The sequence below is a fragment of the Cupressus sempervirens genome, chromosome 10, assembly GCF_028749045.1.
Source record: "Cupressus sempervirens isolate cs-2001-9-10 chromosome 10, ASM2874904v1, whole genome shotgun sequence".
In the NCBI taxonomy this organism is placed as follows: domain Eukaryota; kingdom Viridiplantae; phylum Streptophyta; class Pinopsida; order Cupressales; family Cupressaceae; genus Cupressus; species Cupressus sempervirens.
In genome coordinates this window covers 287044882-287116970 of record NC_143127.1, presented here as the reverse complement: position 1 = coordinate 287116970, position 72089 = coordinate 287044882, and the positions used below count along the sequence as shown (strand labels likewise).

Genomic DNA, 72089 nt, shown 5'->3' with positions numbered 1-72089 from the left:
TCTTAATACTTTTTATAGTCAATGGCTTTCTTTCCAATGTCTATCTCTTGACTCAACACATTTTTTCATTTTTCTTTCCTTCTTGCTTCATCATAAATACTTGGTTCACAAGCACTTATGGTGTTCTTCTTGCTAAGATTATGAAGTGGACAATGACTTTCAATCTAGATAATCAAATGTTTGGCTCAAATTTTTTGGGTAAGTGTGATGATATGTAGTGCACTATAAAATTTCTCTTTAATGAAAGGATTAGCACCTCCAATTTTCAAATGGCGATCAACCAGAACTAGCTGACAATCTAACCTTAAAAATACATTTTATGCCAAATTCCAATCACAGTTAAAGACATTTAGCTATTGGAAAATGGCAAGATTATGTCTTATTTAAGATATGAAATAAATGGGCAAGAAATGTGGAAGAATGTTAAGTTTTTATCCACCAAAACATGAGTAAAATTGTATAAACTGAATGTATTTTTAAAAATAATGTCAATTCCCTTCAAAAGAAATATTTTGCATGCAACTTACTTGCTGAAGATATTTCAAGTTTAGCAACTCTTTAATCATAGGATCCACAATAGTTGGAAGCTTTGACCTGTCTATTAGTTGTGGCTTGGCCTGCAGCAACAAAAAATTCTTAGTCTATGCATCTCAACATTTAAAAAATACATCAAGCAATTCAGGTCAGTTCCATTCTGTAAATTAACTGGCATTTGTTTCTCCTTTAACATATTCTAAAATCAAGTACAATTAATAGGAATACAAGAGCAAAACTTGGAATTCTACTAATGTCATCAATGTTAATCTTGGGTACTAGTACAAAGCCAATAAGAAATCTACAGTTGTACCAACCAAGATATTTACAAGACTTGATCACAAAAGGTTCATTTAGCACAAAACAACTTCAAAAATATTGTATATATACACTCTTTGATGCTATCAAAGGGAACAATTATTTTAATGATGTTTTATGTAAGAATTGCTAGAGGAATTGATAAGCATGAAATATATTCAAGTTTTGACACTAAGGAATTGAAACATCCACACTCAAGAATTGCCTCGAGTATTTGAATTCACTCGAATTATGCCTTATAGCTTCTTTGAAAAACAATGATTTAGATATTCAGTGGTATCTTAAGTACTATATACTAGTGCTTGCACCAAGCATAGGTGCAAGAGTATAGTCGATAGTGGCATGCAGTTGATCATTTTAGAAATGTGGTAGCTAGTAGCATTGTTTTATAGAAAAGCCCTATACTATTATTTGGTAAGAAGATAATTAGAACCAAAGTAAACATGGTGTGCACAACTACCATCATTTGATTGTTTTCTATTTTGAGGTGTAGAATATTTGGTGGATCTTAATTTTTGTGGAAACTATTTTGAGCAAGGATATGCTAAAAATGAGTTCTTCTTCTACAACCATAAAAACATTATCAGATTCACCATTCAAACTATTGAGTTTGAACCAAATATCAATATGTAGTTTGTTAGAGTAAATAATTAATTATTTATTCTATTACTTAAGCTTACTTAGGTTCATGCATTTATTTAATACTTAGTATTTAATGCATGTAGTGGTTAGTTGTTGACAACACGGGAGTTTGTTCCCTTCTAGCATGTTCCACCTTTTGTGGATATGTGCTGAGTTGTCAAGCTTATCTTCTACAAGCTTCCTTGAGGTCTTTATAAGTGACCTCTCCCTCATTATATTATCAACACATCATTTGTGCATATTGTAAATACATTTTCTTCTTGTGTTTGCACATATTGTCTCTCATGTTCGTTTAGGGTTTTTTCCTTGCTCCATGCTCTTCCTCTCCTTGGCTTCTCTTTGACAGGTTCTCGCATGCAAGTGATCTTGGGTGTCTTCGAAGTTGGCTTTCCTCAACTCCAACATGGTATCAGAGCCTTCCTGTTGCTGCTTCATTGAAGGATTTTTGAAGCTGTGATTTGAAGTCACAAACCCTAGTTTGTTTGTGCATTTTTTCTTCAAATCAGTGGATCAGCAAATTTTTGAAGCACATTATGACCAAACTGACATCACCATTAGATCTGAAAGGTCGTTTGCAATCAGGGTTCATATAAAACTTTTTGATTTTGGACACAAGGCATTTTTGGAGAATTTTTGAAGCCTCTAGGTCGCTGTCGTACGGACTATACGGACGCAGGGTCAAAAAAAATTTTTAAATAAAATAAAAACATGTCGTTGCCAGCGTGTTGCCAAGCGGCCACCTGCACACTACTCATCGGCCACTGCAGCCAGCTGAGTTACCGCTGGGCAGCCCTGGCCCGGCTGCCACTCTCCAACCACCTCTGTTGGCAGCTCCGTCCATTTTTTCCGCCACTGCAGCCACCTCTGCCATCTGCTCTGCCCGTGCCAACTCAGCGCCAGCTTATGTCCAGTCAACGCGCTTCGCGTGTACAGCTTTGCCCAGTTGGCATTTCTGACACATCTGCGCCCAATCTGTAGTTTGCAGCATCTCTGCGCCTGACACATGGCATGGGCACCGTGTGGCACATTGCCATGTGGCCCCTGCCACGTCAACCACTCACCACGTGGCATCCACGTGGTAGCCATGTGGCTTATTTTTTGCGGCGACGGCCTGTTACCCATCAATTTTAATGTTGCAGACTACTGACATCAACATGATGTCATCTGCATCATGCCCCTTGCACCTCTGTTAGGATCATTTTGTACCTACTTATGGTTTTTTGGCCATAACTTTTCCATACGGAGGTATTTTTTCAATCCAAAAGAAGCACTAAAAAGCTGGTTCCAAGACGGAAACATTGGTGTAGGTATTTTTAGGTTTTGATGCATTTTTATTGTCTATTTTTTAGTCAAAGTCTGAAGTTCTTTTTTTGACTCCGACAAGTATATATTTTGCGTCCCATGCCTATTTTTTTAAAACTTTATATTTTTGGAAAGTTGGTTCTGTCATCTTTTCAAAAATGTGGTCCTTTTTCTGAGTTTTTGGCCCATGCTCTTTCTATCATAGTTTTGGCATTTTAGCTATATGATACATATTTTGAGTGTCTTAGGCCCGAGGATCATTTTCCTGGCATGGTTTCCTTTGTTTTCGGCTGTACTTTCTTTTTTTGCAGCTCTTTTTCAATTTTGATCACTGTAGCTATCATTTTCAAGCACTTTTTTGTATCGCACTGAGATAAAGTGCCACTTTTGCATTCCGGGGGTCATGAACATTGTTTTGAGTCAATTGTACATGCACTATTTTCATAAAGCACCATGGGGGGGATAGTTGTTTGTTGTTTTAGGCATTCTTCCTTTGTCAAGTGAGTGTCCCTTCCACAACATTAGCCCCATGCAGAATTAGTTTGACCGTGTCTTTATAGGTGTATGTACCTCTTTTCCTCTCTCGTCGTTCTTGGTTCATTTGCAGGAGACTTTGGCCCACCTTCTCAGTTGCCTATCATCACGCCCCGTCTGCATTAAGGGGGGGTTATGCTATTTTTCTAATGCATCCGTGGTTTGATGGTTCGACAGTGTGAACCATGTATTCAGTGGTTGATCCTATATACAAGGCGATTGCAGTGGCTGGCTACCTATGCATTTCGGTGAGATGGATCATCTACCATATAGACATGCTCAGTTTGTGCCTTCTTCTTCCATGGAGGTTTTTTAGATTAGTAGTTTGGCAGATTTGCAACTTCTTCATGCTTCAATGATGCTCTTTCATGATTACTCCTTGTTCCTATTTTAGGGGACATTTCCCTAGTGGGAGGCTTCTTCAGTTCTTCATTAGGTTCTTACCTCTTTTTGGGGGAGGGTTTTTCCCATGTATTTTTTTCTCTTTCCCCATTTACAAAGGTTGCATTTTGTTGCATTGTACTTTGGTACCTAACATGGCCTCATTGTCGGGACCCATTCTGCATTCATCTTAGTTTTGTGAGCTTAAGGCATTTCCCTAAGTTACACTTAAGGGGGGGTGTTAGAGTAAATAATTAATTATTTATTAATTATTTATTCTATTACTTAAGCTTACTTAGGTTCATGCATTTATTTAATACTTATTATTTAATGCATGTAGTGGTTAGTTGTTGACAACACAGGAGTTTGTTCCCTTCTAGCATGTTCCACCTTTTGTGGATATGTGTTGAGTTGTCAAGTTTATCTTCTACAAGCTTCCTTGAGGTCTTTATAAGCGACCTCTCCCTCATTGTATTATCAACACATCATTTGTGCATATTGTAAATACATTTTCTTCTTGTGTTTGCACATATTGTCTCTCATGTTCTTTTAGGGTTTTTCCCTTGCTCCATGCTCTTCCTCTCCTTGGCTTTTCTTTGACAGGTTCTCGCATGCAGGTGATCTTGGGCGTCTTCGAAGTTGGCTATTTTGAGGTGTAGAATATTTGGTGGATCTTAATTTTTTGTGGAAACTATTTTGAGCAAGGATATGCTAAAAATGAGTTCTTCTTCTATAACGATAAAAAACATTATCAGATTCACAAGTCAAACTATTGAGTTTGAACCAAATATCAATATGTAGTTTACGAATAGTTGGCCTAAATGGTTGTTGTTATAATTGAGAATAACATTGAGCTTGATTTGATGAGTTTTTTTTATTGACTCGTAAGTTTATGGGGTAGTGCTTGGAATTAGATACAACTACAAACATGAGAAGGGTCATTGAACTTGGAAGCAATAGCTAGAAACTATTTACTATTCCCAAGCTATTGTCTATTTGCAATTCTATATTAAAACAACAAATAAAACTAAGGCCTCACAATGTTACAATGCACTACCTTGCTGTAAATTAACTTTCTAGAATGATGACATGGTGAGTAGACCCAAGTGGGGGTATATATTTTACAGATTAAAATGTCCATAACTATCCAAGCTAGTATTACAAATTCAAGTAATAGTATGAAAGAAACATTTCTACAAATGCAGGAATGAAGTACAAAAAAGGGCTAGACCTAAACCAGTGCATTCTTCAAAATTCATCATGTCAACAGGAAAAAGATCATATAATGTATCTCACTGAACAGATAAGCATGCAAGCCTAAAACCCAAACATCAAAAAGCTTTGGCTTAGCTTAAAAAGTTACAGCACAAGAACACAAAGTAAATAGGAATTTTCCTGGAGGACTAGAAGTGATACAAGAGTTATGTGAAAATTTGAAAAAAAATAGCTGAAGAGTTGGAAATCAAGAAATGACCTAGATTTGTGCTCAAAAGCATTCTTGATCCCACTGATCCAAGTAGTAAAATTATTAAGTTTGTACTTCTTAACAGTCACAAGGTTTCTAATGCAAAAGTAAAGATGTACAATATGTTAGTGCCCAGAAGCAATAAATACGCCAACCCATAATAAGAATCTATTTGTTTCCATGTCTTACATATCAGTAGTGACTCACTAACTTATCAGTAGAACATATCAAGGACTACTTAAGTCGATGGCACTAAGTTTTAAAATTTAAATAGAATACCCATAGCTATGCATATAAAAAACTTACAAAGGTTGTGTGGATATATCCATGGAGTTGCTGGTTTCTCAGGTTAACTATCTTGGATAGTAAAAATGTTTTCTAGAATTTTTTTCACAAGTTTGAATCTATCACAACTAGCAGCCACTAATTTATTATGTCAAATCAACGTACCCAACATCTAGCAGATAAATATGCAATACAATTTGGGTGCTATTCACATTAAATTGTACAAAAATGATCCCTCAATTGAGGACAAAGTATCTTTTAATGAGTACATCATATATGTTGGTCTGATTTTTTGCGAATCAAATTTTCTTAGGATCATAAAAAAAATCATATGAGAAGTTTCTGATAAGTCATAGGGCTTTAGGTTTTGGCATAGTATATTTTGATACCTTTGAAAAATCTGTGAAAAGCCTTAGGTTTTTCATTTTAAGTTTTTTTTGGCGCGAAAATTTTTATTAAAAAAAAAAAAAAAAAATGAGTGAATATTCTTTTCCTGCATGCTTAATCGTTGTTGTTAAGTCTTTTGAAAAAGGTGTTTTAATCTTGTCGTCTGATCTGATTTGAATCTATGGTTGTCCCATGTTCGCTATGGCAAGATGCTCATATGTTATGCATAGCGAGGTAGTGCCATCGAAGAATTATGTGTGATACTAAAAAGTGGAGTCCGGTGCCACGAAATGTGTTGGCAGGAAGATCTATTGACCATGTACTATGTCCTAGACTAGTCAGTTTCAAGAAGAAAGGCACGTGGAAATATTTGCAAGTGGTGTCACCAGAGTTTAATTTTATCTGGCAATTCGCCAAGTCGCTAACTGAAAACACTTGCGAATTGCCGCTGGCGATATAGCGAATGCCTAGATTTTCCAAAGATGGCATCTTTCTGAGATCAGAAGTAATTTTGAAGACCCCGAGGAAGATATGGTGCACATTTCACTTTTGTCCCTCTGCAAGTTATTTTCTTTAGTAGTTTCTTTTTTCGAGCATTTTTTTTAAAGTGCTTACCGAAACTTGCCATATCACTAGCTGGATTTGTGGTTTTTATGCCAGTAGCGATGTAGCAATTGCTCGAAAAATGGCCATGTAACTAAAAAATCCTCAAAGGTGGGCCCCGAATGAGTGACGTGATAAGGCTGAGCTGTGCAGATCAAATTACATGGCGGCGTCCTGTTGAAATATGTTTGAGCCAAAAAACTTTGATTCGTCGAAGCTCGCCATGTCGCTAGCCGAATTGTTGGTTTTTTTGTCAATAGCAACATAGTGACCCACCTGAAAGTCATAAACATGGCGAGGACCAAGAAATGTGAGGATACTTCTTCATACTAAAATTGGATAAACATAGAACGTGGTTAGCCCACAAGACACAATTGACACGATGATCTAATTTAAAGAAGACACGTGAAAAGGAAAAGCATGTCATATTTTAAGTCCAAATGAAGGTTATGGTTTCATTTAACAACTCCTTAAAGAAACCTATAAACAGAAAGGTAAAATAAAATATGTTTGAGGGGCCTTCAACACAACAACCTATAAAACCAACCTAGAGGGCTACCAGAATGAGTAGAAACTCATCAAAATGTTAGAAATCTATTAATGTAACTAGAAACTTATGAAATTCAAACTACAGAAATAAACTCGTAGTTATACATAATAGAAGCAAAGTAAGAAAATTCAAAAACACAACTATAAGAAATCGTATCTATGAGTGAACAGAAGTGCAAACATATGAAATGGAAACATGGAATAAATAAATGTGCAATTGGGATAAATAGAAGTGGATTTCTTGTGAAGAGATGCGCAGAAAGAATGACTACGTAGATGTATGCAACAGATCCGCAAATAGATGGGATAGAAGTGTAAATATTTATGAAAGTGCAACAAAATTGAGTATATGCACAAATATGAAGAATGAAAGTGTCGAAATGACCTATACATCACTTTAAAACTTCAAAAAAAGATCAAATTTTGAGGGCTAGACCCCACGATGGGCGCCAAAGATGTATGAAAATTTATGTGTCAATGCTTGAATATCAAATCTAAGCTAATAAACGCACACACAATGAAGGATTTCAAATCAAAATGAAATCTTTACCTTTCCTTACCATATGCAATGTGCCTCCATTGTCCTCCTAGTCTTGAGTCTTCTTGATTTTTGAGCCCTCAGATTTTAATTAACTCCCTTCTACAAGATTGCTTCAAGATGTTGAAGATTTATGAACTTCAATACAAGATCAAATGGAATGATCCTAAAGTAACTAAATGATGAAGATTGATGATAATGCAAATGGATTATGAAAATGGATAATTAATTGCTTGAGAATGCTTCTAATGCTAATTCGAAATGCTACAGTTGAGCATGAATCTAGATGCTGAAATGAGGAGACAAAGGTTCCTTTCACAGACTTTGAGCAGACCCTAGCCTAGGTGGCAACATCTAACAATGGAGAGATAATTAAGGACACATGGAAGGATGAGACTGACTTGATTGAAGAGATGGAGGAAATCAAGGATTTAGTTGAGTTATGGGAGGAAAGTTAGGAAAATGAAAGACAGTTGGTAATCATCTCATCAAAACCTTTTTAGAGGACTCCAACTCTAGAGAAAACTCCAAGGACAAGTGTCTCATGAGCCCTTGCTGACTGCATAAGGTGGATTGACTGACTCCGAGTTAGTAGAGGAAGAGGAAGAGAACTTAGTCTCCTAGCGACATGTGTCTTAGAGATTGAGTTAATCAAGGCCACATCTCCTATTTTAGTCCCATAAAATAGGACACATGGGTGAGGATAAATAGGATTTTTAATAATTAATTAAAATTAATTCTTGCTGCAACTAGGAGGTGGCACATGACTTGGACTACTTAAGTGGACTAAAAGACTTAGTCATTTGGGTGGGTAGATAATTAAGTAATTTAAATAAATTATTAATAAAATCATTTAAGAGACTTAGGATAGTATAATTGACTTAGGTGAATTAGTTTAATAAATTTTAAAATTTATTAATACTAATAGACAAATAATATTAATTAAATATAGAAATATTTAATTAACTATTAGCAAGTGAATTAACTTTATAAATTGAATAGTTTATTAAAGTAAATAAAGGAAAATTATTACTTAAATATATAATATTTAATTAATTAAGGAACAAGTGAATTAACTTAATAAATTAAATAATTTATTAAAGTTAATAGAAGAGGTTTTATTAATTAAATATTAAAATATTTAATTAATTGACTTGACGATTTTTAACTGTATACATAAAGATAATGTCATATGTGGATAAAGATGAAAGATCAAGAAATGCATCTAGGGAGGAGGGTTTGAGTAATAGTCCTAAAGAAATTTTATAACATCAAAATGATAATTTAAATGAAATAGCAACAAAAAAAAGAGATATTAAAAGGAGGATGAGATCTAAGGAGAAAAAGTACTACACAATTTGGCAAACCCCTATCAATGGGAAAAGAATTTGTGCTAATAAAGAATTAGAATTTCACCCTTAGAAAAAATAGAGCAAGTTGGACATGAAGTAGTTAACATTCTAATATAAATAGAAACAATAGTTAGTGAATGTGGACACTTAAATCATGAGGATGCGAGGTAGATTCAGGCAAATGCATTACAGGACTAGGAAGAATTTATTGTTCAAATTCTAGCACACTGGAGGGAACGTCTAGATAGAGAAAACAAAAAGGAAAACCAAACAGAGACTTTGGAGATACATCATTCTAAAGAAAGAAATATAGACAATCATATTAGTGATCTAATAATGCATGAATTGAGAGATGAAGAAGAGGACAAAGAAGTAAACACAATAGCAAACAACATATATAATGCAAAAAATAATTTGGACAAACTTGGTATAATTGCTAATGTGGATGGTCTAGAAAAAACAAAGTGTGGAAAAATATATAAGAAAAGAGGCAAAAAAGTCTTGTTGAACTAAGAACAACAATAGGTAAAGCTAAAATTCAGAAAAGATCAAAGATATCCTCAATGGAGGGAAGGGGAAGAGCCTTCCCACATAGTCATGAGGATCACTACGTGGAACATTAGGGGTCTCAATTCCCCTAACAAAAAGTGTTTCTTAAAGTGCAATCTACCACTTCTCAAATTAGAGATAATATTATTATAAAAAATAAACATAAACAAAGAAGGAAAAATATTTAAAAATAAACTAGGTTACTAGAAGATTGAAATGGTTGAATCAATAGGTACATCTAGAGGTATAGGAATTTTATGGGATCCAAGGAAGGTAGTAGTTAATCTTGAAATAACAAAAAAATAAGTAGATGGGTGGCAAAATTAAAAGTCTTAAAAGCAATATTGAATTCACCATCATTAATATTTATGGATAAACTTCTACAGCAGATAAAAGAGCAATATGGATAGAAATAAGAAATTTTTTGGATACACAACCAACAAAAAACTTTATCCTAGTGCGATATTTTAATGCACTTATTAATTTGGAAGAAAAACAAGATGGATCACAAATAGTAACGCAAATTATGATCGATTTCAAAAATGGTTTGAAAGAAACTCTCATTTTTATCCCAACTACAAATGGGGTTTTTACATGGAATAATAGAAGGGCAGACTTTAGTCATATAATAGAAAGGTTAGATAGATTTATATATAAAAGCGACCTCAGCAATTTCAATTGATCACTTTCTACATCTATTCTTCCTTGCGTTGGATAGGATCACTTTCCAGTCAAACTAAAAATAAGTGAGCAACAAAAACCAATTAGAAATCCCTTTAGATGAAAAATGATACAATTACTAGATGATAATTTCCTACTACATATCAGAAGATGGTGGTCAAAAGAGAATTTGAAGGATCTAAAATGTTTTTTTTATTGTGTCAAAATTAAAAGCCTTAAAAGGAAAAATTGTTAATTGGAATAAATAAAAATTAGATAAAGAAGAAGAAATAAAGAAACTAAATGAAGAAGTCATAAAAAAATGGTATGGACAATGAAAAATATATAAAAGAAAAAGGGTTATTAGTAAAACAAGAAACCATTTTGACTAAAGAAGAAATATATTGGAAGCAAAAATCAAGAGAAATATGGTTAACAAAAGGAAATAGAAACACAAAGAAATTCCACAATAGTACGGTTAATAGATGAAATATTGATAGAATTACCAAAACAAAAGATAGTATGGGTCGAGAAAAAGAAAACCCTAATCAAATCACAGAATTTTTTGTCAAAAACTATTCGAATATCCTAAACAATTATTAATACTTTGATTATGAACAACAAAATAAAAAAAATTTAAAAAATTCCTAAACTAATATCTATTGTAGAAAATAAAAATTTAAATAAGAAATTTGCATTAGAAGAGATGAAAGAGGCACTATTTTCTCTTAACCCAGACAAATCACTAGGACCGTATGGCTTTCAAGCTTTCTTTTTTCAAAAAATGTTGGGATATCCTACATAAGGATCTATGTGAGGCTATAGAAGCAACTAGGAATTTAGGTACATAACTATCAAAGATTAATAATACATTCATTTCCCTTATTCCTAAGAAACCTAGTCATGAAACGTACACTAGGGGACTTCAGACCAATAGCACTGTGCAACACGATATACAAAAGATTTTCAACAGATTTGGCAAATAGGCTTTAAAATTTTCTAAAGAAAGTACAAATAGGCTTCGCACCTAATAGATCTCTTTATAATGGGATAATTATTCTTCAAGAAGTAATTCATTCAACTCAAGTTAACAAGGAACCGTGTATGTTAATAAAATTATATATCCAAAAAGCTTATGAAAAAGTGGATTAGAGATTTCTATGTAAAATGATGGAAGCATTTGGCTTCTCGAAGCAATGAATTAACATAATCTTCAATTGTATATCAACTCCAAAGATATATCTGCTAATCAATAGCACACTTGAAAGTTTTTTTTAGCATAACAAGAGGTATAAGACAAGGTGATCCAACATCACCTTTCCTCTTCATCATCATGGAAGAAGCCTTTGGTAGAACTATAAATATGGCTTAGGTAGAAGGAAAAATTAAAGGAATCAAAGTAACAGAGGACATGGCTAGGATAATACACCAAAAATTTGTAGATGATACAATTTTACCTGGTGAAAGTACAGTAGAGGAAGCCAACCATTATAAGGATATCATAAATACATATATGAAAGCATTAGGTCAAAAAGTAAATGCAAATAAATTAGAAATCTTTTTCCTTAATACCAATCTAGATCTAGAGGGGAATATATGTAACATAATGGATTTCAATAAAGGAACATTTACTTGAAAGTACCTTGGGATTCAAGTGGAAAAGGGATCCAGGGAGAGTAAGACATGGAAGAAAATATCAAAAAAGTTAGAGAACATTTTGGAAAGTTGGAAAAGTAAATAGCTAACAAAGGCTAGTAGATCAACAATGATCAAAGTGGTTACATCATCCACCCCTACTTATCAAATGTCATGTATGTCGTTACCAAAAGGAATTAAAAGACAACTTGATAGTAAATTAAGGAATTATTTCTAGCAAGATAAAGATGATAAAAATAAACAAGCTTTGATAAAATGGGATCAAATTTGCAAACCTAGAGAATATGGTGGGTGAGGTTTTAAAAACTTAAGCTGGCAAAATGAAGCTCTAGGAGCTAAATTTGTATGGAGAATGTATCACAAACATGAAAGAAAATGGGTGAAAATAATTTATCATAAATACCTGAATAACCCTAAACCTATATCCTTATTTTGAATAAAAAGTTCACCTAAAGGATCAAAAGTGTAGAATTTCATGATGCAATGTCAGCTTCTAATAACCAACAATCTCACATGGGATATAGGCAATGGGTTCTGGGAAGGCTCCTAGGATGGTTTATAGCCTCCAAATAGATCTAATTTACCCATTAACAAAAAAAAAATCTCTAATTAATTAATGGGGCCCAAATGTTAAAAATTATAAAGAAGAAATTAGAGAAGATAAATATGGAAGATGCGAGGGAAATTTGTATCGAAATCAAATTTGTCTAAGGAAGAAAAAGTAATCTTTGAACAATTTTTAAATAGCGGATAAGTAAATCATAAAGAAATAAATGATCAACTAATTTGGGGAAGAATAAAGAATGGAAAGTATAGTGTCAAAAAAGGTTATGAAACAATAGAGAATTCCCAAGGGTGGGAAAGGATGGAAATCCCCCTCAACTTATGTTGGGACACAACATGTCTCCCAAAGGTGGGTATTTTCCTATGGGACACTCTAAAAAGAAGAATCCTAACTGTAGATAGATTTAGGAAATTAGGGTTTGAGGGGTCATCAAGATGTGTGTTATGTGAAAATGAATTTGAAACTCTGGAATAGTTATTGTTCCAATCCCCATTCTCTAACCAATGCTAAAAATGGTTATGTAATAAGCTTAATTGACAAACAACTCTAATAGACAATCTATGGAATTTCTTAAAAAATTGGCCTCAAAAAGATTCATGAAAGGTATACAATTATTTATGGAAAATATCACCATCCATTCTCCTATGGAAAATATGGAAAGAAAGGAATGGAAGAATTCTCACTAAAGCAAAGATAGATATCCAAGCACTTCTCAACAAAGTGGAGGCAAGTATATTGGAGGTAGAAAAAAATTGCCTAAGAAATATTTACAAAGAAGAGGGCTCTTTCTCCAACTGGGATAAGAATATGAGGAAAAATTGGAATAATTTAATCAACTCTCCATTCACTTATACTAAGGCCAATAAACAAGATAGAATCAATTGCAAATGGGAACGTCCCCAAACTAGATGGGCTAAATTAAGTTGTGATGGTTCTTCAAGGGGTAGTCTTGGAGCTGTTGGATTAGGATGTGTTACCCAAAATGAACTTGGATCTTGGATGGTCAAACGAGCTAGACACCTAGGGAAGATTTCCAACGATATGGAAGAATTAGAAGCCCTCGTAGAAGGTTTGAAGCTAAGCTTAGAGGGAGGTATTTCTTAGTGAATAGTTGAAGGGGGTTCTCAAATTATACTTAATACTTCAAAGGAAAAAAGCATCTCGAATTGAATTTTAAATTATAAATTGGAAGCAGTCATTCAATTATTGGATAAATACAAGGAGACTAAAATAAACCACATATATAAAAAAGGAAATATAGAACTTGATGCTTTGGCAAATTTAGGAGTTGATGGGGAAGATCTAATGTCAAAAATAGCAACCAAACATCTAAGAAGTAATCTAAATTAGAATCTTATATCAAATTAGTAATTCCAAATCTATAAGTTTGATTTAAATAATTATTCATTATAAAATCCAATGCTTAACTTTAAATGCATAGAAATATAAACAATGTTAAAAATGTGCTTTAAATAGTTTAAAATAGAGGAAATATTTTCCTATTATATCATCCAAATAATCAATTAGCAACCTAATGCAAAAATAAGCAGTATTTTCTCAATTTACACATAAAGATTTGAATTTTATTTATCTATCAAAAGATATGGATTATATCTAATAACAATCTTGGTCAAGATAAGTCATGTTCTGCAGTTATAAAATAAGGGAGGGGAAGGATTCTTATAGAAGTGCAAAGGATTCACAGAGGGAATAGGAAGCTAAAATTCAAACACAATGAAGAAAAAGTGAGAAGATAAAGAATCAAATTAGAGAGAAGATTTGAGAATGTATAAAAGCAATTGTATATACCACTTAAATTTCAAAATATATTTTTTAATAAATAATCAATCATTGTATGGGAAGAAAATGTAAGGGAGGTTATGCCCTCACAAAAACCTTTGACTTACATCAAAGGCAAATATATCTACATCTATATAGGACACTAAATGTCTTGGGAAACATTGGAGATTTTCTTCCTTGTTCTTTTTCCCCCAATGTCTACACTTTGAATGAAAAATAAACATCTATAAAAGTTTTTATATAATATAGGGCATTAAGCCTTTTACCGATATGTGTGTGCTTGTGTGTATATGCACATATGTGTGTGTGTGTGTATCTATATATGTGTATATATATGTATATATATACATATATGTGTATATATATGTATATATATACATATATATGTGTGTGTGTGTGTGTGTATACATGTGTGTGTGTGTGTGTGTGTATATGTATGTATGTATGTATGTATGTAAATATGTGTGTATCTATATATATACATACATATATATATATATATATATATATATATATATATATATGTACACACACACACACACATATTGAATCCTTATTCAAGAAGGGGACATCCCAGTCTGCCCTTCCCAAAATGGCTTATCCTCAAGCAATTCAAACTAGTAGTTTGGTGTAGTGAGTTTATATTTTTTCCTACAATCTAGTGATCTTGAAATCATAATTTCAACATGAGGTTAGAATTGTAAGATTCTCATAACTATATCTAATCAATTTTAAAATATTTCATCATATAATTTTTAAAATAGTTCAAAAAATAAAACTTATCTTGTTGTAGCATTTTTGATTTCCTTCTCTAAGCTTTTCTTTGCCTAGAATATTATAATCAAGTTTGACAATCACCAAGAATGCCTCTTTGCTAAACCTTTGAGATGTGTGTGTGTGTGTGTATATATATATGTATATATATATGTATATATGTATATATGTATATCTGTATATCTGTATATATATATGTATATATGTATATATATATATATATATATGTATATATATGTATATATATGTATATATATATATATGTATATATATGTATATATATATATATATGTATATATATATATGTATGTATGTATGTATGTATGTATGTATGTATGTATGTATGTATATGTGTGTGTGTATATACATACACACACACACATGTATCTACAGACACACACACACACACACACACACACACACACACACATATAAATACATATATGTATCTACATACGTACATACATACATACATATATGTATAAATACATATATGTATCTACATACGTACATACATACATACATACATATATATTGAATCATTAATTAAGAAGGGGACTTCTCAGTCTGCCCTTCCCAAAATGGCTTGTCCTCAAGCAATTCAAACCAGTAGTTTGGTGCAATGCCTTAATATTTTTTCCTACAATCCAATGATCATGAAATCAGAGTTTTAATATGAGGTTAGAATTGTAAGACATTCATAACTATAGCTAATCAATTTTAAAATATTTCATCATATAATTTTAAAAATAATTCAAAAGATAAAACTTATCTTGTTGTAGCATTTCTCTCTCCTTTGCTAAGCTTTATCTTTGCCTAGAATGTCATAATCAAGTTTGACACTCACCAAGAATTTTTCTTTGCTAAAGCTTTGATGCTTACAAAGAACACCTAAAACATATTTTGACACTCACCAAGAATGTCTCTTGATCAAGATCTAACACTCACCAAGAAGTCCTCGATCACTTCTTGACACTCACCAAGAATGCCTAAACCTTGTTTAGACACTCACCAAGAATGCTCTCTGATCAAGCTCTGACAGTCACCAAGAATGTCCTTGATCAATTTTTTATGCTCACCAAGAATGTTAAAACCATATGTTGATACTCACCAAGAATGTCATAAATCAAGGTTTCTCATTTTATAATTTAACAATACATGAAAGTTACATAATATATTAATTTTCATTTTTTGTTACTATCTAAAACAATTCCTTGGTTTATTCTCATATTTAGGAATGAATCTCCTCAAATTGTCATTGGCTTTGTACATGGGTATTTCAAAGGTCAACATCATTTTTCTTTATTTTCTTGTATGTTGTTTCTTCTTGTTGTGTCACTTCAATTCTATGGACTTGGATCCTTTTCCCACATTCATGTCCTTTCTTCCATGGTTCTTTGCATCTAAAACATATATCTTTCTTTATTTTTTCATCCCTTCATTGACATTGATGTTCTAAATGTCAATGTTCTTTACAAAAATAGAATTTCCTTCCCTTATCATCTTTCCTTGGTTCCTCACATCTATGTTGTATCTTATTCAAAACATTCTTTCCCTTTGGATAATTTGATTCAAGCTTCTTGGCTTTTCGGATTGCTTCCTCCAAATTTTGGGGTTATAGGGGTTTTACATGGATTTTAATGGAACCTTTAAGTCCTTCTATAAATAGATGAGTGAATCATCTTAGAGATAGATGTGGAACCATTACAGATAGGTCTCGAAACTTATTAGCAAATTCTTCCATTATTCCTGACTATTTGAGGCAAGATAGCTCTTCGAAGTACCATTTAGGATCTTTTTTATCAAAACTACTCATCAACTTTTGAGTGAATTTACTATATGTAGTAAATTTTTTGAGCCCTAAGGAATTTTGGCCATAGTGCCACCATTTGTGGGCTAACCCCCTTAAATAAAGTATGAAAAACTTAGTAGTTCCCACTTTTGTCATAGGACTATATGATAGATATGTATCTAACTTTTCCACCCATAATTGAGAAATTTCCTTCCTAACCCATCGTAACATGGTAGTTTTAATTCATTCACGTTTTCTTGCAGGTCTTCATCGACATGATTTTTCTTTCTATTTTCCACTATTTTAGTTTCATAGTATTCTTTGAAGGGAACAAGTTGTCAAATGTTTGCATCCAATATATAGTCCACCAATATAACTGAGAGGGGGGGTGAATTAGTTATCCAACTAATATCACAATTATCAACCTTATTAAACTTTAACCATATGAGCAATATAATCAAAAACCACAACAAGATACTCATACACAATAACACCAGATATGTTAACTAGGGAAACCCTTGATCAGAGGGAAAACTCTGGTGGGGATGGTACCCACAAGATGATGTACTAATATAAATATTCCTTGTTAGAGGATGGACCATGTTAGGATTCTATAACAACATTTAGTACATATCAGTCCCTATTAGGAGACTTTGAATCCTTGTTAGAAGATTCCAACCCTGTTAGGAGTTGTGGAAGACAAATGGACCCACTATCCAAATAGCTTCAGGGTAAGACCAATGAACCCACTATCCAAATGATCTTTGTATTATTCCTTGCAGAATAATAGAAATGAATAGTACTGCTCCTTCATCTTTCTTTGTCATGTCAACCAAACTTCTACTCCTTTTGATCTTGTAACCAGATCACAAATCTTGCATCCAATAATCCCTTGGATCGTTTACTCACATTCACCAAACACTGCTCCTTTTCGCACTTTGCTCTCAATACAATGATCACTACTTCCATTCCTTTCTCATGAACAAGGAAAACATCTTTCCTTTATACCGTATCTTCAAAATAATTCCTTGACTCGTCCTTGAGGCTTTTCCAATTAATTATAATAAGATAATTAATTAATTCATAATTACAATAGCACTGTCGGCTCACTGTCTATGCAACTTCTCACACATGTGATACTATGGCTTGCACATTCATTGATGTCATCATCAAACTTTCTATGTCACTGGTTGACACTGCATCTCCAGATTATATCTTTGTTAGATGATATAATACAAACTTCAGAAATTGCTTCTTAGGTACCCTATCTCTGTATTGCTCTCTATAAATCAAGCATATCTTCTGTACATCTTTGACTCATGTATTGTGCATTGAACCTTCATATTAGGACACTGTATCAAACATGTCCATGAACATGCATCACCAGACAATCAAAACATTATTCATACAACTAAGATCTTTGTCTGCTACTTTACCAGTCTTCATAGACTTACTGCTATGTTGACATCAATGACAAACATAGTCATGAATGCAACATGTCAATACTCTCCAATGCTTAGGATACTCCTCCAATGCTTAGGATACTCCTCCAATGTAGTATCATTAGCATTCATGCTAATAATTTCTTCCACACTATTTGTGACTGCTTCTTCTCCTACAGTAGGTACTCTTGAGACGGACGAAGGAAATGTATCTCAAAGGACTAGACTTTGTGATGAGGACTCATTTTCCTCATGATTCCTCATCACAAAGTTCAATCCCATAAGATACATAAAGTTTCTCAACTCTTGGGCTAGTTCCTTGGCCATTGTTCCTTAGATTTGATAATGACTCAAACATGTGTCACATTTTATTTTAAAAAAATTGACATCAAGCGCAAATTGTTCAACTTTAACGACATAAAAGTGACATTTTTATTAAGAGTTTGAAGATGATGTAAAATGATGAAATGTGTAAAATTTGTAGAAGTTTATGCCGATAATTTATTTTTAAAAATTGAGCACTTTTTTTGCATTTTTTTAATTTTTGAAATCTTTTTTTTTAATTGTGAAAAATATAGGGTGTAGTTCCCATCAAACAAGTATATGTGTCAATGGGCCCTCGGTCTATTGGTGAAGTTGAATGGCTCACAAAGAGCCCACCAGGGATCAAGTCTTGCTGAGTGCAAGGCTCTGACATCACAAGAGATGAGGCTAGGATCATGCCCTGGGTGATTTTGACGACATGGATGCCCAGTCCTTGGCTCTAAGCCAAAGAGGTTTCAAGCACAAGTGGGCCTGTATCAGGTTCCTAAAAAGTCTATGTGGTGGCCTTCGCTAGTTGGTAGCTCATAGGCTTCGTGTCTCGCTAGGTTGTCTCGCAGGTCTGAACCCTCCATCAAAAAACAAAAAAAAACAAGTATATGCAAAAGAAAAATTGCTCAAATTTCAAAATATGTTATATATGACATGTATATCTAGTGCAAAAATAAATACATTTTAGTTTTTGATGTATATTGTCTTTGTTATAAGTACTCGAAGTTGAACTTATCAAAAATCAATAATTATTTTCTCCCATAAGAATCTCCATATGAAATATACACCTTGAGAAAAATCACATATTCTTGAAGATGACTCTCACTTCTCGTGTTAAACATAAATTTTAGATCTTCTTTATATGATTTACTATTTTTTTCTCTTTACTAAAGTAGCATCTTCTTGAATGTTAAAATATCCACTTTCATTATTTTAAAATTATAACATTCTATAAGTAATCAAAACTCTATGAAATTTATATGATAATGATCATGAATCCAAGATTTATAAAAGGGTATTTTTAGTTTTTGAAGGAAGTTTAGTTTTTATGGAGAAATGAGATTTGGTCATAATAGGTTCTTATGTCCTAAAAGGTGACATAAATCTATGCTCTTACCAGATGTGTAAACTAACCAAAATTTCACAGGACAACAAGGATTTGATACCAATATAATGTCCCCTCTTGGGATGCATTCTTATTAAATTATTATTCCTAGCCCAGTTTGGGTAACCCATAAATATTTTTTGATATTTCTCCTATTACAAATACAAGAAAACTATTCTTCAAATATATCAATTATTTCCTAACCGTGCTTAATTTCTTATTTTTGACTTCTCTTAACAAATATCCCTTAAAATGTTTTATTTCATATGCTTCCCAATATTATCTTTATCATTAAAATTAGATTAGTTATTAACTCAAATTCTCATCCAAATCTCCAAAATATAATAATAATTCCCTTAAATATAGAAAGATCTTCTTCTATTTTGACCTTAATAATATTATGTCCCCACTTTTATTTGTAAAATAAAGTGGAAAGCCCATAAAATAAATTTACTCCTCCCTCTTATGGGCTTTCCACTTTATTCTCCTAAAAATTGGGCATATCCCTCTCCCTATTAATTTGAGTGCTTTTTAAGTTGTTCACTTTTTACTTTATTGTTCAAATCTCGTGTGTTGTTCTAAGAGAATTCCTATTGCATTTTTATCCTCCTTTCCTTTCTTATTAATGGACTGTTTTTAAGTTTTTATATTCTACATGATTTCCATTATTCCTACGTGGGATCCCTTAAATATCTCAAGTATCTTACTTGGGGTCCATCAATTAGGGGACTTTTCATGATCGCACCCTTTCACCGCTCGTGCCTATTAAAATTGTCTATTATTTATCTAATTAAACGTCTATTGGTTTAGGAGGTGGGGACCACGTTATGTTTAAATATTTGTTTGTTTAGTTTAGTAGTCCCTCGGTTAGACCAAATTCCTTGACTTATTTAATAAGTATATTATATTATTAGTTTTAGATTTATAATGTTTTAGTTATTAATGTTGTTATTAATATGTTTATTAATAGTAAATGTATTTTTAGTTGTAAATGCTATTAAACTAAATAATGACATATGTGCTTAATCGTTTGATTAGTCTTAATGTTGTTTCATGTTTGTATAATATGTCATTTTATAATAAATAAATAATAGTATTTTCTCCTTGTCAATTTATATTTTCTTAATGGTTCCAAAACTCTAAAAGATGACTTAGTTTTTTAATAGTTTATATTTATCAATATTTAAAGCCTAATTATATCGTTATTAATTTTATAGTTTAGTAATATATATATATATATATATATATATATATATATATATATATATATATATATATATATATATATATAATATCTTTATTCAAGAAGGGACATCACACTATTCCCGATAGTTGAAGTTAAGCTGTTAGAACTCTTTAAACTCTTTTTGATTTTCCTTCCTGGTAAGATCCTCCGAACTCACAGAGTAACCACCAAACTCCTCAAAAGCACAACCACCACTATCATTAGCATAGCACAAAGCATAATTGATTTGAGAAGAAACCCCTATCGCATCCTCATACCCAGACTCCATTTTAAAATTCTTCTTTACTTGCCACTTGTGCTACCTATGGAAAACAATGTAATTTGGGCTAGGCATGTTACATGTGACTAGCTTGGTGAACAAAGTACGTTGTAGCAGCAGAGGGTTCCGGAACTGTCGATGTCATTGGAAGGTGCAAATTGGTGAATTAAGTTGTCCTTGAGGTGTTGGTAAAGCCAATTTGTGTGGGTGATCAATATAACCCTCATATTTTAAAAGCCTTAGGAGAGAGGACCTGGTACTTGAGCACCCTAACTTCACACTTCTCAAAATTCTATGTGGAAATTTCAAGTCACTCCGATTTTTTTACAGCAGCTTACTTGGCAAGTCCCTTGCTTATAACTAAGGTTTCAGAGCCACATCATCAAATAGGATGCCACATCAGCATGCTTTTTGCCAAGTTGTCCAAAATGGCCCAAATAAAAAGTGAGACCATTGATCGTGCAAAAAGGCTACCCATAGTTGTACAGCTGATGTGGCATCACATCATTGGTTACTTTTTAGAACAAAGGGTACATTTTCATTCAATGTTGTGTAATCATCAATGTACTAACAACTTTAAAATCAAGTATTGGTACAATTTTGTCAAAAAAGTTGGACATTAAGTCGGTAAGTGTAGGTATCAAATGAACGATTCCTATCACAACCATTGGAACCCGTTCAAGCACTGGGTCCTCTCCTCTAGTTGAATAAGCCCAAACCCCTCATAATTTGGCCAATTTGGGGCTTTTGGTCTTAGGAAGTAGTTGGAGAGCTGAAACTTTGTAATCCGAATATGTGATTTGCTTGGGAAGTGTTTTGGAGTGATTTCAAGTTATTAGGCAAAAACCAAGTTTGGAGGCCTAATTCTAGTAGATCAATTTAGGCCTGGTTGATAGATAATGATGTGGGTATTTGAGTCAACGGTTGTAACTTGGGGAATGGTTAGAAAACCAATCAGAGAAGATGTCTAAAGCCTCTTCCTTGCCTCTTGGTGGTCTTGAGGTGGTAGTTGTGTAAAGGTCCCAAGGTGGTTTGTAAGAATTGAGGGTAAGCAAGGAGTTACATTGGAGTTGGTGTGAGTTATGGGTGTAGGAGTGGGAACAAGGGGTTTGTTGGATTAAGGTGGGTTGGGAAAGGACATTCACCTGTTGCCTTGGGTCTTGACCTGCATTGAGTTTGTGGCTTGTGGAACTCACCTAGACCAATTTAGACTTTGCATCAACCTTGCATCAATTCTCGTTCTCCTTCGAACAACTCGGGATTCTTGTCCTCCTGACTTCTCTCACCATAATCTACTGGTTGTCCCATGGCATTCCCTTTGCCATCAATCATCTCTACTTCCTAGAATCTTTTAAAGGCAACAATGCCAAATGTTTACCACCTACGGTAAACTGGTTTAATACATGCTAGGTATTGATTAGTATAACATAGAAGCATTCAGTTACAAATGTTTCAAGAAGCCACAAATGTTTCAAGAAACCACAAATGTATATTCCATTAATACTCTCAAGTACATCACATGGCAATACAAGACAAGATCATAACCAAGATGAGATGCCTTTCTCGTTTATGACAAAGCGTACAAAGGGTTGCAACTCAACCGTCTCGTCATAACAGATTGCCCTTCGATTACAAACAACATATTTAACTATTCCCGAGAGAATACAATTTTATGGACAACACAGACAAATTCTAGATATCTGTGGAAATTAATATATTAATAATTCATTTCATGATTTATGTCCTCGAAATTCTGTAAGCCAGACATCGCACATTGCAGCTATTACAACTCTACAATAGTAAAAACCACAAATTTTGAAGACTAATCCAGACGATGATTTGACCACATCATATCATATTCCAATTCCCTTGACTGAAGCCTCTATTGTAAGCTGAATTCATATCACTCAAGTAATACAACCTCCATCAAGAAAGAAACGAATTTTAAAAAATTATGGATGTCTCTGAATTCAAGTACAACTGTGATAATAACTGGCCTTTTTATCAAAACAATTATTACCTCAGGTCAGAGAACAAAAATTAATTGTAGTTGGAAGGAACATTGGAGTTGTTAAATTCACCTTAATCTTGCAAAAACCATACTCATGAAGGTAAGAAAAGAGTGTAGAACGTCATAGGAAGTAAAATAATGTCATGTGCCAACATCACACATAACGATGAATTTCTGGTGTACCCTAGGCTTGGTAGATTAGTAAATTTCCCTAGGCTCCAGAACCTCTCCTCATTATTGTATTCTCAAGCTGATTACGACAATGTAGATGTAATAGGCAAAATCAATATGCTGACACAAAAGTATTAGATCTGAAGCAGCAAATGCCAGAACACACGGAGATATTCTAGAGATCACCAATAGCTCATTCTTACCAAGTCCCTAACCAATCTTTCAAAGTTTAAACAATCAAAATACCCTGTCAACATACACAGTCAACATAATACTGCTACCAGTCATCTCCCTTGCGCACTTTTGGCATCAAAGTTGATGGGAAGACAAAGATTCTTGATAAATTTCCTTTGAATTGCTATAAAATCTAAGAGGTGGTCCTCCAACAGGGTATTCTTAAAGAAATTGAATTGACAGATTCAGACACTTCTCCTTTGCGGTTGCTATATTTTCAAGATTATATCTTAGTTTATAAATTATTGAGGAACTATGCCATGCCTCCTTTTAAGGCCAGATTCTGCAATTCAAGTTTGATTTCCCTAAATAAGATCTGGTTTGTTTGGGTTGAGTTTTCCTTGTTACTGTTTCTAAATCAAAGATGGTTTACTGCTACTGTTTCTAGTGACTACTAGACATGGTTATCTGTTTTGTTGATCCTTGTAGTTATCACTGTTTTCAGCAACTTTCATAAACGGCCAACAAAAAAAAGAGTTAATTCTACGTTATTTGTCTTCTTTTGATTTCAATGTATACCATTTTGCTAATAAAGAATAATCATTATGATTCCCAATTATAAAAATGATGCAGCAACTATTATGTGTGTGCTATCACTTGTTATCCTATGAATATCTAACATCAACATTCACTGTCGTGTAAATTCTATGTAAAAAATGCCTCAACAGCAAAGGAAAGAGTGACAATCAGCATCATGAATAACTGTGAGGGATACTTTGATAAAAGAGAGATTCACTTGCCTCATTATCTCAAATAATCTGCTTGAATCTAAGATGACAAAGTTTGATATTACAATCCCATCTAGGAAAGGGCCAGTTAACTCACAATGGGTTACATACAAAATTTTCTACATTTGTACAAATCATATATATTGATATCAATGAATATACAATCAAGTCTGTCATGTTGGATGCCCAGAGCATCAGCAAAATATATACAAAGACAATAACTGGTGTCTGTTCCACATCGAGACAGCAATGCTCATAGCCTTAACCATCTTTAAAATGAAGGGAAAAAAGACATACATTGAACTGAAGACAATGATAGATTGTCTAATTAAATCAAGGTATTTTTGGGAGGACCATCGGCACTTCCGAAGGTCCATTTTTATTAGGACATATAAATGAGTCAAAAATTTTGGCCATGGGTAGATGTAGTTTTACCACCCAAAGGCCATTCGCCTTCTATTCACATTTGACTTTCTCATGACTGATATATGGATTACAGTAAAAAGTTATTGCTGTACATGACTTCATAAAGAATAAATGGAAATTTAAGAAATCAAATGGATTTGCAAAGAATCAGACAAAACCATGAAAATCTGGTCCTAAATTGCCAGCTGACACACCCCTACAATCACCACAGACAAAAGTGGTATCTGACTTTCTCATGAAGTGATCTGCATGTCTCCCACAACCAGGTCTGTTGCATTCTGAGCACTTTGGGAGTTGGAGCCAACAGGAAGAACACAACAGATCTAAACAGAATGTTTCTTCATATTCATTATCATCAATGCACCTTCCACACTCTTCACAACGAGCAATGCAAAATATACATCCACGACATTGTTGAAGCTTATGATCTTTTCTTTGCTGACACCTTTCTCTGGTGCAATCATAGACAAGCCTTGCATTATCACATTTTGGGCAAACTTCAACATCAATTGAACGATCATCATCATATGTAAATGAATAGTGACCATTATGATAGAACTGAGGCTTAACCGACACTGTTTGCTGCTGTAAACCACCATTCACAGAGGACTTCAAGTTATCAAGGTGATCTTTTGTTAGACCATAAAGACCACGGATCCTTAAATGCCTCAAACCAAGCATTCCATTTCTATTCTTTTTTGTGTGATCCTTAACCATCTGTACAATGCCTTCTGCACTTACTCTAGTACACCCTGGCAAACATAACTGCAAAATTAACATATACAATATTAGATATTTAAAACAAAGGAGAGCCCATCCCAAGCTTTCACTCAGAAAGAGTCCAACTGAATAATTTCATAAGAAAAATAAAGGGCATGAGTAATATGGTGAACCATATGCCAAATCTCCAAGGCACATAACAGTTTTCCAATTCCAGTAATCCGTGCTAAGATAATAAACTTTGCCACCACTATGCTTTTATAAATTTACAATTCCTATCTAGAATGGCATCTATGTGATCAAGTATTGCCTTGGGTAAAAATTAAATGTCCTAAGGTTTCTTCCTCTCCTTGAAGTTAAAATTTTATGATACATATTTTGGCAAGCAAGGCATCGATGAATGAATAAATCCATTAATCTAGATCATTTAACAAAAATAATTTCCATAGTCACCAGGAGATGGGGTTACTTGGAGAGGCCAGAGACTGCTACTTGTACCAGTATGGCTAATTTTCAAAAACAGGAAATGGTGACACTTAGAGATGCCTTTTTAAATATAATTTAACAATTACCAGAAAATATCATGACATGGAACTTTAAGAACAAGAACAGTAGATCAATCAATAAAGGCAATGTCTCCTTAGACCACTACAATGACAGGAAAACAATCATACAACTGTTTATGTCCTCAAAAAGTCTACACTGTCAGTAGATATGATCACCTACAACTTTGCATGGATTTTTGTACCATCCAAAATATCAGAATGAAACACTATGCAGGCTTATTTTATTTATCTGCTTTACTTTTTTGCCTTTAAGATTACCCCTAAGTTTTCTGGCTGGAGACATCATTTCCTGGTCAGGAAGCTTCGGCGACAGTGGGAGATGGTGGTGAAGAGAACCCTGTGTGCCAGGGCATTACGAGGATGTCTCCTGTCCTAAAAATGTGTCTGACTTTGAGACACATTTCAGCATCTCAGAAGGTGGGACACATGTCTCCCAGTTGCCATGTCCTAAAAATGTGTCTGACTTTGAGACACATTTCAGCATCTCAGGAGGTGGCAGACATGTCTCCCAGTTACCATGAAATACACTTATACTCCACATGCACTTAAACTGACAGAAGATATGTTTAAAAGCCATTCAAAATAATGATTTTGCTAACTCAACATTGTTGAATCTCCCAACAAATAAGAAAAGCAAAGACAACTTCAACCAAACTGAATACAAAACCAGCAATTAAAGAGCTCATCAGAAGGCTCTCTTCTATATGGATAATTTCAAACTCTAATACCTAAAGGGTGGCATGCATTCAGATGAATAACAAATTACTGGCCTAAGAGATCAATAAATACATAGCCGTGAAGCAAAATTCTTTTGAAAACTTGAAACATGTTGATAGACCAGGCAGTACTTCCTTACCATTTGCATATTATGACAATAGATAAGCAGCCCGTATCCATTTAATCCTCAAATGATGAGTGGTATTAGCTTATTCCCTCTTCTTTTTTTTCGCATTTTAAACAGCTATTCTAAAAGAAGCTCTAGCATATTTTTAGACAAATCCAATTTTGCAATTTAAGACCTTGTATAGTGGCATAATTCCTCTGCAATTTTTACATATCTTATCACACAGTCACTGTAAATTGGAAGCAAATCAACTTATTTCTGAATGTCACAATTAATTAGCATATTTTAGGAATTTGGAGCGCCAATACTGCTCACCATCTATCACGCCTTCTTTTAGCATTATTAGGCCTCAAGTAGCAGAACAAATCATTAGACAAATAGCATGCAAAATATATTCTCAAGGTTTATTTATTTTTGGATAGAGAGTACTATTTGGAGTTTCTGCTAAAGACTTAGGCTTTGCATCCATTGAACCTTAAAAGCTGTAAATTCAACTTTATCGTTCCCAAAGGCCCGTGTGTTGTAGGTCTTTAAGACCATCAAAGTTAATGCATTTGAGAGCTTGATCTTTGTTAAAATAGGAAGAACTAGCGTTAACTTCAATACCCTTCAGCATCTAATCTGTAGACTCGAGATGACACTGACACAAACCAAAGGAGTAGATTTAGAACTCTACTAGTATATTTCAATGCTTTTATAGGTAAAGAAAATTAATCAGTGAAACCCCTACCATACTGTGGAGAGACATAGACTATTAAGAACAAAAGTCAAAAGTTCCTTAGACCTGAAATATTTGTAAACAGAGGTACGCATTGCCGATCTTTATTTATAAGAAAATATATTTTAATATCTCCTGCTATTAAGGCTTGGCACTTGCAAAATCATCATCCTAAATCTCTAAAGATGAGAGCTATCCAGGAAACTTCTGCATATTGTGGAATGTTCTACAATGAACTGTAACTCTGCCTAAACTTCAGTTAGGCGCCTAACTCGGACCTTAAGAAGCTGGTATGCCAAATAGGAGATCTTCTATGTTGTCAGTAAATTCTATATTGTAGCTGACGAGTAGAATTGTATCCGAAAGGGCGCGTGACGGTTGAGTCACCCCTTCGGGAAAGTATATGTACACAATCTGGAAGGGATTTGAGATCATCATGATCAGAATCATTATAACGAGCATATTGCATATATGAATAAAGTATCTGTTCTGTGTTATATCTTACTATACTACATGCGATAAGTATCCTTTTACCCTGTACGGTAAACATTTGGCGCCATTGCCAATCGAACCTGGAACGAAAGAAATGTTATGAAGAATAATGTCAAATCTGCTTAACAAGGATAGGAATAAGATAAAAGATAAAGATGAAATATGCACAGCACAGAAAGTTTTAATTTTAGCACAATAGGTGGAGCACAGACAAAAGCTTCAGTAGATTGTCGACAAGCACTAAGGGGGTGAAGGAGCACAGATGGAGGAAGTGCATTCACCTAGCAGACCAAGGAGTGTCGAGGAATTGCTAGAAGAGACTCGACAACAATTGAATTTGGTGGAAGAGACACAGAAGGAGTTCCTTAACTTGTATACACAAAGGGTAGAGCGTCCAAACGGAAGGGAAGCAACTCGCACGGCTCAAAGTGCCGAAGGAGCACGAGCGTGGAGTGAACTCTTCATTCTTGATACACCTGATGAATGAATACAAGCAGAGAATCGAACAACTTCGCTTGAGGAAGATCTTTTCTCACCGGGTAACGCAGTTGTTGGAAGTAGGGCAATTGTCCAAAGCAGCAACGTTGTGCAAAACAGCGTAGGTGCTCAGAACAACACGGGTGCTCAGAACAACGCGGGTACTCTGAATAGCGTGGGTGCTCAGAACAACGTGGGTACATAGCAAGTACCACAGAATCAAAAGAAAGTAGCAATGGCAGGACCAAAGGAGAAATTGTCAAAGTTTAATGGTGACGAGACAGCAAATCCGATTGGACACTGCAAGACGTGTGAAACAATATGGACAGCAAATGGTGTAACAGACGAGGATGATTGGGTCCGACAATTTCCAGCAACCCTGCAGGGTGTGGCAATTGATTAGTTTGCGGATGTCGACCCTCAGAAATTGATAACATGGGCAGAAGTCAGAAAGGAGTTCACAGCAGAGTTTCGACTGCTACGGGATGATAACGAAATTGTAGCAGAAATATACAACACAACGTAGGGAAAGCACGAAACGATCCATGCCTATGCAAGACGATTGAAAGAGTTGGTGGGGAAGATGGAGAGCCAATCGACTAATGGATTGAAGAAACGATGGTTTGTTGAGGGGCTACGGCCGGCTTTGAAGAAGAAAATGAAGCATCATACGCAAATGCGTATAATCGGGTGATGGATCTAGAGAGTGAACAAACAAAAAGCAAGAAGCACAAATCATCAGATTCAAACAATTCCTCGTCCAAAAGTAGCAGCAGCGATGAAGAATCAAGCAAGAAAGTTCAAGCATTTTAGAAAGATATGCTACAAATGATGAAAGAATTTAAAACTCTGAAAAAGAATGCTAACTCGGTGAAGGGAGAATTGTGGTGTACGGACTGTAAAGAGGAAGGCCACACAAAGGGCTCATGCCCGAAGAAACAATTCTGTGATATCTACCAGGTTGCGGGACATTCCATAAAGGAGTGACCGTTTAATATGAAGTCAAAAGGACACAAGCAAGTATTACTGACACAGGAAGTGTCCACCAGAACAAACACAAACAACAATGCAACTTCAGGAGAATATCGCAACAATAACCAGCACGGAAGGGGTGGTAATAATAACAATAATAACAATGGAGGCCAAAGTGGCATACAGTACAACGCAAGTGGACGGCCGATAATAGTGTCGTGCGTGCAACCTCTGAGAGCACTTCGCCAAAGATTGTACCACAAAAGAGACACCACAGCTATTATGCAGATGGTGTGGTCCAGGAGACCATGAAGATTCGAAATGCCCGAAGCAGGGGATGAATTTGTTAACCATTGAAACATGTGATGAGGAAGCACTAGCCATTACGCATGAGCAAGCTAAGAAGGCAAAGTACCCTGATGTAGAGGAAGAAAAGAAGAGGTTGCAGCAAGTACGAACGAAGTTGGAAAAACAGATGGAAACAGGGAAGTGGCAAGTAAAAGACACTGTTGATACCTCAAAGAGGAACCTGGCTAAACAAAACATGATAAGGCAAGTAATGCAAATATAAGTACCTATAAAATTAAATGACCTTCTTACAATGCCTCAATTACGGACGATGATTCGAAATATGACACCACTTTCGAAAGCAATAGAGGAAACAGGAAAGGAGGGCAGCTGAGCAATTGCAACAGACACAATGCTACTGGCACTCACGATGGGAAGGCATCCGGCAATAGTTGAGATGGGCATTCTACGAACTGTACTTACAGACACAATTGTCAACGGAGGGTTAGGCGTGAACGTGTTACTAGAAGATATATGGAAAAAGTTGGGACAACCTATGCTGTGGCCACCTACATTCCAGTTACTCACAACAGATCAACACGGAATCAAACTGTTGGGAACCTTGATGGCACAATCGGTAACCATCAGAACGCAACCATTTATGTTAGATTTCGTGGTCATTCCACTAAAAAGAAAAGGGCATGATGCTATTCTTGGACGGAGTTGGTTGGTGCAAGCAAAAGTGAAACATGATTGGAAACGAAATACCCTATCCATGGAACGTGAAGGCCGAAGATTTGTAATTGACTTGCATACACAGATGGTAGGTGAGGAGGCAGCGTCATCAAATTTCAAAGGTGAAAGCGAAGGTGACATGAGGGGAAGAAGAGAATGAAACCAGACAAAGGAGTATTGAGACTAGGAGGGTCGAATGATGACGATCTAGACTCGGTGAACGGCCTACTCCATTGGCAGATGGAGGATTACGAGCTCTTCCCGAGCTGTAATATGTTAAGGGTCGACGAAGAAAAGAAAGGAGAGGAAAATGAATGTCCAGAGGAATACAGAGAAGTGAAAGAAGGCAAGATGGTTACGGCTGAAGTTGAAGGAAAAAACATATTGTATGGCCAATACAAGAGGAAGAGCATATTGTACGAACCTAGAAAAAGGAAAAATTCCACCGTACAGTACACGGTGAATGGACTGCGCGGAAAGAAAAGGTTACACTGTACCACGGATTTAGTAGAAAGGTACCGACGGCAAGGAAAACACATTGTATGGTCTGCACAAGAAACAAAGAGGAAAGGCTTAATAAAAATTGCAACAATACGGAGTGAAGGTTCTAGAATCAAGAATATAGTTATTGATAGCAAGGAGTGGCAGCCGACAGAATTCATGGTACCAAGTTAGAGAATTGCAATTGAAAATAAGCTAGGAGATATGGAAAGCTTGAGAGTTAGTTTGTATAATTTAAATAAACTGCATGAGCAACGACTGCAGGCACAATGGGTCACGAAAGTTACACAGAACAGGCATAAGGCATGGCACGACAAGCACTTGAAGTTGAACAGATTTCAATCGAGACAACTAGTGTTGAAGTATAATGGGCACAACGAGATCAGACCACTAGGCAAATTTAAAATAAAGTGGATCGAGCCATTTAAAATCCGCGAAGTGGACAATAACAAAGCAATAAAATTATGGACGCTCGACGGGAAGGAAGTAGTCGATGCAGTAAATGGGTCGAAGCTGAAAGTCTATCATGAAAGAAATAACGCACCTCCGTGAACGAACAACTAAGAGAGAATAACAATAGTAAATAATGTATATATGTAAATAAGTAAGTATAAATAATGTATAAGTATTGGGATTTTTATAGTATGGCCATAAAGGAGGAAGCAAGTAAATAAATATAAAAAAAGATTATTTGAGCGACAACAAAATAAAGGGGAACTGAATAATATATAAACACCATACAGGAAGAGGGTACCGTACGGTTATTAATTGAAAGGATAAAGGTACCACAAGGTCCTTAACTGGAAGAAGGATGACGTATGGTAACAGGGAGCCGAAAGAGGATAGTACGGCCTAAGAGAGCAAGACAAACCAAAAATCCGAACACCATACGGCATAAAGCAGTAGAGGAGAAGCAGATAAACCATACGACCAGCAGATAGAAAGGTAAGGCCATCAACTGAAATATTTAAGTCATCGTACGGACATATGGACTTAGGAAACAATAAATATCGTACAGCCGTACAACAAGCAACTATAGAGGTAAGCCATCATCTAAACATTGCATCATACGGCCTCCAGGCAAGCAAAGAGCACAAGAAAAACGTTGCACGGCTTTTGGAAGCATTCATATAGCAAAGACATCACCGTATAGCTAAAGAACAGGAGGCTTATGAAAGGACCGTACGGCAGCACCTGAAGAGCAAAGCCGTATGGACTAAGGGAGAAGAAATTCACCATACAGACAGGCAAGGTTGTCATACGGCAAGAGAAGGTTGAAGGGGTACACTGTACAGCACTCAAAAGGGCACAGGAGGAAGTATACTAACATACCGTATGACATAGGAAGAGAGTAATTGTTGTACGGCACACAAGAACTGGCAAGGACACTGTACGGCCCACGTAGATCATCGAACGGCCAGTTAAGGTATTATAAGATATAAAAAAACCTAGACAGCTAAGGAAAAAGGGAATATAAAGCCGTACAAACAACATTAGAGGGAGAAATTAAGTCGTACAACCCTGCAATAAGGGGTTACAGAGTCTAGGATCAGCCGTACCAGACCTGGGAGAACATTAATTCATCTATATGGCCACACTGGACAGAAGAATGCAGCCGTACAGCAGTGGAGCAAAGGCAAAATCAGAGAAAATAGAACATTTGAAACACCATACAGACACAGCGGAAGGGTGATAGAAAGGTTCTTAAATAAAAACGAAGACGACAAATGAAAAATGTTCACAATGAATAACGTATGATACCGAAGGGAAGGGAAGGACATAAATAGGTAGTAAAACACAAGCAGTTGGCAGAAAGAGTATGGGATTAGAAGAAAATCACAAAAATGGTGTGTTCCATGGACTTTTGTGTGGGTTTGAGGGTGCTAATTTGGTCTTAGCGACAGGGACGCTACCCCTCGACCCCATCCTGTATCACGACAGGGAGCGCACCTGAGTTTCTGCCCAAAAACCCTGCAGAGGCACTGCCCCTCGACCCCGCTGACCCCAGTCAGTTCAGTTATCAGTCTTGGGAAGTGTGACCAGTTGATGAGACCTGGAGCTGCTGCAGGCATGGAGTGTTTATATGCCAAAGGTGAAGAGAGCACTAGAGCAAGCCTTTCGAGAGGGGTGCTATGCTTTGAGGCACTTCGAGTAGGTGTTGGACTTGAGGCTGTCAGTTGGAGGTAGTAGAGCGACAATTGGCTCAGCGTACCCAAGAGTCAAAAGCAGATAAGGCGGCACAGATGGCTATCAAGGTCAAATTGGCTAAGGAGACAATATGATGTTAGCAAAGGCTACAGATGCAACGTGTTTTTGAGAACAGTTTGGTGCAGGCACAGGAGGAATGTGAATGTGATCTATTATGTTAGTCACAATTAATGTATTTCATTGTGTTAATCTATCTCAGTAATTTTGTAATTGTTGTTTGGAGACGACTTAACTTTTTTGGGGGGGATGATGTTGTCGGTAAATTCTATATTGTAGCCGATAGATAGAACAGTATCCGAACGGGCACGTGCCTGTTGACTCACCCCTTCAAGAAAGTATATGTACATCATCTGGAAGGGACTTTGGAACGTCATTGTAATCATCATAATCATCATAACCAGATTGTAAGCATTGAGTGCATATTGCATATATGAATAAAGTATCTATACTGTGTTATATCTTACTACACTACATGTGTTAAGTACCCTTTTACCCTGTACAGTAAACAGTCTTGACATGCTTGCTATTTTTGGAAATTATTATTTTTAGTTTCACTACCTCTCAAATTGACCTTTTTTTGACATTGGAGCAACTTACTATTTTTAGAAAGTCTATTTTTGGTAAGTCTATTTTGGCCACAAGTGAGCTATGGCTGATAACAAGACAAAGGGTATCCATTTCACTGTTCTATATATAGAAGCATGAGCAAGCGAGGCAGTCAATTAGAAAATGGTTAAGTCTAGAAACACCCTTAAAATAGCCAAGAATGGAAAGGCATGCAAAACACTTGAAACATGGCTAAGTTTGAAGAACGTCTCAAAAAATATATACAGAGAGAACCACAATATTGAAAGAGATAAGTTTGCCTAAAGCCCAAAACCGCACCCAAACACAAATTCCATGGAATGAAGAAAATCCTTCAAAACAAGAAAAGTTCGCCTAAAGTCAAAAACCGCACCCAAGCACAGATTCCATAGAATGAAGGAAAATCCATTAACATAAGAAAAGTCCACCTAAAGCCAAAAACTGCATATGAGTGCAAAATGAAGTAAGTGTTTGAACATTTCTCCTTCAACAATGAAAAAATGGCTACGTGTTGAACAATTTCTCCTCAAAGATGAAAAAATGGTTTGAATGTAGGAAAAAATTTCCTTTATGGAAGAAAAAATGGTTGTATTGGAAAATCTCTCCTTCAAAGATTAAAAAATTGCCAGTGTTGGAAAATTTCTCCTCCATAGAAGAAATTGCAAGAAATAGATAAAATTTGGCTAAGTCTGAAAATCCTCTCTCCAAATCTCAAATTTCACCCCCTTCAAGTGTGCACCCATGGGTTGAGAAATGTTGATGAAGATAAACAACAAAAGAGGAATTCTTGGAAAATAAGAGAAAATGAGTGACAAAGTGAATTTAAAGAATTAGAGAAAGGTGTGGAGTTTTGAAGAGAGTTTTGGAGAGAGAAAATGTCTTTCTAGAGAGATGAATTTGTGAAGAGTTTGAAGAATCATAGAAAGAGGCACAAGGATGTTAGAGAGAAGATTTTTTTTAAGAGGGACAAAGTTTAAGAGAGAAAATATGAAACCATTTTTACGTAATTCTTATGTTGATTATTTCATTTTGTAGGAGAAAAGAATCCCGGTCTCACATGATCAAGGACAACATTCAACTATGAAAACTCCAATTGCAATTTTTGAAACATCCAAGTTTCAAGTAACCCAATTCAAGGCATTCAAAGTGATGCAGAGCCACACCTTGGAAAGCTTAGGAGGAATAATCACTCGATTGAGTTACTTCAAGGGGGCACGTACATCAATCAGCCAGGATCGTACTCGAATCGACTTCAAGATAATATATAAATATCATGGATGTTCGTAGCTGCTCCTTCCCCGTTGCATGGCAACTTTTCTACAACGCCTTCCTCGTGGTCTTCTTTTCCACGAAGATCTACATGCAACCTCCGCATGGGTAGCGATCGGGCGCCATTGTATTGTAAACTCGATGCTTGAAAAACACCGCAATCTCCAACCTTTGAAGAAGACGAGGAGAGCAAGTCTAACGGCAGCGATTCAGTCTTGAGAAAGTTTGAATGCGGATTCTGCCTGAGGGAGTTTGGGAACTCGCACTTCTCACTGTGTCTTCAACTCCCGCTCGAAATTCCCAATGAAAAGTTCTACCTTTTCATACGAATCTGATCTTCCTTGATGCGAACAATTTTCTTCAGCCCACAGGTTGCGCAATTCGACTCAGCAACTCCATATAACCTGACAAAATCTGTCAAAGCTCTTTCAGAGTTCCGCTACTAACAGTACCAAAAGGAGGGTTGATTTTCGGTCCTCTTAGTGCGGTCTACTTGCTTTGGCTCTTCTCGTAATAACCAGCCTCGTACAGAAGGAATTGAACAGTAAATGGAAATAATTATAATGCCGCTTTCCTTTCAGACATCGTTCCAATACGTAACAGTATAGATCTAATCCAAAAAACCAAAAAAAAAAAATTGCTCTATTGCTGAACAAGACATACACAAAAACTGAACTTTCTCTTCTAATCAAACTCGAATATCCCTTACATAGCCTCCTTACCTATTTAAAACTGACTCTCCTTTTCTAATAAAAGGATGAGTTACATTTTTTCGTCTTCTATCCAAGAAAAGGATAAGAAACCGAAAACCGTCAACCACCTATTATTGGACTCTGACAATCATGCAGTAGGCCACATGTTTCTTTTCCGTCTTCTATCCAAAAAAGGATAAGAATCCGAAACTGCCTACTACCTATTATTGAAATCTGACAATCATTAAAACTATTCAAATTTAAAGAATCTACACCCGGTCCTAGGTGGCTATATCTGGAGAGCTCATCGAACTGCTACTCTAGGTATGCCACCACATGTAGGACGTTTATTGAAAACATTAATTTTAAAACATACAAAACATAAAACTTTCCTATTCTATTTCTCGTTTTGCTACTGCAGCATACTCCCCTGTAGAAAGAATCTCAAGTCCACTTGAGATGAGATCGTGAACTGATGAACCATGTTTGCTAATTTGTTGCTCATCCATCCAAATAGCCTCTGTCACTGGTTTGTTCTTCCATTTGACTAGATACTGAGTGTATTGTCGTCTACGAGTTCTCTTTATTTTTGTATCTAGGATTTTCTCCAACTGAGGTGGCGCTGGTTTAGGTAGTTGTTGCAGATCTTCTGTTACTGAATCTTCCTGTATGGCTTGTGTTTCAGAACCTCTGTATCGTGTGAGATCACAAATATTGAATATGGGTGAAATACCAATGTCTGTAGGTAACTGAACTTTGTAGGCATTATGTCCATATTTTTCCAGAATTTGACAAGGACCAACCTTCTTAGGTAGTAACTTTGTATGCTTCGTTTGAGGTAACCTCTCTTTCTTCAGATATACCCATACTAAATCACCAACTTCGAATTGTACTGCTCTTCTTTTCTGATCAGCAACTGCTTTGTACTTTTGGTTTGAGTTCTGCAGCTGCAACTTGACTTGATCTTGGACCTCTTTAATAGCTTCAGCAAATTCCTCCGCATGTGAACTACTTGGAAAAGTATTTGGAAGTTCCCTCAGCTCGAGAATTCCTCTTGGATGTGTACCATACACAATCTGAAATGGAGATTTCCCTGTGCTTCTATTCACTGTATCATTGTATGAGAATTCAGCCTGAGCAAGTACGGAATCCCACCTTTCTCCATGTTGTTTTGTAAGGCATCTCAATAGATTTCCCAAAGATCTGTTGACAACTTCTGTTTGGCCATCGGTCTGCGGATGATATGCAGATGAAAATGATAAATTTGTGCCAAGTTTCTTCCAAAGAGTCCTCCAAAAATGACCCACAAATCTGCCATCTCTGTCTGAAACAATATTTAGTGGTAGTCCATGAATTCGCACTACTTCCTTGAAAAATAAATCTGCAATGTATGATGCATCTTTGGTGGATTTACACGGTAAGAAATGTGACATTTTACTGAATCTATCCACAACAACAAAAATGCTATCATACCCCTTCTGAGTTCTTGGTAATCCCATAACAAAATCCATACTAATACTTTCCCATGGTCGTGAAGGAATAGGTAAGGGCTGATACAATCCTGCATTGGTACTTTTACCTTTACCTTTCTGACAAATGGTGCATTCTTCTACAAACTTCCGCACATCCTTTTGTAACTTTGGCCAAAAATAGTGTCTACGAACCAGCTCTAATGTCTTATCTAGTCCAAAATGACCAGATAATGCCCCACTATGTTTCTCCTGTATTATGTTATCTCTCATTGAACACTTTGGGATGCAAAGTTGTCCTCCCTTGAACAATAATCCTTCTTGTACCAGAAAATCAGAATATTCTCTAGTGTACCTTTCATCCAAATTAATACATGCCTGATAAATGTCTTTGAAATCAACATCATCAACATACATACCTTTCAGATTTGAAATGCCTGTAGTTTCCAACTGAATTTGTGACGTAGTCAAAGTTCTCCTGCTTAATGCATCAGCAACCTTATTTGTTACTCCCTTCTTGTGCTTGATAGAAAATGTGAATGCTTGCAATGTCTCCACCCATTTCATGTGCCTATGATTCAATTTCTCTTGACTGTTTATGAAACTAAGTGCCTGGTTATTTGTGTATACAATGAATTCCTTGGGTAACAAATAGTGCCTCCATTTCTTCAGGGATTGAACAAGTGCATACATTTCCAAATCGTATGCTGAATATCTCTATTTGGCTTCATTGAGCTTCTCGCTGAAGAAGGCTACAGGTCTGTCCTCTTGACTAAGAACACCTCCTATGGCTATGTTGCTTGCATCACATTCAACCTGAAAGACTTTATTGAAATCGGGAAATGCCAGGACTGGTTGACGGGCCACTTTTTGCTTAAGAAGTTCAAAGGCTTTATTGGCTTCTTCTGTCCAAACAAATTTACACTTTTGCCCTCCTTTTATAGTGTTCAAAATAGGTGCACAAATCAAGCTGAAATTTCTGATAAATTTTCTATAGAAAGTGGCCAAACCATGAAAACTTCTAACTGCTGCAATAGTTCTAGGAGTTGGCCAAGAAAGAATTGCACTTACCTTATCCTGATCCATCTTGAGTGTTCCCTTTGAGATCACAAAGCCAAGGTATGTCAGTTCTTCTTGCATAAAACTACACTTCTCCATATTGATCATTAGCTTTTCCTCTTGTAACCTTCTCAACACGGAATCTATGTGTTTCAGATGCTCCTCTTTTGTTTTGCTGAAAACCAAAATGTCATCTAGATACACTATCACAAACTTCCCTGTAAAATCTTTCAAGACTTCATTCATAAGCCTCATAAACGTACTAGGAGCGTTAAACAATCCAAATGGCATTACCTTCCATTCATACAATCCCTCATTTGTCTTAAATGCTGTTTTCCATTCATCTCCTGGCCTAATTCTTATCTGATGATACCCGCTTTTCAAATCAATCTTTGAAAAATATCTCGCTTTTCCTAAACAATCCAGTAAATCTTCTATTCTAGGCATTGGAAATCTATACCTTATAGTGATCTTGTTCAGTGCTCTTGAATCTGTGCATAATCTCCATGTTCCTTCTTTCTTTGGTGCTAGAACTGCAGGTACTGCGCATGGGCTTAGACTTTTACCAATCAAACCAGCCTCGAGCAACTCTTCAATTTGTCTTGCCATTTCTTCATTTTGTTGCGGTGTTAGCTTATATGCCACCTTGTTGGGTAATGTTGATCCTGGTATGAGATCAATACAATGACTGATTTCTCGCACTGGTGGGAGACTTTTTGGTATTCCATCAGCTATAATTTCTTGGTACTTGTCCAAAATTGGTTCCACTTCGTCAGGTACCTTTTCCTTCTTCTTTTCTATCACTTCCACCTTCAAGTTTGAAGACTCCATCTCTGAATTTTCTTCCTCTGTTTGATTTGTAACATCATTCTGTAATTTGTCTTTGAGTACAGGAACCAGTGCAAAGAGTGGGCTGTTATTTCCTTTCACTTCTTTCAAGAATTCTTTCTTACCCATCATCATAATTTTGGCATCTGCGGCTTTTGATTCTTCTTGATTTGGCTCAACTAAAGGTATTAGTTCAATGACCTTTCCATTCTTTGTAATGGTGTACGTATTCTTCACTCCATCATGATGTGCCTTGAGATCATATTGCCATGGTCTGCCGAAAAGTAAGTGGCATGCATCCATATCAACAATATCAAACAATAATCGATCCTTATAGGCTCCGATCTAAAATTCCACCCAAGCTTGCTCTTCCACTATAGTATGTTGCCCTTTATTTAACCAAGATATTCTGTAAGGGTACGGGTGTTGTATTCTCGGTAGCTTTAACTTTTCCACCATTTCAAGAGACACAAAATTTTTTGTAGAACCAGAGTCTACAAGTACCTTACAAACTTTTCCTCCAGATTTACAGGTAGTTCTGAAAATGGACTTCCTTTGTGGTGGTTCTTCTCTGACAGGCCTTTTTAACAATGTTCTTCTCATCATAAGTACTTCCCCTTTTTCCGGACAACCACGACTGTCTGAGTCTTCTTGTAAATCTGCTTCTTGTGCTAGGTGTATTCTTCTTTCGCCCTGAGTACTAGAGCTTGCTTTTGCTGGACATTTGTATGCCATATGACCTTCCTGATCACAGTTGTAGCATCTTATTGGTCCATTCGTCCTTCCTGGTGATCTTCTTCTGAAATTTGGCCTTCTACCTATGAAACTTTCTCTGAAATTATCAAAATTATTAACTTCATTATGCATCTCCGGTTGGGGCTGAAAATTTGAACTCCTTCCTCTTCCTCTGAATGGTTGTCTTCCTCTGCCTCTGTTACTATTTTCTTGTCTCCTTTTGATTTTCTCTTCTACCTTCAAAGCTAGCTGATAGCATTTAGTGACGGTGTTTGGACTCAGCAACTGCAACTCTTCTTGTATGTTTATCCTCAAACCGTTTAGGTATCTTGCTACCTTGATACTCTCAGGTTCTGCGAATTTTGACCTTAGACTTAACTTCTGAAATTCTTCTATATAAGTACAGACATCCATATCCCTTTGTCTGAGATTCTGCCTTTTCTGATGCAACTGTACCTCATAATCTTCAGGGAGGTACGTTTCTCTTATCATCGACACCATCTTCTTCCACGAACAGATCTTCCTCTTACCTTCCTTTACCCTTTCCTCTTGCACGAAATTCCACCATGTAAGGGCTGCTCCCTTCATTCTGTACTTGGCCAATTTAACTTGCTGTGACTCTAAAACTTTTTCACATTCAAAATGATTCTCCAAGGCTTCAATCCATTCCAACACTAATTCAGCGTCCATCTTTCCTGTAAACATAGGTAAGTCAATGGGTTCTCCTCCCAAAGCCTTTAAAGCTTTAAAAAATGGCCTCTCGTTCTCAGCTATTCTATCTTCTTCACTGTCAGGTACATCTTCTTCTTCTTCCATTCCTTCTTTCATGTCTTTCTTCTCAACTATAGTCTGCATATATTCCAACTTACTGGCTAGTTCTGCCACTATCTCCTTCAACTCTCTATTCTCGTTCTGGAGAATTTCTTCTTGCTCCTCGACCTTCTTCGCTAACTCTGCATTGGTCACCATCTTGCTTGACCCTACTGAAGAATCCTGATCAGGGGCGTTCAACATATAACTTCACAACCTGCAACTCTCAAGCTCTGATACCAAAAATGATGCAGAGCCACACCTTGGAAAGCTCAGGAGGAATAATCACTCGACTGAGTTACTTCAAGGGGGCACGTACATCAATCAGCCAGGATCGTACTCGAATCGACTTCAAGATAATATATAAATATCATGGATGTTCGCAGCTGCTCCTTCCCCGTTGCCTGGCAACTTTTCTACAACGCCTTCCTCGTGGTCTTCTTTTCCACGAAGATCTACATGCAACCTCCGCATGGGTAGCGATCAGGCGCCATTGTATTGTAAACTCGATGCTTGAAAAACACCGCAATCTCCAACCTTTGAAGAAGACGAGGAGAGCAAGTCTAACGGCAGCGATTCAGTCTTGAGAAAGTTTGAATGCGAATTCTGCCTGAGGGAGTTTGGGAACTCGCACTTCTCACTGTGTCTTCAACTCCCGCTCGAAATTCCCAATGAAAAGTTCTACCTTTTCATACGAATTTGATCTTCCTTGATGCGAACAATTTTCTTCAGCCCACAGGTTGCGCAATTCGACTCAGCAACTCCATATAACCTGACAAAATCTGTCAAAGCTCTTTCAAAGTTCCGCTACTAACAGTACCAAAAGGAGGGTTGATTTTCGGTCCTCTTAGTGCGGTCTACTTGCTTTGGCTCTCCTCGTAATAACCAGCCTCGTACAGAAGGAATTGAACAGTAAATGGAAATAATTATAATGCCGCTTTCCTTTCAGACATCATTCCAATACGTAACAGTGTAGATCTAATCCAAAAAACCAAAAAAAAAAAAATTGCTCTATTGCTGAACAAGACATACACAAAAACTGAACTTTCTCTTCTAATCAAGCTCGAATATCCCTTACATGGCCTCCTTACCTATTTAAAACTGACTCTCCTTTTCTAATAAAAGGATGAGTTACATTTTTTCGTCTTCTATCCAAGAAAAGGATAAGAAACCGAAAACCGTCAACCACCTATTATTGGACTCTAACAATCATGCAGTAGGCCACATGTTTCTTTTCTGTCTTCTATCCAAAAAAGGATAAGAATCCGAAACTGCCTACTACCTATTATTGAAATCTGACAATCATTAAAACTATTCAAATTTAAAGAATCTACACCCGGTCCTAGGTGGCTATATCTGGAGAGCTCATCGAACTGCTACTCTAAGTATGCCACCACATGTAGGACGTTTATTGAAAACATTAATTTTAAAACATACAAAACATAAAACTTTCCTATTCTATTTCTCGTTCTGCTACTACAGCACAAAGTTCGGTAGTTAAAAGATCAAAGTTCAATCCAAAAATCCAAGAGCATGGCCAAGGGAAGTTTGCAATTCCAGGATCACAAAATCATCAATGAAGGATTCCAAATTATCTATTGCCAAGCAAGTACATAGAAGGATGGAAATGTTCAAGCAGAGGTAGTTTCAAAAGGAGTATTCAAAGTTGGACGTGCGTTACGAAATGATGCAATTAGAAAAGACCTGAGCTTACGTGACACCAAGCATGCTAACATAGTGCCCAATCATCTCCACTTGCTAGTCAAAGATCCCCAAGTCAAAGTTCTTACATTTAAGCTATGTTTCCCCGAGTTTTCAGTACGAGGACAGCAGGACAGGTTTCCAAGATGGCAAATTTTTTTTGCCAATTTTGGGGACAGGGGGGGGAAATAGGGACGGCTATATATATAGGAAAATTTGCAAATATACATTGAAGTTTGCAAATATGCATGTCATTCATATGAAACTAAGCACAAAGCATGTCATTTAAACATTATAGAACCATAACATACAACATTTGAATGCCATCTAGGAAACAGTATCCGATTTTAGTACTCAATTATCAAAATGCATATCAATATCAATGAACAATATCATAATGATAAACATGATAAATCTGAAAATCTAAATCTAAATATGCCTAAAGCTATACACCCAAAGGCTAGAGGTCTGCCATAAAGTAATAAGTATCAATGTATCATAATCATGTTCACATTCAACATAAAAAACATAACATAGAAAAATGACGCAGATTGTTGCTCCTATTCTGCCTCTACCGCATTTGGAGGGGTGGGGCCCACCTCTGCGACCTAGTAAGGAGCCTTAAAATTATTTTTTAATATTCACTTTTTAATTTTTTGCATAATTTTTTATTTATTTATTTATTTTTAGAACATTTGGGGATGGATGGCCGTACTTGATAAGGTCGGGGGACATCTAGGTGTCCCGTTTCCGTACTTGGGCTGGCCAATCGTTCCCCTTTTTTTTCCTAGTCATGCCTAGGTTTCGGGGACGTCCCCTAGTAATTTGCCTTTTTGGGGGAAGGTTGGGGGATGTCCCGTACTAGTCCCCTCGTCCCCGGGACGTCCCTGTTTCCGAAACTCCTGTTTTTAGGCCGGGTACACATCCCCGAGAAACTTAGCATTTAAGAAAGGGAATCGAGAATAACCTATTCATGGAAGACAAAGCATTTAATTCTTAGTGGGCATTTATGTAGCCTCACTCCCTTGTTGAATGGACATGTGTAGTGGGCATTTATTACCCCACTAAGAAAATGCTTCTCTTTATTGGTCTATGTGGACCCGTGCATTATTTGTAGATTGTTTCTTCTTGACCTAACCTAGTTAGGACTAAGAAGGCAAAATCTGGGCCATCGGTTACTGTTTTGAATCAAGCCATTTGTTGTAACCAAGGACCTATATAAAGGCTTCATTTCTCATTTATAAGTAGTGGAATTTCAAGATTGTTGTTAAAAGCTACCAGAGTTTTCATTGTTGGTTTCATGGTGATTACCTGATATATTTTGGTTCTTGTTTGATTTCATGGTGATTGCTAGATATATTTTGGTGCTAACTTGGTTTCATGGTTCCCTCATTTAGATTAGATTGTTAGATCAAATGTTGTGATTTCAATGGAGAATGCGATGGTGTTTTGATGAATTCCTTGATTTATACTTTTGCCAATTTACTAATTGTAAGTCATCTTGCAAAGTTAGTCTGAACCCATTTCTATGTACATTGTTTGTTTTGATGGTGTCTATTGTAGTATGAAAATCATTTGCATAACCCCCTGAAGATTGAACCGGTTTCTGCATAGTTGTAGTTAAACTTGGCAAGGCAGAACTTGGTTATTTGGGAACTCGTCCATCAAAGCAGTATTAGTTGTTGTTATTACCCTTAGGAGTAGATTAGAATTCCTAATACCTTCTTTGCTTTCTGCATATTTTTTGAAAACCCAAAAATGTTGTTCATTGCAATATCTTTTGATAGCTCCCATCTTGTATGATTCAAAACCAATCTAAGTGAAACAAACGTAAGGCCCCTCATGATTAACAGCAAATCACATTTACAAGTGAGCTTATCCACAGTCAAGACCTAACATGAAAGGAACTTTCAAGTTACCAGTACGATCTTTTTGCAATCTTAGCATACGCAAAACTTTGATCAAGAGAAGATAAGATACCTCACTATTTTGTTTTATTGTTGGCATCATAAAATGCACATCAACAATACACATGCTGTATCAGACTTGTTTTGGCCTTCAAATGGGTGTAAAATAGGTCTAAAAGGTCTGCTATAACGACACATTGAATTTGAGGATACCAAAAGAAGTCACAAATATACTTAGAAAAATCAAACTCCTCGGATGAATCTTCAGACTTTGGCCTGCAGGCTGCAACTTACCAATCTCTGTGTCATGGTGTCTCCAATCAATCTCAGGTATTGTGTTTTACCTTGTGAATGTGCAATAAAAATTTGTGTATGATTCAAAACCAATCTAAGTGAAACAAACGTAAGGCCCCTCATGATTAACAGCAAATCACATTTACAAGTGAGCTTATCCACAGTCAAGACCTAACATGAAAGGAACCTTCGAGTTACCTGTATGATCTTTTTGCAATCTTAGCATATGCAAAACTTTGATCAAGAGAAGATAAGATACCTCACTATTTTGTTTTATTGTTGGCGTCGTAAAATGCACATCAACAATACACATGCTGTATCAGACTTGTTTTGGCCTTCAAATGGACGTAAAATAGGTCTAAAAGGTCTGCCATAACAACACATTGAATTTGAGGATACCAAATAAAGTCACAAATATACTTAGAAAAATCAAACTCCTCGGATGAATCTTCAGACTTTGGCCTGCAGGCTGCAACTTACCAATCTCTGTGTCATGGTGTCTCCAATCAATCTCAGGTATTGTGTTTTACCTTGTGAATGTGCAATAAAAATTTGGAAGGTTTGGAAGCTTAGGGAATTTATCTGATTTTTCAAGAAAAAAGGTCCATATAGAGGAAATCTTCAGATTTTGGTCTGAAACTCTTTACCCATTGGTGCATAGATGCCTCCAATCAGTCTAAAAAAAAATCAGCATCCATCCTCATCATTGGTCTGCAATCATGTTTGGATATATTTGGGGGGCTGAAAATTTCATATGATTTTTCAAAGGAAATTGCCCTACATGAGAAAAATCTCAGACTTAGATAAGTAGGAGATAATTTCCACAGCAATTCACCCCTGTGAGCATCACCTAGATCCAATGAGTGCTCTGTGTTCCATTTATTCTCATGACAGATGGATTCATGTTGAACCAATACTCATGAAAAATGGGTCAATGAGTTTGACTCAAAAATCACAGAGTTAAATCCTGATAGCAATATCACAATCTCAGACTTAGTCTGGAGAAAACATGTTATCATCACAAAAATCCAAATTTGTCCTTACAATGATCTGCAATCATATTGGGCATGAGCTGGTAAGTAGAAAAATTCGAAGTTCTTTTTTACAAAAATTGCCCCTTTGTGGAAATTTTAGAATTAAATCTGAATATACTGTTATTGCAGCCAACTCACCTTATCTTCATCTCTTGGAGGTCTGATTTAACACAGCAATCAGATTGTTTAATGCCCTTCTATGATTGAACTTCCAGCTCCCTGGACTTAGGCAGTTTCTACATCACCTACTTGACTTTTCTCAATACCTCCTTCAGCCACTGAACCACTCCTTTACTCTCTCTTATGGATGTAGCTTCTCCTTTTAAAGAGGTTTTCGGTTGATCCTTCACCTTCCAGAAGCTTGTAGAACTTTATTAATTATTTCCTCTTTATTTAAATAATTTTATATATATAACCACCAAGGGGAAAATTGACCAACGTAGGGAATTGCAAAAAATTCACGAAGTGCCCTTTCACCAATCAAAATAGGGAATTCAAGGAAAATCGATCCATGCAAGTATAAATCCTCACACATCATCCTTAGTTATTTCCAAGGGGAAAAATCAACTTATCTCTGGATAAATCCAGAAATTTGAAGGGAGAATCCTTACTTTGAATCTCAAAATTTGTTGTATAAACCCAGAGGGAAAAATTGCCTTGCATCTAAACTCTTCATTCACACTCCTTATTGACCCATGTCTGGACAAATGGCTCAATATTTTGACTTTCAAGAAAATGCCATTCAAATTGGGAAGAATAATGGTATGTCCAGATTTTCATCATTTTAAGTTGGGAAATCCATGCCATGTCTGAATTTTCTTGATTTTAAGTGGGGAATTTCATGGTATGTCCCGATTTTGTGTACTTTTATAAAGATTGATTTTCTTTAAGATTTTGACAAATTTAAGGAACAACAATTTTTGTAAGGGTTCTAAGGCCCTTATGCATAACATGTGTTTATATTATATTTTGGACTAATTCACTAGCCAAAATATTAATACACTTGGGATTTTAGGCTCAACCTACTACAACATGGCTTGGAAAGTCTTTATTTTTGAAACTCCCACTTTAAATTGCAACTTGACAACTTGATTTCTCATTCACTCCTCAATCATTTAAAGCTTTAAATTGCCAACACAACTGCCAAAACCTAACAACTATGAGCGAAAAGAAAAGGTCCCCATTTGTAATGGCACAATGCTATGAAAACCTCAAAATAGGTAAAATGTTCCCTCTCCATCACTTTGGAGAACAACCCCCGAGAGGGATTCACAATACATTCCTCTTGTGTAAGGAATCTATGGACGTGATGTTTTGTCCCCAACATTCCCCACCCCTATCAAATATAAAACTTCAAAAAAATCACATAAAACGTATAAAACAAAAAACTAACACTCTATGGAGACCCATCACAAATAAAATATATATTTTACTCCCAAAAACTCTATCCAACATTCACTTTTGTGTTTTCACATCAATCATTTGCATTGTTACAGTTCACTTTTCCATCTCCAAAGAAGAAAAATCATGCACCACGGAGCTTCTTGTGGCCTTGACAACCTTAAATCAGGGTAAATGGCAAGTACTTAATTGTAGTTTCACTAATTTTCAACACAATATTCCTTTGGGAGTTCACTCTCATCGAGAATCGAGTTTTTGTATTTTTAATTTTCCTTAAGTTCAATTTTTTGTGGTGTCAACATTTTTCTATTTTTGTGAGGCTTTCCTAATGGAGAGGGGATAGAGTGCCCCCTCTCCATCCCTGATTTAAATTTCTTTTGGAGAACATCCCCAAAGTGGAGGAAAATCCCCAATACGTTGACATTTTGTAAGGAATCGATGGCGGTGACTTTTTATCCTCAACATCCTCGTGATGTTAGGACATCCCCCATCCCTATCAAAATTAAAATCCTTACAAAAGTCACATAAAACATACCAAACAAAAACCTAAAAACCCTCTATGAATCTTAATCAAGTTAGGAATCTTAATCAAATTAGCAGCAAAGAAAGATAAAGCAATGAACACCATGCACATGAGACCATCAAATTTGCATGGAAAGTCCAAGAAGAAAAACACCACAGTGACATCCAACTCACATACTACATGAAAAAACAATTATACAAAGATTGTTTTAGGCTCACTACCTAGGAAGCCCATCAATCCTTGAGTTGTCGGCTAAGGCGCATTGCCTTAGGACAAGATACAAAGGACTTGTAGTCTCACACCACTACCTCAAGACAAGATACAAAACTAGGAAGAAGGATTCACTGTCTTCAAATAGGATACATAAATACTACGAATCAAAATGAATGAGCCTTCAACATACTGCCTCCAACAATTCTCCAATCAAGAAGTCGTCCTTGAATCACTATCTCAAGCGACCAACTTCATGACAATCACCACACAAGTACATTGTTTAAATACTAGTATAATTATTGATATAATTGTGAAGGCATACCATACAAACTGATCTTCGCACTTATATTCAACACATTTTCGCACAACTCACTTCACACATAACACCTTGAAATGATCTCCAATGTATATCAATTTCTTCATCAAAACCCTCAACGAGGACGGCCATAAAAAGCATAGACAAAAGTCCTATCAAGTTGGTCACCAAACACAATTGCGATATTTATGGTCTGCTCCAAGAGATGAAGGGGACCTAAAACATTATAACACATCCTTCTAACTAGCTCCAAACAAATTATTTGCATGCACAAACACATCCTCCAAAGTTGGCGACAAAGGTAACATTTAGATAAACTTTGTAGCACATGACCAATTGGCCCAAAACATAAGCTCTACTAAAAATATTTCAATATGGAGCTTCACATGCCATGATAGGTCCCAAACAAGATCTTAACTTCAAACACATGTCTAAACCAGAAGAAATATGGCCCGAACCAAGAACCAACATAGTAAACCAGTGAGCTACAACAAACCATTCTACGAAGAAACAGAACTGAAAACACTAACTCATAAATGAACTAAGATGCCTCACAAGCATGTCCTTCAAACTGCAATACCAGAAGCATCAATGTGAAGTGATGCGGACCATTTTCCATACCAAACCTTCAAGAAACAGACTGTTAGCAAACTTCAAATACCAATCACATCATCTGCAATGCAACATAACAGTACAGCTTACACATAACATAAAAATTGTATCCAGAACCGCAAGCACTCATCACCAAATGCAGAGGACTGTGGAGCATTCTTCTAAACAAACTTTAAATACTCTCTCGTGCATATTCCATCGTCTAAAACTGTAGCATTCTGGAAACATCAAATTCTCACTCAAGAGCAATACCAGAGAATATAGGAACATCAGAACATATATTTCTGACAATCTCCTCACATCAAATTGACATCAATGAAAACACCAACAAATATTTCCAACAATGTTATCTAGCCTTTAACTCAGAATTAAAACTAAATTATCAAAAGGAGTAAACATTTCCTCAAATAATTGTTCTTCAATGCTTCCATTGTTACTTATTTATACAATTCACCAAGATCCTTGTTGGTGAACATTTCATCTGCATCATGACAATCCAATTTAAGTATGAATGCTGTCAAGTTGATGGATAAAGATCCTCCGCCTCCATATTTTAAATTTAAAAAACACCGTCAAGGTACTCCTAGCTCAACTTGTTTGTCTTCTTGTTGTCAATGCTCTTGAACAAGCTCCAACAGCACTAACACCTAGCAGTATTTCTCCAACAGCACTAACACCTAGCAGTATTTCAGGCCTGGGAGAAAACATGAACAGCCAGTCTCTATAGATTCTAGCATTAAAAATCTTCTAGCAGTAGATAACTTTCTGGTATGAGGCCAAAAATTAGAATTACATATATCAAACAAGTGTACAATTAGAAGCTATTTTCCTCCTATCTAGCCCTTGTTCTTGTCTCCTTTAAATGCATAAAGGTGAAGAAAATAACCTACCCTACAAACCCTTCTAAACCTTCAACACATGTACAATAATGTCTTTACGGCCTTGTCTACTGACATATTCTCTATACATGTGGTCAGGCCCCACTCCTCATCAGGCCTTAAACGTGCCAAATAACAAACTTTGGAGTTTGGGTATTGTGCCATGCCATGTTTTGGTTTATGGAATTCATTCATCCATCTACGATCACCGATAGCCCAATGGTCCATATTTATCCTTATTCCCACGATGGAAATGTGGAATGGCCTTAAAAGAATACTTGTGGATATATTACACAAATCTACCAAAATCGTTGTGAAAACCTCATCAAAAATTGCCTTTGTAGCAATCTCCCTTTCCATTCTTTTGGTTATGGAGAGTAACACATATTGCACACAAAAATAACAAACATATACTTGAGAGAAGGTATCTCCCGTATGATGCTATGTAAAAAGATAAAGCTTATGGCAATTTTTGTCACCCCTAATTGCACAACCTCCTTGTCTTTTGTTTGCTTTCTCATCAAACTATGAACCCCAACTATTAATGCAATAAATTTGGTAAAGTTTCTAGCATATTCCACCACTTTTTTTATCTATTTGATCTTCCCAGTGTCCTCAAGCATTCAATCCAACTGGAAGGCAGGAGCCCCAACAAATGATAGAATGATCTCTTACATAAGTCTCCCTACAATGACAAATAATTTGGAAAATATTATCTAGCCCAAACTCCTAGAACACCCACTCCAACAAAATGCACAAATCTCAGCATTCTTCACTTGGTCAAAGGCATCTCTATAGACTTCAAGAAAACCATTATGCCACTCAAAGCCCCTAAAATGTTAATCAGCACTAGGTTCTTGGCATTCAACAACCCATCCAATAAAATGTTTTATGTCATCTTCTAATTTGATCTTCTACTAGCGGTCACATGTTTTTAATGTATTCCTCTAACAATGGGCTACTAAAATTAGATGAAGTTAATTTCTTAAACACTACTCTGACGATGGTTAAAGCATTTGCCAATCCATCTCAATATAGGGCATTAAATGGTACAATATAGTAGTAAAAAAAGATTCATCTGCTGTGCTCACCTTGTGTGTCTCTTGGTTTCAAGCAGTACCTAAAGAAAGAAGGTACCTTAAAAAAAGAAGGTTGTGTGACTAGAACATTGCAAGAAATGAAAAAATTATGCAGAAACTTTAGATGCCTAGAATTTTACTCAAGGAATGTCATGTGCCAAAAAGAAAATATCCAGATGATACAGGGTGGCCATTTAAGTCGTTACTAAAGCAAGCACTTCCCCTGTCCTCTTCTTTTCCATTTTCTTCTCTTCAAAAATAAAAAGGGGGACATTCATTTATCTCATCACTTGACTACACAAGTGGATATCACCAACCAGAAATCTGAGAATAGTAGTATTTCAATCGAGATCTCCTCTCACATTAGAGCATACCCTTGATCACACCTAGCGTACCATACTTCCATGCAAGGTCTTTTCTGGCAGAGGTTTGCATTGCACACTGTAGATTCTGGACACTGAAAAAAAAAGCAGCACAACAATAGATACATCCTTCAAACTTCACTCGATCAGTAAAGTTGAACAATCAATTTGGTCTACTGAGATTGCAACCACTGAAAATAAGAGTGAGATACACACAGAGGGAGAGAGGGAGAGGTGGAGGGAGGGACAGACAATGTTTTAATTAATGTTATAACAAGTTTCGCAAGAACTCATCAAGTTTGCAAACTATGATTTGGTCAAAGAAAGACTGGTAAATACCATATACATAAAACAAAGTAAAACAAACTGTCAAGTCACTTCAAGATTTGTTTGAAGATGATGTCTTCTATGTCAGGGTAGAAAAGTTGTCCGAGTGTCATAAATGATGTTTTTTGGGTTTTTTGGTAAAACAAATTTTAAGATATGTGAAAACTTGAGTCATATAAAATCAAGCCAAGATTGATAACTAGGCAAATTCCATGGTTCCTCCCCTTGATGAGGAAAACACAGCATAAAACAACTTGTTTAGCCTGTCATAATACAGTGTACCACAATGTAAATTCTAGCAAATGTTTCTTATAAATATAAAATTTTAAAAGAGTTGTCATCCAAGTGTAGTCCACTTCCTTTTATTATAGGTAGACTGATGACATTGTAGTAGTTCAATGTACTTGACTATGGATTTGAAAGAACAATTCATGTATGATACAGTTTCTTGAGCATTTGATTATAATTCTTAAATCAGTGCAAGGAGATAGATTCAGTGTCAGTTACATTTATGAGACCATGGGCAAAAGCTGTAAGGAAAAAAAATGTAGAGTTTCTGCAAATTCTGAAGTGAATCAAACTTATATTGTACCTTTTCTTAATCTGCTGTAGATGATCTTAAAAAAACAGTCTTGTTTGAATGAGACGTTATAATTCTGGAAATGCTTCTTCTTCCTGCAATTCGTCTTAGGGCAGTATTGATTTAAGGAGCAGACTTCAATGTGTTGTATGTCCTTAAACCTCAATCACACCCACCTCTTATACCATGACCAAAGGGCATGTCCCCTAAAGGGACATGACCCTCTCTAGGTCGGCCCACATTACCTTCTAGAAATCGGCACTCAAGGAGGATGATTAATGATTAACTAACATAACAATTTAGTTATAGTTTAGTACATAACATTAAATCATTTCCAAGGATCGCCGCCTTAGCCAAGTGTAATATATTTAAGTGCCCTAGGATGGTATTCAAGGAGAAGAGTAATGTGCGGTCTGCACACTCAGACCAGTATGAATATCACTGTTGGAAGTTTAACCAAAAAATCCCCTATAGAGATGTTATTAAGCAGCAGCATTATAGATCTTTACATGCAATTATTTACTAATTTAGACAAATAGTTTTTAAGGCCTTCTTTCACTGATGATAGAAAGTGGAAGAACGCATATACAGATATACATAAAAGATGCTTCTAGATGAGACCTGAATAAGAGCCATATTCAGCTATAAAAGAAGACAAGGACATAGGCTCTCTTTGCAAGTAGAATGGCAACCAAAGGACGGAAGCTCTTATTGCCAGGCATATTTATAAAGTCAACCTTTCAAGTTTAACCTTTGCCCTCTTCTTGAAAGCTAAACATGGCATTTATCTTCGTCTCGTCTAGAAATATCTTTTAATGACCATCCTTTACTGACAATGGAAGTTAAAAAAGGCATCACCAAGTATACATACAAGATGTTTCTAGATGAAACCAATAACAAAACCATGTTTTGAAATAAAAGAAGAGGAGGGCAAAAGGCCTCTTTGCATGTAGAATGACGATCAAAGGAAAGCTCTTATTGCCAGGAAAATTTATAAAACTGAAATTTCAAGAGTAAATATTCCTATTTTAAGTTTTCACATTCTTATGACAAATCATTCTGCCTTTTCGATTGTTCAACACAAATTGGTCCAGCTCCCTATATATTTTTCAGATCTCTGGTAGGATGACAACAATGATTGTAAACCCAACTCCTGAGTTTTAGAAATTCGCAGTTTACAAAGTGGAGATGAATGACATTCACACTTCACAACTCAGAACATGACATAAAAGCAGATGAATGAGTGAAACTATGTTCACTACCATTGTTGAACCCACCACAAATAATTGGTAGGAACAAATGTGAAGACCATTTGGTTATTTGATCCAAAAGCACAGAATCTCCAGGACTAAAAAGTTAACATTTACAGTCACTAGATAACTAGTTCTGATTTGATGCAGCAAAGGCAAGAAGAAAATCTGCCAGATCAGCAGGTAAATTTACAACCAGTGTATATTTGAGGTTGAGGAGAGGGTGTTGCAAACACAATCAGCATGGGGTCCAAAAAAAATTTCTCGTGTATGTTGATTTTCTGTCTATGCATGTATTTTGGATTCATTAGAACTTCTATCACAAAATATTATTGTCTTTGAATTATGTGCAATTTATAGTTCAATTAAAATTTGCTGTGTGAAAAAAAATTGCCAACTTGATTTTGCTTATAGTTAAATGCCTTAGAATATTGAGATTAAATTCGCATGAAATGTTCCAAAGCTTTGTGTTGTAATGATAAAGAACAGATTTGTGAAAGTCAGCCAGGTTCAAACAGCAATTCTTCAAAAAGCCCATAACTCAATGTGCATGTCATGGCGGTTGATTACAACAGAAATATGGTAAAGTGAGGTTCTATAATACTGAAATATGATTTTTAGTCCATTTATGGGGTATTGAAACTGAGGTGCATTTATTAGTGCAAGACCCAGTTGTGAATTCACAGACTAATCTCTATTGCGAAAGCCTAAGAAGAATAATAATTAAAATGCACACTTATTATAGGAATTTAACCATCTATAGTAAGATATATCATTTAATGGAGGATGTATAAATAGTAAAGGTCGTATAAATCCAACTAACTGAGCCATCACAATGCAGACGGTAACCTTAGAAGATTAAAATATTTCAATGGATTACTATATACTCAAAAAATTTAAAAATGTACATAATGCTTACAGTGAAGCAAGAAAGTGTCAAGAAAAGCAATGAAATAGATACAAAGACAACATTGAGCATAATTTACTTTCAATTCACATATGAAGCTAAAAAAAATATTGTAACTACTACTAACCTTTGTAAGGTTAGGGTTGCTATCAAGAACTGATTTCAGACCATCATCAGTAACCCTCAAACATTCCACTAAACTCAGACACTGCAAATGACCTTGAGCCCTTGATGAAAGCTGTATGAGAGCATCGTTTGTAAACTTCTTGCTTAAAGGATGTTCCACATGCAGATGCCGCCAGAGAAGTTCATCATTTTTCACTGCAGCTCTGAGAGATTTACAAACCCTCTCAACTGATAAAAGATCTTGCAAACGAAGATAGGCAAGAGAGAAGAAAATTGCCTCATGCGGTGAACCTCCAAGAGCCTCTTCATCACTAAAATTCTCAAACTCGCCAGGCCATATCCCTTTCTCCACTTGCTCACTGTTGTTGCCATCAGTTAAGGCCATACCTGGACTGCATGCCATATGTTCTGCAATGTCTTCTTTACTGCACCTTTGATGTACTTGGGTCAGACTATTCTCCTTTACCAAATGCAAGACACCTGAATGAGGATTGATAAATTTTGGCACCATATTTGTTCCCTCTAACGCATTCCCCATACCAAAAATATGTTCAAGCCACTGCCCATCACCAGCTAGCTTTGATATAATGTCATTTTCTTCCTCTCTTAGGGGAAAGATTCCTTTTTCCATAGTAACTGCTTCACATGCCAAATTACCAATCCTTGTTGACATTCTATTCAAGCTACTCCGTAGCTTTGTCCCAAAGTATTCTCCATGTTCATAGAGATCATCTTTCTGATTTTCAGGAACATGAAAATCCAACATAATATCCACAGCATTCCATGAAGGTGCAAGAATTTTCTGCTTCTCTTGATTGGTTTTGTCCTTGGGTGCACTGTCACTTGCATTTGCCCTGTAATCATTGCATCCTGATAATCTTTGATATTCTGCCTGATCTTTAGAGCTCTTCCGAAATGAATTGGACATACCCCATTCTGCAAACAGCAGATTATCTTCCCTCACTATGTTTCCTGGCTTCCCCACTGAAGTGCATATATCCTCTAAATTAGAATAACCAATTTCCCACAACTCAGACAGCAAACATTTCATATCAAACTGTCTATTATGGCTCTCTATTTGTGCAGTAGCACCTAGCTCGTCAGAATCCACGGCCAAATCATCAAACCACTCAGTAATAGATGTAAATGTTGTTTTCAAATCCATTTCCCTGGCTCTGGTTTCCTGAGAGAATCCTCTTTCTCCCAATCCAGGTATATCCAGATTACTAACATTCATATTCTCAGCATCTTTCCAAACCTCCTTGGGGGCAAGTGACATAGACATTTTATCATCAAGAACCCAATCTCCTTGAACGATCTCTCCATGTCCAGCTGACCATTGGTAATTATTAGAACTTGCAATCCAGTCACCAGGAATAGCTGCAACCTCTTGTTTGGCGCTGTCAACTTCAATGCCCTGATCCAATTTCCAGATATTGGGAATTGCATACTCACGGTCATTTCCTTCAGCTGCCTTTGAAACAACCACATTTTCTGATACATTTCCCCCAAATAAAGCATATGGAAGAAGATTAGATGCCATCCTTATTCAGACTACAAGCACACAATCAAACCTTTCCCCACAAACCTTAGAACTAACTGTGGAGGTCTTAGAAAGTGGAACGTTCTTATTATAGTTTCAGATTACAAAATGTAGAGTTGGCATCTTTACCACTATTTACCGTGATCAGAGAATAAAAATAGGAGATAGAACAACAATCTCAAGAAAAGTATTCTCCCGGAAATCTACAGAATTTTGATTTGAAATGCGGAGAAGATTATTACTGGTCGCCCCTTGCAAAGGTGGTTTGCAATATAGGATAGAATTGCTGCAGACTTGGTAATTTTGATCTAGTAATAATATATCCTTCTTTCTTGTTGAAATTGTACAGTAGGCAGAGCACCAAGGACTATGATACTTGCAGTTCCAGCAATGCAAATTTGTCGACGCAACTTGGGCAGTAAGAACACAAAAATATGTTTATAGTGCCTCAAACTCAAATGTAAGAAAAAATGCCTTGATTGAAACTTCTGTGACAACTCTTGAAAACTTGTTTTTGGTTTTTTGTCCGACTAGTAAGATAGACGGCCTAATTTACTGGTAAACGGATGACAGAACTACAGAAAACGGGAAAATACGATACTCAAACCCTAGAATATCAACGCAAAAACCCTAATGAGGATCCACGCAGGTTGGAGAAACTTAATTGATTAAAAAAGAGAAACGGATAAACTAAACGTATGGGAAAATACTAGTACGTTGGAGACAGGCGTGATTTTTTTTTTTTTTTTTTAAACTTTTTTTTATTTTTTTTAAACTGACTGGGATTTTTCTGAGAAACTGTAAAAGAAACCTAGCCAAATTGTAGCAAACTAACGGCCTGAGAATATAGTGAAACAGTCACCAAGCTGCAGCAATTACAAGGGCGTATGACCCGATTCAATACACAAATGGTTCGAAATGGCGTCAAAAACAGTACAATTCTTACGAAGCGGCAGCTAAAGTGTGACAGAAAACAGAACTTACGTACCAGACGTTTAAGATAAATCTGCAATGCTTGAAAACTACCCGTCTGATGTCTCCGGCTGCTAAAACGCTTAAGTATGCCTATTCTGAGCGGAATGCAGCGGGATAAAACTGAATTTCACGTTCTGAGATGCAAGAAAACTACTGCAAATGATTCTACAAGCTAAGGAATTGTGAGAACAGTACGTCCAGCGATCCAGAACCAAGGTGAGCGAGGCCGAAAAATCGAACGGTCTAAAAACAAACTTCGTAAGACAAGAAGAGTGAAGAACGAAAACACTGCAGAAAGAAACGAATTGTCGACGAGTACGATATGAAGCCCCCGGTCACATGGTAACGTAATCGTAGGCTTAAGCAACAGGATTTGTTGATCTGTGGGCTTCTAGATCAGAGTACTTTTTGATATGACGATAGGTAAAAGTTTTGGGGCAGATTTGGAGTGTGGGGTTTTCATTTTGGTTTGGGGATGTTGAGAATACACGTGTAAGGAGTTTTTGTTTGTTGTACAAAAAGGTCCAACTAAGACTTTATAAGTGGGCTTTTCGTAGATGTTGCATGTGGACCACAAGTTTTGTTTAAACTTCCCTAGGAAGTAAAGCCACCAAAGATTGCTTTAGTCTACTTTAATGATGCAAATGTTAAATCTATACTTGACATCTAAAATTTTGGTCCCCCAACTAGTATCTACATCCTAATATTGTATAGAATAATAGAGTTGGTGATCTATTTATTTTTCCACTGTGTTTGAGGTCTATTTTGATTATTTAGGGAGGAGCATGAGAATTTGTAGGGTCTAAATTATATATCATATTTCAACAATTTTTTTATTGTCTTTGAATCGAATCTCACCCTCCATCAAATCAAACAATGTAGGTAGGGGGACGGCCATAAAATTTTAGGGGCTTAGCGCTAAGGTTTAGTGAGTGTCGTGGATCCTCTTATTATAGTTACGATAATGAGATGCGAACGCTTATAGATAAGTAGAGCGTAATGGCCATGCCATAATGGAAAGACAATGTACTACAACGATGTTGGAACTTATTAGCGTTGCTAAACTAGACTAAACTAAATGCCAACTATGGTAGGGTTCCCTTTACATCTTACTTTTTCTTTTTTTTAATGAATAGTCATTTTCTATTAATAAATAATATACTAGTTACAATTCACAAAAAGGGTCGGGGGATACAAGATCACACAGCCAAAGTCGAAATTTTGGCTTTTAGGTGTTAACGAAAATACTTTTAGAGATTGGCAAATGTTAGTGTCAAAAAGTGGTTATTAAAGTGTCGCAAGATACTCAAAGATTTACTAATTAATTGTTCAATCAAAATTGTCAATATTTGTGGACAAATGTGCTAGTAGTCATGCACAATTACCCGGGGACTTGTCTCCAATATATTTCTAGTTGTCCCTATCTCGAAAACGTCTTGGAGACTTGAGGACACCTAGGGGACTTTGACTTTAACTTATAGAACAAATTAGACTTGACTCTTAAAGTAGCACAAATTTGGCATATGATTTCGATGATTCTTATATTTTAAGGTTCTATTATGTACAAGTACATGCTTTGTCTATGTTTTCATATAAATATTTTAAATTTCTCTATATATTTTAATTTTTCTTATCATTATATAGTCATTCCCATTTGTCGTCCCCCCTCCAAATATCAGCAAAAAAAATTGTCATCCCATAAACTTGTCTTGTTGTCCCCTGTCGTCCCCATCCCAGAAACTTGGGGAACATAGCTTAATAATGGTACATAAATGGGCTCATTACCAACCAAAAAAAGGTAAAAAGTGATCAATTATTAGTACATGTGTTAGATCTTGGAGTTTGTTTATGATTGGTAATTGGGAGGTCAAGCATGCATAAAATGTATGGTTCTTAAAATGTGTTCACTTATTGATGTTCTTTCCCGGTGACTTAAATATAGTTTTACATTTATAAGAATTGTTGGTTTATAATGAACATCTAAAATTTTAGTCTCCATTTTTTATCTACAACTTGATATTGCTTTAAGTTGTAGAGTTGGCAAAATTTAGATATCTATGTACTTTTTAATTGTATTAGATCTATTTTCATTATTGTGTTATTGTTTTAAGATTTGGTGAAATTTAGATATCTATGTACTTTTTAATTGTATTTTAGATCTATTTTTATTATTGTGACTTGAATATAATTCTAGATGTATAAGAAATGTTGATGTATAATCTTTATATATTTTAGTTTCAACAATATTTATTTGAATATATTTTTTCTTCATTTCCAAATTGATTTTTTAAATGTTGAAATCAAATATTAGTTGGTCATCTCAACTTGTGAGTGTAAATAATTAATTTTTACATTTTAAATTTGAATATTATGCACCAGCTCCTTCCTATTGGTCATTATGAATTGATCTAACTCAAATTTGTGTTGATTTCTATGTTTCATTAATGTTTTAAAAATATATGTTTGTTTATTTATTGAAACATTTAAGAGTTATGCAAGGGCTTGTTGTATAGTATTTATGAGATTGTAAATGCTACATTAATATACTTTACCTTAATCTATTGTTTATGTGTAATTTTCAAACTTTCCATTCTTGGTTGTAATGTTGGTCCAACTAAGAGTGTGACTAAGGAGTGAGAAGAATGTGCCCCTCACAATTGTAAAATGTGAATAATTTAAATCTTCCCAAAACTAAAATGCTTATAGCTAATTTAAATAACCTGCTTGTTTAAAATAATGAAAGACTTGATTTAACAATATTAGTTATTTCATTCAATATCAATTCAAGGGAAGACATATATATGTATAGCCTCTTATGAGGATGGGTGGTGAAACATGTCTAATAGAATATTAATAATTTCAATCAAGAGATGTAAACTACCCAATCAAGTAAATATAGTTGTGGCACTCGATGAAGTCATAGTGGCAAATGATTGCCTCCAATCAAGGATGACATGAATCAACATTAGTTGTGTTGGAATAAAATAGCAATATAATAGTACACCAATATGCCCTTTTAAGAATAACTTGAGAGGAAAATGAGACCTAGCAAGGAGTGATGTGTTAAATAACCATGTCTAAATAAATCCTCTAACAGATTAGAGAGCCAGACCACCTTGACAAGGAGATAACCTCCTTCCTCAAAATAGAAAGAATAGGACTAGGTAGGCCACTACAAGGCATAATATCTTGAACCTCTAATAAAACTTATAGATGAACAACTTGCAATATGTGACATGTCTAGTAAAAATATCTATGATTTATTCAAAAGGACAACATTGAAGATCTATATCTTTCTCTTAAACAAAATCTTGAATGCAATGTAAGTGGACCTTAATGTGTTTGTTCTATTGATGTTGGACTAAGTTATTTGATATTTAGATAGTACTCTAGCTACCAAAATAATGACTAGATACTAATAAAAAATAACACCAAACTCAATAAGGATTTATTAAATTGAAATAACACCTTTGTAGCATTAACAACTCCACAATAGTCAAACCTTTATGGATGTTAGAGTAATGACATATTCCTCATTGCTCAACCAACATGTGGAGTTTAAATAAAGATGAAATTGATAGCCTGGTGTGGAATTGCAAGCATCTCAATCACTTTTCCATTTTGAATAATTGTATCTAATAAAGTTAGAATATTAGCTTGTTAAAAAATAAATCTCATTTTTTTGTAGTGTCCTCGACATTAAGGAATATCGAATTGGAAGCTTTTCATGAAAGTTCATGTGGTTCTTATGAAAATCAAGAAACATAAAAATAAGAGTTGCGATGCAACATAGTTCCTACCAAATGTTGACATGGTGGTTTTGTAATTTGTGTCTTTAGTAGTGTGGTTTACGAATATAGGGTAGGAGGAAGGAGGGAGGAGAAAAACAAGGTCAAATTCTAAAATAGGAAGAAGGATAAAATTTATGTTTGAGACTAGAGCTTTATAATAATTTAACAACTACACTAATAAGATGTATTGTTAGATTTTGGTGACTGATCAGGAATGTACTGTACATACTTCATAAAAAAAAATGGGCCCTTTTTTATCGGGATTTTGGGCCAACATGTAATTATTAATTATAACCCTAAAGTGGTAAAAATACTTGTATAAAAGGGCTTAGGGTTAGGGATTGTTTCATAGTTGTGATGCGAAAATTGGTTCTTGCGGCAATATTGAGTTGTAAGGGATTACAGATTGTAATCAAGTTGTAATCACTGGATCGTAATAATATTGGACTTATTGTTTGGTGGACGTAGCCTAGGGATTGGGTGAACCACGTTAAATCTTGGTGCCTTGTGTTCTTTTTTGTGTGATCTATTATTTTCTGATATTGGTTATATTTGCATGTAATTGTTATTTATGTCTATGGTTTAACCCTAACATGTATTAAATACATTGAAACATAGACAAGATAGGAGGTTACTAAATTCCATCACTAAAAGGGCTAACAATTGTTACGTCATTGAATGTAACTTTTTGTTGTGTAAAATGCATCACAGAGAATCTTGGCCCTTTTTCTATCATTGAATTAAGTTTACCACACTATTTATCAACCAAAATATACTAGAATGTGAAAATATTTTAAGCTGAATAGAAAACATAGTTCATGAAAAATACCGACAACCTTGAACATTCAAATAAATCTTCCAAAGAAACATTAGTGAAGCACAAGCAAAATTAAGGTAATCAGGTCTAAATTTCACATCTTCAATTTTTTAATTTTTTTTAATAAAGGATAAGATGAAAGGACAGATAGGAGAATACACTACATGAATTTCTAAAGATTAAAATAATTTTTAGGAGGACAAGATACTTAATAAGGGATTTTGCCAACAAAATTACTGCAACAAATTGAAATGAGATACTGAAAGCATCAACACTGCATACAAACAAAATAAAAATAATAAAATTGTGTTCTTAGTTAAATTATCTACTTAATTCAAATCTCATTAGACAAAGTTTATAGATACTTAAAACTTATAAGTTCATAAAAAAAATACATTTTCCCTAACCATATAATCTGAATATCTATGAAATAGCAATTGAAAATCAAAAGCTACATCACTTTTCCCTTTGATTTTTTTAACTCATTTGCACAAACATTTTACTAGATAAGCAGACTATCAGAGAGTTGAACCCATTGTACAACTCGAAATGTGAAGATTAATATGCTTCTTATCCTTTGTCACATGATATACATCTAAAAAATTTGCAAAGCTCTTTAAATTTTAAGGGAACACACTATTGCACCATTTTATTTTGTGCCAAGATTTAATTGTACAAATAGAATATTTTAAGCCAAAAAAAAAAAAATGTGATTTTTATAATTGCTACAATGTAAGATACACGTAAATGACAAGTATTTTTACTTTTGGAGAGTAGGATTAGGCACGAGTGGTTATAAATTTGACATTCCCCACTTAAAGAAGTTCGTATTCATTGTATAAATGCAAATGAAATATGAATAGTAGCAAATTGAATTTGCTCCTAATTAAAATAAATATTTGTTATTTTTTTCTAATTTTGTAGAGATTGTTAAAAATACATACAATATTTATTTGATATTGTTAGTCTCAAAATGGTTTTGACATTTGAGTGCCATCACACTTAACCATTTTCTATATTGGAGCCGAGCACACTATGTATGCCGAGTCACAACATGAGCCGAGTCAGGAAATCCAACAGGTGCCGAGTGATCTTCAGGTGCCAAACAATCTTCAGGTGCTAAGTGAAGATCAAGTGCCGAATAACTTTAGGTGTCGAGCATGATACAAGTGCCGAGTGATATTTGAGTGCCAAGTCACAGATGATGCCGAGCAATACAGAAATGCAACAGGAGCTAAGTAAGCCAGTTTTTTATAAGTGTCGAGCATCTAGAATCAGTAAGTGTCGAGCATCTAGAATCAGTAAGTGTCGAGTAACACAAAATACACATATGAGTTTGTAACCTCACTAATTCAGATGTAAATCGTTTTAATGGCCGACATATGACGATCTCGAAGGATTAAAATAATTAGATCGAATCTTTTGTATTTCCTATGCAATCTACATGCAACCAATAAGAAAAATGGAGAAGGCATGCAACCAATAATAAAAGTGCAAGGAATGAGCGGGAAACAGAGATTCAATATGGATCATAGATGCACATCTAACCCTAAGTCTTCAAATGTCTTTATAAGGAAGACTAAATCTCATTGTATATGTGAATGGACGAAGGTGTGTAAGGGAAACTATTTTCAGAGTGAAGAATATCAGATCTCAGAGGATCAAGATCAGAGAAAGCAGATCAAGTGCCTGCATTCAGCAATCAAAGGATTGTAAACTATCAGGTTTATTATACCTAATACTCTTTAGCAGTTGTATTAGAAAGGAAACCCTATGGTGATAGGTTAGCTTAATAGCTATTTTGTAGATCCTTTAAATAGGTGATTAAATCCTTTAACAGGTAACACTTCATGTAAAGTGTTTGTAAATCCTTTAACCAGGTTACTATCGATACAGTGTAAAGCCTTTAACAGGGCAGACCATCAGAAGTGGTTAAATATTATTACTGCAGTGATTTTGTGGGTATCATCCCCACCCTAGTTTTACCTTCTTATTCCTGGAGGGTTTCTGGGTTACCAAAATTTCAAGTGTTATGTGGTGATGCACATGTGTTTTTCATAATTGCTTAATGTTGATATGCATGCATGTATATTTCAATATTATTTTATTGAGGATTTGTGAAAAATAGGTTAAAAGCTAGTACTTTTGATTCACCCCCCCCCTCCCCCCCGCCAACCTCTCAGAAGCATTCTTTCCATTAAGATATTACAACAGATATATAAAAATCTCAATTATTTAACTATTGTTAATTTAGTAAAAAATTTGAAGTTATCCACATTTCACTGCACGAATAGAACAATCATTGCACTCAGCAATGGTATATTCAAATTGATGAAAGAAATTCATACACATTATTCAAAAGTGCATTAGCAATGCAAAGAAAAATAGATGAAAAAAACATGTTTTTCCTATGGAGAAATAGTGATAGAGATATAAAATCATGTTATCACAAATAGAACATAGAATTATTTGATGACTCATTTAACCTTGTTTTGTATTTGAGCAGAATAATCAAAATACATGGTCTGAATGATTTTTTCAATGGGACATATGGAATGCATAAAAAATTAACTTGTTCCTCGTGTTTCTTTTGGAACTGTGACTAATTTCTATGTAAGAGCCTTGTAGAGCAAAAATAGACTCAATTCTTTATAAAGTTCTATTGGGACATATTGCGTGGAGAGGTTTTAATTTTTAGATAATGTAGATTATTAATATATTAATTTATGATTAAATTTTTAGAGTAGAATCTATTGAAGATTCCTCAAAACAAGCTCAGAATAATGGATAAGTCAATCAAAAAAAGATTTGGTGTAGAATTAGAAAGAAAACAAGGAATGTTGATGTGAGTGCTCATATTTATCGAACATGAAATCTAACTCAAGGTAAGTTTAGATCATACCTATTTATGTCATGAAATAATTATGATGTGCAAGAATGACTAAGGTAGTGAGAATAATAAAAGATACATCTAACGATACTAACATGCAGGAACAATCATGAGTAGGAAGAGCAATGCACTAGGGGTTTCAATACAATTTCTAGAATTAACTCATCTATAATAAAGATGTCATAGAATACTCAGAAGCAGGGATCGAATAAGAATCGAAGGCATGGTTATGTTTAAATAAAACCCAAAGAATGATTATGCAAACTAACATGAATACTTCCCAAAAGGAAACCCAACTCTCTGATTATAAACTACTATGTAGTAAAACATTTATACTAAATTGTAGACTTTTTGATCAAGGAAGAATGATCTAAGACATCTAATATTGATAAATGGTAGTAGACAACATGCACATAAGGTGAAAAGCTTCTGAATTGGTTTGGGATCAATGTCTATGAGGTAAGATGCTAGCAGGAAACTATAAAGGAATGCTAAAAATAGATTAATCAAAATGCAAATAAATTTATTTAAATATTTATTGTTGTACTTAGACCACAAGATGAATCACTATTTAATAAGGTCACTAGTTCTAGTGCTATACACCAAAGCGGTATTTGTAAAAATATGCATGTAAAGGTTATAACGATACAAAAGTGTGTTAAACAATATCAAAGCTCCTATTTATAATATATATGATAATGCCAACAAGGCCAATATGATAAACAAGAAGTATCATTATGAAACATTTATGTAAGAAACTAAGTGGAACATGGTAACTATGAGAAAGGGGGGAAAATGCTTACTAAAATCAATATTCCAAGAACACATGTTGTTGTCATGAAACTAACATCCCCATCAAACTACAAGGCGAGTCATACATCTCTGTGGAATTACTATAACTTATAAAAATATTAATTTATATAAGTAGATATAGAGCAGAGAAATAATGGACACAATTTTTTATAAAGTTTTGATATTTCTCCTCACTACTACAAAGCACTTAGTTTGATGGCATGTTTTAATGATTGTATGAAAAATATTTATTTTTATTGTTTATAGATATATAAAATTGTGATATTATTTGATCAAAAGGAAATTATGCAAAGTTTACAAAAAGAAAAAATTCTTTTGCAAATGTATAACTTTAATTTATTTACAGTTAATCAAAAGTGGGAACAATGCTTTGCCACTTGGTTGTGCACTTAGCTCTTCTAAAATTCCCACCTCTTAGCATGTAATCAAACCCTAATTGCCAAGTCTCTCCTTTTTTCTAGTGATAGACTCACGTATCTATACCCTAGACAAACATGTGCATGGTAAAAGTAACAAAAGGCTGAATGAGTTCAATAATGAATACCCCAAGACTTAGATATTAATGTGCTCTTTTGCATTATGTTGCGAATTGACCTACACAAGGTTTGAATCTTTAATTACATGGTGCCAAAAAAAAATCGTATATATATTTTAGGTAAAAATATGATGATAAGCCAACACACATAGTAAAAGAGCAAAATGTTAGATAAAAGAGTTTTTTATGGTAGTGTGGTTTGTTGCACCTATATATTTTCTAGAAAAAAAATCCTCGGTTGCTTGTCTTTTCTTCATGATATAACGTCTCTATATTATCAAATTGGAATAGAATTTGCTATAAATTATCATTGTGATTAACCAAGAATTTTTTCATAGTTTTAAGATAAAATTATGATAAGAACTAATAGTACTTGTTGTTGATGATGCCTTGAAGAAAGCATAGATGAAATAGCATTAAAACATATCCAATGAAACAAAAGTAAATAAGGATTGCCTGATAAATTTTTTTATAAAATAGATCTTTAACTATTACAGTGATGACATAGTGGGAATAATGAAGTGGTAGAGCAATAGGAAATAAAAGAAGGGGTAGTTGCAACGGAGGCAACACATAAAGGAGCACAGGTGGTAGAAACTATTCCAAACACGTGGGTGTAGAGAGAGTTATAGTTATTCATTTCTGAATAGGAGATTTAGATGCAAAATAACTATTGTCTATGTTGATGTAAGGCCAAAGCATAAATTTTCATTTGGCCATTTGTTATATTTATAGTCTAGATGAGACAATGTGTTTCTATTTAACAATGAACATTTTATATTTTAGTGTGGTTTGAGGAGGAAATCCATAAAAAATTTCTTGTTCCTTTACCATGTCCAAATGTTAGTAAAAGTGCCAATTCCTGACCAAATACAACTAGTATTTAAAACTCATATCACAGATGAATAAAACGAAACAATTGGTTGGGTGTCAAAATTATTAACTAAAATGAAATAACTCACAAAGCCATACCTGGTGGAGGTTTGTGGGATGCCATTTTTTTAATGTGTAGTCAATATTGTCCCTTGAGCCATGTGGAAGATAAGCCTGTAGAAATAAGTTTATTAATACATTTACCCTATGAAATCTACGTACTAGAGTTGAAAAGGGAAGCTTTTTTAACCCATTTTGTTTATTTATTATGTCTTGTCACCAAAATCAATAAATGATAGCCATACATCACAACACAATGAAAATAAGACAACACAACACATGTCTTACCTGCATGCAAAATAAACATGCAAGCATAGTAACTATTAACCCATGCAAAACCCTTTGCCAAAATGTTAGCCCCAAAACTTTTATATTCATCCACCCTATGCCAAAATATGATGTAATAATAAGATTTTCTACAAAAATGGTAATCTCGATATTGTTATTTTGATTTTCATGCCTTCTCTTGCATGGAAATTTGTAAAAGCCTTCAATCTAACCAAAACGAATGTGACAAAATTCTTCTTATGTAGGCAACCTATAACATTCAATCATATTTTCCTTAATGAAATTATATTATTAAACATAGCATAAAAGATTAGTCACCATTTATGTTCCTACCCTTACCAAGAGTTTCCTACTATGGCAAGAACTAGATATAAGAAATATCAAAATATCAAAAGACTATGAATTAGATAGATAAGGCTCTTAACAAAATAGGGATACAAAGTGAAATCAACCAATGAAGTAGAATAATTAACATTGAGTTTGACTCAAGAAAGAGAGGGAATAAGTACAATCTTGTAATGAACCATGTGAAACTAAGAAATAATATTATAAATTATTGGGTTGGACAAGAATTATACCAACATTAAACTAAGTGACCTCGATTTTGATAAAATAATGAAAAAGACCCTAATTAGTTAGAGTTGATTATATTGGGTTGAATGAGGAATATACCAACATTAGACTAAGTGACCTGAATTTTGAGAAACTAATAAAAAAAACTTGAGCTAGTCATAGCCAAATTATCATAAAGAGCATATTTTGTTAAACTAATTATGGATAAAGAGCTTCATATAATCACATCCACTAACATATAATATTAAGACTAAAATAGCATCATCCTACCATAAAATTTAGATATTCAAATTAGAGGCACATCAAGAGAATTACACTTAAGGAAAGAACCCTTCTTTGCACATAACTCTTAAGGGGTATGGATATAGTGATTTTTTGTCAACATTTAAAAGAAGATTTCATGAGGCCACATCATGTATGTGTGCTCTTGAATATCCCAAAGAAGACAGGTACTTTGCATGTCCAATATCTAATATATAGATCAATTATGAGTGTACTAATAATGGTAAAATATAAAATTTATTTTTAAAAAATAGCAAGAAGAAAGGTATAGGTTTCAATAGTCACAAATCTAAGAAAACAATCACAATTCTTTCTTTTTACTAATCAATTATTTCACTAAAATATATAAATAGTCTATAATTTTGCTTACATATCAATTGTATTCCTTTATAGATAGGACTAGATATCAAGTTGATTCATCATTAAGGAATGACACTCTTCAACCATTATTGAATCTAACTAAGAAATTTACCTAATGCTTCATGAAATGACTATGTATTTTAAATTAAAGTGTGCAAAGGATTTTCAAATTGCAAGTGTGGAGTTTTTGAGTATTTAAAGGTCTTAAACTAATGTGCCTATGATATAAATATTCTTCCAAGTAGAGACTGACACAAATGTAGGAGGAGGAGATTCTTTAACCTCTAAAGAGTAACTCAAATGGGAGAGATTACAACTCTTTAGATCAGCCTTGAGGTGTATTGAAGGTAGAGGATAAATCCTTAAATCAAATATATATGTTGGAGGAGGAGGTGAATCCTCCAAATCCTAATCATCAATCAATGTTCATACAATATAAAGGAAGATGGAGAGTTATTATAGGAGAAGGGTAGGGGAACCTTAGACCAAACACTCTTATCAATGAGTATTTCATTAGTATTAGGAAGTAGTAACCAATATCGTTTCACACCCTTGAGACATCCCAAAAAACATTACATGTTAACTTTAACATTTTAAAGTCTTGTATTTTGTAGGAATGTGTGCTTGTGTATTGGAGCCAAACAATTGATCTATTTTGCTATTGTTTTATGATGACTCTAAGTTTAATATTACACTCTTGTACAAATTATCATCTTGCATTACCCCTACCTTATCCAAGACTCAAATTTTACACAAGCCTTGTCATCCATCACACTAGCTAGCCAAATCATAACCCAATCTTGAATCCTAGCCACATAACTTGGATGGCTCAAAATGCATATGCACCATGGAGACATCTATGCAACATGCTATCGTCATTGAATCTATAAATGTGTAGGTTGTTATAGAGTGCTACAAGCTGCCAACCTGAATTTGTAACACCCATGATGGGCTCGCCTGCGCAAGATTCAATTCACATGCATTATAATTCCTCATTTTCCATTCACTTTTTAGCTCTTTGTTATTATTTCAATCTCTCTTATCTCTTCTTTACTCATACTACATACTTGTTTGGGTATTCTATACACATTTGATTGCAAGTTTTCAAGATTTGTTTTACAAGCATTCATGCTCTTGTCATTGTACTCATATTGGATTCATTACCTTCACTAGAATCTTATCTCATTGAGGAGATTTTTCTTCTTTACTCTATAACATTCTTGTTATCATATCATATATATCATCCATTTCTTTTATTATTACTATATTATGTTGGAATAACTAATCTAGTTGATGAAGTTGTTGAAAGAAGTCAAGTTGCTAATGATGAAGAATGGTTAGAACGTGGTTGATGACATGATAATTAGTTCTACTGTTTGTCATTGATGTCAAACTATTTTTCATATTGTATAAACCTTTTACCACATCTTTTAGAAGGAAAATGTTATCAATATATAAGGATGTTAAGTGATGTAACAAGGGCATGACGATAAGGATCTCATTAGGTAACAGTTGGAATAAATAATGGTAGATAAATGATGGTTTGATTATTTATCAGGAATATGCTAATGGATACTACTCTAGGAAATACTAATTAGCATATGAGTAAAGGTAATGATAAAATGCTTAGTTGGAAGATAAATTTTAACAGGCAATACTTGTCAAGAAGACTATGTCTTATTGATAAATGAGGAAACAAAGTCTTATCAGAATAAATGATGACATATTAGAAATAATGAAAGCTTATAAGAAAGTAAGGAGTGGAGTAAAAATTACAAGAGGAAGTTGGATGACTCAAGCATAATTCAAGAAACATGGCGATGACATGAAGATCAAGGTAATATGGAAAAGGAGGATTGCTCAATAAGACTCTACAAGGTCAAAATGACATAGGAAGATGATGAAATCATAAGAACACTTTAATGATGAGACTAAAATAATTGGATCTAGGTGTAGGGTTTTTAATCAAAGTATTATTACATAAAGGAAAAAGAAATATGAAGTTTAGTATCATGATGAAAAAAAGAAGGATGGTGGCAGAAAAGAAAATACTAACAATAGAACATAGGAACTATTTGGTGAAGGACAATTGCGATGACCAAATAGGATACAAATTTGGACAAATGATTAAAATGGTGTACTACTGTATTCAAGAACCCTAATGGATCTAATATAGAAAAGTTAGTGCAAACTACATATCATTATTAGTTGTTACATTCTGGCCATTGTGATAGTAAAATTCCTAATTGAGTGACCCCAATAGGTCTATTGTAAATCCTTTAACAAGGTGACACACTTAGAGTTGAGTGTTTGAATCCTCTAATCAAGTTACTCCTAATAGGGTAAAGGCTTTAAAAGGTCTCTAGGGAAATCCCTTTACCAAGTAGCATTTAACAATGCTTTTGTAATATTAGAGGGGGGTTGTTGTTGCACCAAAAGACCAATCTGTTAGTGCTCGATACAACCACTTAAGTTATAGTGCACAAGAGATGATTAAGCCCTTGTCATGAATCCTAAGGGGAACACTAATTATTTTTTCCAACATTTAACCCTTAACCAAACAAGCTCCTAATAGAGCATAGTCCATAACAATACAACACACTTGTTAGAGTGGGGTTGTTGTTGCACCAAAAGATCAATCTATCAATGGTTGATACAACCACTTAATTTATAGTGCATTGGAGGCGGTTAAGCCCTTATTATGAATCCCAAGGGGAGTGTTGAACAAATTTCCAACATTTAACCCTTAACCATACAAGCGCCTAACAGAGCGTAGCCCATAAGAGTACAAGATTTGTGGACATCAATACACTATGGTTTTCACCCTAATCAAGTTTCTACAAGATAAATACTAGAGTTATATTTGTGTAAATTTGTTATTATGTTGGATGGACGTTTAATGTTTTAGTAACCAATAATATGGTTACAGGAAAACTAAAGTTATAATTAGTAAATTTGTTAAAGAAGTTTGGGACTGTGATTTATTGTTGAAGTGATTACTGATTCACTCCCCCACCCCCTGCCCCCACCCGCTCCTCTCTAGCTGGATGATGCAAGTGTAATTCAAGGAACATGTTGATGACACAAAGATAGAGGTAATATGGAAAAGGAAGATTGCTCAATTGCTCAAGAAGATTCTATAAGGTCAAAATGACTTATGGGGATGATGAAAATACAAGCACACATTAATGATGAGATTATGATCATTGGATCCAGGTTTAGGGGTTGTGATCAAGGTATTACCATATAAAGGAAAAAGAAAGAAGAATTTTAGTATGATGAAAAAGAAAAGAAGGATAATGGCAGAAAAGAAAAGACTATTAACATAATACTGGAACTAATTGGTGAAGGAGAATTGTGACCATAGAAGAGGATATAGATTTGGAAAGAGGATTAAAATGGTACATTATTATATTCAAGAACTATATTGGATCTAACATAGTAAAGTTAGTGCAAACTATTTATCATTGTTAGTTTTTACTTTCTAGCCATTGTAACAATCTCTAATTGGGTGACCCTAATTTGTCTATTGCAAATCCTTTAATAGGGTGGCATTCTTAGAGTAGATGTATAAATCCTCTAATCAAGTTATTCCTAAAAGGGTAAAGACTTTAACTAGTCTATAGGGAAATCCCTTAATCGAGTAGCATTTAACAATACTTTTGTAATCCTTAATAGAGAAAGCTCCTAACACATGCTCCAAGACCCTAGAGAGGAGCAATGGAAATCTCTAGGGTCTCTTGGAGGTACTTGGAAAAATTAAGGGACACGGTTCTATAATCTACTATAGCTCTTCTCTCTAACCTTAAATATGGGAATTTATTAATCATTCTATCATCCCTTTTTTATTTCTCAATGGAAAAGGAGAGTGTATCATTCTTTTCAATAATCTCGGATAAACTCTAACATTAAATCTTGCTAGTATCCATAGTCCATAAGAGTACAACATTTATGGACATCGATCTCACACTATGGTTTTTGTGTGTATAAAATGTGGACACACTTCTATAGTCCCTTATACTTGAGAATATCCATGATGAAGAGTCTCTCAAAAGGTAGCCTGTAGTGCCTCTCATGGTTACATTTTGTACCTTGTTATATTTTGGATTTGAGAGATATTTTGATACTCACGTTGGATAACATTTGAGATGACCTGGTGGTTAGATACTGTATTTTGATTGCCAGTAGCAT

General features: G+C 35.0%; 1 protein-coding gene across 1 annotated transcript; it reads right to left on the bottom strand.

Moving 5' to 3' along the window:
- Window positions 1–24297: 24297 nt before the first annotated feature.
- On the bottom strand, window positions 24298–56947 carry LOC149533774 (uncharacterized). The gene is made up of 2 exons (XM_089804208.1): window positions 54100–56947; window positions 24298–25385 (listed from the first exon to the last, which is right to left on the bottom strand). Exons 1-2 carry the CDS (start codon window positions 55639–55641, stop codon window positions 24768–24770), a joined length of 2160 nt encoding a protein of 719 aa, XP_089660334.1. The 5' UTR covers window positions 55642–56947; the 3' UTR covers window positions 24298–24767.
- Window positions 56948–72089: the final 15142 nt, after the last annotated feature.

Coding starts and splice junctions, on each gene's coding strand:
- LOC149533774 (XM_089804208.1), bottom strand. CDS start 55,641: ATGGCATCTAATCTTCTTCCATATGCTTTATTTGGGGGAAATGTATCA. Junction 25,386..54,099: donor GCAACCCTAACCTTACAAAG/GTTAGTAGTAGT, acceptor TTAATTTTGCAG/TTATGTTTGCCAGGGTGTAC.